A 58,834-nucleotide genomic window follows, 5' to 3' on the forward strand; every position below is an offset into this window, starting at 1 on the left:
GCAAACATGTTTGAAATGGAAAAGATCATCGAAGCATGACCGTTGGTATTGCATTGAATCATCCAATGGCTTGATTGAACTACTTTACTTTGGTGCTTTTAGAGGCCTGACATGCAGCTGACGCTATATGATGCATGGTGGGATGAGTCCCAGGAAAATTATACCATTGTTTAGTCAACCATTTCTTTGAAAGTTTAACAACAAACTTTTCTCTTTTTTTTTTCAAACCAAGCTCCCATTCGACACCCATATATGACGTAACATGTGCCCATAATGGACTTTTAGATAGTTATTATTGTGCCATTATTATTCCTACTAGTACCAATACATATATAAATATATATGTATTTGTGTTTTGTCAAAGGAAGCATATATATGTACTCAGTACTCGGCTTGGACAGGGACTATGAAAATTGATTAATTAGCGAAGCCATATGATTCCATCCATCAAATCACGTTGCATTCACTTTGTACGTGTCAAGAATTGTCGCCTAGTCTTCGGTGTGCAAAAGTATAGTCCTGAGTGTTGACAAATGCAGGCCATGAGGACTTTAGATGATGGAGACCTTCCTTTACAACAACTAGTTTCTCTCAAAGTCATACTTTTCTTCTCATAAATCTCTACAAACCATAGTTGTTCCAGCTTGCAGCCTTCAAATAGATTATTCTGGCTGCCATTTTTGTTTCTCCGTCCCACCAAAAAAAAACTATACGTGCTCTGCTCCCCCCAAGAAAAAAAACCAAATAACAAGAAATAAAGTTTCCCTCCTAAAGTTTTTTTTTTTTTTAATATAGGAGAAAACATATGGTTTTGAAGAATATACTTATCACTTGTAGCTTGTTTTTGGAAAAAATCTAGATAGTTAATACTAATTTTTATTTTTAGACTTGAGTTCAAATTTCAATGTTAAATATATGGAAAAGTCAGGGAGAGAAAATTAGCATGAAAATTTTGATCAAATTTTTGGTAGTTGACCAATGAGATAATTAAAATGCAATCAGCTGTTCTTAATAAAAAAATGTCATGCATGCAGGAAGATGAAGAGACAGTTCCTCCATTCTTTGATTATTCTAAATTTAAAAGTTTGTTGCAATATTATTGTTGTCGATTTATGACTAAGTTCATTGTCTCTCTATGAAAAGTATATAAAAAAAAGACCCAAGTCATTTTTACTGCAATATTTGTTCTAATACCACCTGAAAAACTCTATTATATACATTTTGTTGCCATTATTTATATTGCTGCTAGGAGACTAGCTATATTACACATAGGATCAGATCATACTATTTCCACTTGCTCGGCTATGTTCTTTCAATTTATCGTTTTCTTATTTGAAAAATCGTGTTCATTGTTATGATTAATATTACAATGTGTCCTTAACAAATATTGCAATTTATCCTGACCAAAAAAATGGATAATTGTGAAAGTAAAGAAAATAGGAAAACATTTTGTGGCACCAGTTTCATGCAGAGAAAATGTTCTTCGAACCCATTAGATCGAACTAGTATGGCGACTCAACATTCAGTCATCGCCCATGTCATATCAATTTTCAGATGTGTGAAAAATCCCGTCATATCACATGATAAATAGAGTTTTTCATTTGCACATAATAAAAGATGCATATATAGCATCACTCAAGAAAATAAAATATATGATTTAAATTTTTAATATACCAATCTAGATACCTTTTGACTAGTAGTTACTACAAAACAAACAATATCATTTTGTTCTCCACAGATAGGTTTTCATCCAAGCTGAGATCTTGACCAGGATATCAGTTTTTGTGGGTGTCAAAGCACCCATTGGTGTCGAGCGCATGTATAAACACCTGCATGTACAAATATTCGAGATTTTGATGTATACAATATTGATATATTGACTAAGTTCTCTAATCCTTTTGTTACTATTTTATTTTTTTAATAATAGTTTCAAAGTTAAGGGCTAATAATGATTCTCATTTTTATGAAATTGACCAAGACCAAAATATTGATTCAAATCTGGAAATATCTAGGTTGTTTTTAATTTTTTTCACTTCCCCTGTCAAACAGTATATATATACATACTAAGATCTCAATATTGGTCACCACCAAGATGGCTGATATCTTGTTACTAACTGCAGTAATCAAACATGTTTCTCCAGGCACCCTGAAACGAAATAAAAGGCAGAGATATCTACTTTTTCTTTAGCTTCTTTTTGAAATCTGAAATGTGTTACTTCTCTTTGAACTGTATTCCTTTGACTGCCATTTTCCTCTTTAGCTTCATCTCTCTCCTTTATAGAAATCTGCTCCACTCTTCTTATTATAATTTTCTTTCACCATAATGACATGTTGACAAAAATTTTATTCAGAAACCTGATACAATTTTGTTTTCATGTCTAGACTTGCATTGCTTGTCAAAGGCAAGGAGGGCTGACTTGGGCGAAAAGGCATGATGTCAGTTCTAATACTAGGCTTATCCCTTGGTGAACATTTCAAATTGCAATAAGAAGGAAAAATTGATTTAGTAGATTGTGTTGTTGTTTTTCTACAAGAACATATTATTACTAAGAATTATGTTACATAATTTTGCACTCAAATAAGATGTCAAGATAAGGAGTGAAATGGTATTTGCTAGAATATGATCTTCCATGAGTTAACTAAAAAGTGTGATTTAAGTTTCTAGGCCCTGTATAAATATTCAAGTTTGCTAAGAATCTAAATCCTTAGTGATCTTGAAAGATTTGTATGGATATAATAGGATCCATGTTGTGCGCGCATGTGTATGTGTGCGTGCGCATGTAATTTTTAAGCATTTTTATTCTCAGTATCCTAGCACATATAAAGATGAGAGCTGTCCTGGTATTCAATTCAATTTCATAGTGAAATTGAATGTAACTTACCAAAAGGAAATTAAACAAATTGGGGCTTTGCCACAGTGATCATTGGTCATACCTCTGCTTAGCAACCAAAGGTCTCCAAAAAGTCTAGACCTGTGCAGTGGGTTGCTCTCAAAAACAAAAAGTAAGTCGAAGAAGAAAGAACCTCGATTTGGGATATTTAAAATGAATTTTGCAATAGAAACTTGCCTTGAACTTAGAAGAAAGTTGTCAATGATTTCTACTAATAGGAGGCTGACTCAGTTGATTTCATGAAGAGTGAAGCAGTGTCCCATATTCCTACTATTATGTTTATGTGTATCGTTTAGATGTTTTGGGCATCTTGAACGTTTCAATTAGGCTGTTTATGGGGCAGAGTAAAGGTTAAGGATGACATAGCAATCAAAAAAATTCCGAACAACACTAATAACAACAATTAATTGTGAGGATTATCTTGCCACTGTGTCAAGTTCGAAACAAGTTATTACAAGCTAATTATCAAACAACCCCAGCTAGTGTCTTAGTGAGGAGGGAGAATTAATCTGGAGTCCAGAATTGCTTAAAGGCGATAAGCAACACGCAAATACGTATCTTTTAACACAGAGTCCAGGATTATTTTTGAAGTAGTAGGCTATGTGAACCTTATTTTCTTGTCTAGATTTGATGCCAGTAACTGGAATTAAACTATTATCTTGTATCCCCATGATGTTCCTTCTTTCTGTGCTGCAAGACCAATAAATAATTTCCAAAGCTCTGAGCTGACTTTGATATCACAATTTAGAAACAAGATCAAGATTGTGGATGCTGGTGCAGTGGAACCACTAACTGGCTTCTTGCGATCAACAAACTCAAATCTACAGGAGTATGCGACTGCTGCTCTACTCACCCTCACTGCTTCTTCCATCAACAAACCGATCATGAGTGCTGCAGGTGCTATCCCCCTCCTCGTCAAGATACTTAGAGATGGCGAACATACAAGCCAAGGTTGATGCAGTCATGGCCTCATACAATCTCTCCACACTCCCTTGAAGCATTAACACCATCCTGTCAGCCAAACCTATACCTCCTCTGGTAAACTTGCTAAAGTGCTGCAAGAAATCAACCCAAACAGCTGAAAAATGTACAGCCATTCTAGAATTATTACTCAAGTCATGATGAGGGGAGGACTGCTTTGACGTCTGAGGAAGGTGGGGGTGCTTACAGTGGTTGAAGTACTGGAGGAGGGGTCTCTTTAAGTTAAGAACATGCAGTAGGAGTGCTGCCGACAGTGTGTGAGAGTGATCGCCGCAGATATAGAGAAGTAATTTTCAATGAGGGTGCAATGCCCGGTCTTCTGGAGCTAACCGTTCAGGGGACACCCAAGTCTCAATCCAAAGCTCGTTCTCTCCCAGTATCCCAGATTGGAGTTGCAGGCTGACACACTTGAAAACATCATCAGTAACATTTTTTCTTTTTGCCAGTTGAATAGTAGCCAGAACATAATATCCTCCAATCATATATCTGAAGAGGATATCTCAAAGAAGATGCAGCTAGCTGGAACTTTCATCAAATGCAACCAAAGCAGAACCATTCTGACAAGGGAAAACTACATGATTCTTTGTTTGAGCAATCTGAAATGAGAGCATTCCATGGAAAATTTTTTTGGCTCAGATTGATGGTGATGATCGTGCGGGGAAGGCAAAGAAGATGCTGGCTGAAATGGTGCAGGTCAGCATGGAGCAGAGCCTAAGGCATTTGCAGCAGAAAGCTTTTGCCACTCCAACCGAGCGGTCTCTCAGTAAATGTCTTTCTGAAGTTCCCTCCAAGTGATAGTTCAATGAAATGGGTAGTGTGTTTCTATCTCTTCCCTTGTGTTGTATCAATGTTGGCAATCAAATTTTCGATAAATAGAATCATGTAGGATGCCAGTCCAGGCAGTGATGGTAGCTGGTGACTGGTGAAATGTTCATAGTTAAAATCTGCATGTTCTTTCTGCTTCCTTGGGGGCTCTTTGGTTGCCTTTGTACCGTAAAAACTATTAGCCTGTTATGCAATCAATCATATCTTGTTTCTTTTCAAATTCCTTCAATAATCAGATAAAAGGCACATACAGATTTGTTTTTCCTCTAATATTGGAACGAGAATACCAGGCACCTGCATGAACATCCAGAACAATATGCTTTGAATAATTTGCAGGATTATGTGTTCTCGCGGCAAGGTAGAACTGCATCTTAATTGAACAATATTGGTCAAAAAAACCTGAATTTAACAGCACTGCAAATTATTAGAGTGATTTGATTCTCATTTATACCATAGAAATGAAATTGAACTACAAATTCTTAGACAAAAGTTAGCTGGCTCAAAGAGGTGAACATTGTTATTGATGGACTAGAAAATTTTTGAAGGACCGGGACATTCTACTGTTATGACAATTTTGCTAGATCTCTTTTGATATTCCCTTCATGTAGCATAAGAGTAGACTACCTGCCTCCAGCTTTCCCCCCTACCTGCTATCAACTTGAATAGAAATTTGGTTCCATTTAAAATCTGACAAGGATATGGATCAAGTTTTTGGTATGTCTAAATACCATCTTTAATGATTCGATTACTGCATTAGAAATTAAATAGGTTGACAAACTAAGAGTTAACCATAGTTTGATCAAATTATTCATGAACCCATGCATGAAATCTAGAATGAATTAATCATTGTTGGCCACATATATGCACATGGCAACATAGAGGTGGCTTTTGCTGAATACAACCACCCAAGAATAGTTTTTTCATAATAATAATAAAAACAACTACCCAATGGAGTGTTTGATCTGACCACCCCCTTTAAGGGTTTTAGGAACTGGTCTATTTGGAGGTGGAGGATTTTCCAGCTATCAATAAATGTGGCTCCAGTTCTGCTTATAGCACAAAAAATTCAACTTGCATGCACATAAAAGTCAGAGTAATCATAGAGTAGAAGTCCAACCTGCTCACATATGAAGATTGAGGGATCTATGGAGTTGAGGTTTAATGTTCTCATGCATGGAGTTCAAGTAACTTGCGAGGTTGATGGCAGATGTTTTTATATTTGTAAGGAAGTAGCTCGATCGAGTCTTGCTTCTGAGGTTCGGGCAACAAAGGATATGGTATATGTTTTATATTATGTTACTAATATTTAACAAGTAATGCATTTTTTTCCCATATTTCTCTCTCTTTTTACTTATTTTCACAATCACTAGCTAGGCGAATTAAACTTCTTGCTTCAGAGACGATATGGAGAACCATGACCACCTACTTGTATCTGCCACTTCAATCATCATAGTGAGGGTGGTCTAAAATGTCGGGCAACAGTAGGACCTACATACAAATTTTATTAGCATTATCTGAACTGCAAGATTGAAGATCTAACGATATACATTGTCAAACCTGAACACTTATTTCATTAGCTTTACCTGAACTTTAAGGCTCTTTTGGCAGAATTTTCTTGGGTGTTTGGTGGAGGGGAGACTATCTGCATGCTGAATCTCTTTCTTATACAAAACTAACTTTTCTTCTTTCACTCTTTTTCATTGTGAACTTTTCAGTGCCTCATTTCACCAAATGTTTTCAGAATGAGGTATAGGCCCTCTCTCTTCTGAGCCTCTGAGGCTTTTGTCCCACTCCTGTAATATGAAAAAATAGAAGAAAAATTATTTACCGCGCTACATGTAATTGCTTTTTATTCAGGAAAAAAAAAACTGACCATGCTTATATGTGAGCATAAAGTTTACGTGGACTTGGTGGTGCATAGAATGAATGATCTTGGGAGCCCCATGCACAGCCAATCATGCGTTGCCACATCAATATAAAAGATTACATGTCTCCACGGGCGAAGTTTCGATCTTATTTTAATCTAACGTACGTCGATGGCTTTTTCTCTCCAACTGAGACCTTGGTGAGTAATTAAGAAAACATTAGATCGAAAGTTAAAGGCATGTCTCACTGGAGCCCATGATGTAAAGAAGAGGCTCGTCTCCCCTCACCGTGCATGCCGTAAGCCATCGGCATTTCCTTGGGTGGCGTTAGGAATTCAGCAGAGTAGCAAGTGTCAGCAAAAAGTTCCCTCTGCTGTTAGCTAATAAAACACCAATAATGCCCATCCCTCGGCAAAGGAGAGTGGGTTGGGTGCGTTTGGCTCTCGGTGGGCTGCGTGGTTGCGCCCCACATGATCTCTTCAAGCAGGTCAGGACCAGTTCATATAACATCACCATTTTAAAGTTTAAAAGTGCAAGATATATTTAATGCATTTAGTCTCCAAAACGCTTGTTCTTGCTGCCACCAGTAGTTCATCGTATTGATAAAATCATCAAGAAGTAGAGTAGGAAATTAAGTACCGCTATCTAGCGGGGATGTCAATGAATATTTTAGCCATTCCTGAAATGAATAGCACTGTTTTAACCAAAATTATATTAGGAAGGTTCCGGTGATGGTTTAAAAATTAAAAATCGTTCGATTTTGGTTTTGGTGAATTTTTCAATCCGAAATCGAAAATACCTGATAGTTAATTATATCCTTAGTACCCTTTGTATTCGGTATAGATTCAAATTAGGAACTTTATAAAATGATCTTGACCATCCTCTATTCCACTTAACAAATCTTTAATTTATATGTAAAAATTATAAAAACTATTTTATATTGTGAAAATTATAAAAATTAGTTTATATTATTAAAATTATGGATGATATCTCTAATTTGATAAATTTATATATAAAATTTTTAAAATGAATAAAAATATAAATGGTTTTTAATTTTATGGTCTTGGTTTTGTATTTCTTTCCGATGGCAGTTATGATTTTGTTAATATATTCAAGCTGACAGGCCTAACTCTCGTTCACGATGATGAATTAATTATGCTAGCTAGTAAAAAAATAAATTTCTTTTTAACTGCTCTAGAGAAGCATATATAAAGATATTTCCATCCCAGACATCTTCACATAATCTGTAAACGTGCCTCTGCACCATGAATATTTAATAGTAAATCCTAACATAACCTCTTGCTCTCCAAGCAATTATCTTTGTTGGATTGGAGAAGAAAATAGATTTGATTGGACAATGGGAGTTGCACCTTCGATTTTTGGACCCTAGAAGTTTTATTAAACTCTCCCACGTGTTTCCAACCCTTGCATGGGTAATTCTTCTAAAATTAGACATAGATAATCGAGTCATGGGTGGTTAAACTTCATTATACCTCTGCTTTTTACAAAATAAATAGACTAAAAGTAAGAACTTTAGGCCTACAAGAAAACAATAGCTTAGGTTTGAACCTTAATTAAAGGCCCGATGACTTGGTGGAAATTTGCCGGTCTTTATCTATTTATCTCCGCAACTTTATAGTTATAATTGAATTTAGTAACACTCTTTAGTTTATTTTTTTCGTTGTGTGGTAGAAATAAAAGCAGAGCAATTGCCAAATTAAGAGTGCATTACTAGTTAGGTAACTTATTAAAAAATATAAAGAATTAGATTGTATAAATATGCCAATTCTCCATGTTTATTGTTAGATGCACCTCACATGTATAGTGGTAATCACCATGATTGAGCCAATTATTTCTTTGTTTACTTGTAGCTCAATTATACATTTCAAATACAAGCTGCACTATATTTGAAGTTGTGGTTGAAAAAATTGTTTCTATTTGGTTGTCTTCCATTGAAAAGTGTAAATGCAAGTACAACGGTTACGATAACTTTATAAATGATCCGAAAAGGCTATCCCTAAAAATACATCATCATATTATCTCTATAATTATAGTAAACATAATATTAATATTAAATTATTACTAGATTAATTTATCATAAAACTACTCTTGTATATATTATTATAAAGTGATTTGGTATTATAAATAATCCAATATATCATTAGAATTATTTTATTTATAGTAATTAATATTAAATTTTAACAATCGGAAAGTGGTGAAGGGACTTCTTCAAGCTGCTTAAAATTGCAACAACTTTTATAATTAGATTTGGATTAGGATTAGTACCCAAAAATTTAAGCTAGTAGATGTATAAGCCTGTGAGTATATAAGCACCACTAAAATTCTTCATATATCTATTGTAAGACTATTTCTCATTAATAACTTATACATTTGGAATAGATTCCTAAACCTTGGAACACCACTTCCAAATTAAAAGAAAAAAAAAATCAAGGTACCTAAAGAATAGCCTATTTACGAATTCTTAGCCATACAAAAACCTACACCCTCTCCAAATTAAAAGTGAAAAACATCAACATATCAATAAATTCTTTCTATATTTATTTTTGTAAATTTTTAACCTTAAAAATTTCTTGACCCCGATGATGCCCGTCTGAAGGGGTATGCTTATAATAAATGCATGGTGTAAATTGGATGGTGGTAATTGGAAAATGAATGTCTAAACAATTGAATGTGATCTAAAGTGTCCAAAATATCTATGTAAAAAGTAATTCCGTTTAAATGTCTTTGCTTCATGCATCAAATTGCTCCAAAATCAATACATCGTGCTATTTTAACTATACATTTGGGAGAATTTGATGTATCCAGAATCGTAGAATTTAGCTGTAAATTTTTAATATTGCATTCTATGATGAATACAAAATAAACCCTTCATATTCCATGCATATACCGGAATGCTGGTTTCTCTCTTTTTCCTGTGATATCCTGGCAGATCACCATGCTTTCCTTCTCAATACTTATAGCATGCAAAAGGAAAGCTTGAAAAAAAAAAACAAAAAGAAAGGAATTTTTCCACTTCCTTTTGTCTTTTTACTATTTTATAACTAATCATTTATAGTTATTCGCCTCAGCTTCTTTTCCCCTGACGCACCTGCGCTGTTCCCCACGTCCTGTGATCTCGTACGGCTCCTCATTTCTTAATTTCCCTCCCCTTTTTGTCTTCTCTCGGATACCAACCTCCCTCTCGCGCGATATTCTCGCTTTTTCGTAATTCCTCTCGCGATATTCTCTAACGCCATCCCCTCTAATCACAAACTGTAGTCATACATAAAAATAAGAAAGAAACAACAGCCGCCGTTAGATCATTTAATCTTTGTATCGCAACCACATGATGTCTTCCCTTCCGGTGAAGTTACCTGTCTTCCCTTCCGGTGACCCCCGTCCAAGAAGCAGAGATACCTGACGCTCTTGGTCTTACTGGTGGTGCCCACATCCGGAATTTACGTCATTATAAAATACAAATAAAATGGTTGCCGCCATAGCGTTGGCACGTGCGAAGCAAAAGCCGGAAGGCGATATAAGATAACCTGTTTCTCCCCCGGCTCTCTTTCTCTCTGTGGATTAACCTGGGGTTTTCCGGCCATGATTTCGGCGGCGTTGGCGAAGGCGTCGTTCCCGAATTGGGGATCACGGTGCGACTGCCGCCACCACGGCCCACGGGCCACCGTGATCGACGGCTACGATTGCATGGTGGTGATGAAGCCCTATGCCCGGAGGAGGAGAGGAGAAGAGCCCAAGGAGAAGTCGGCGGCGGGGGTGGAGGCGGCGATGGGTTCGCCGGATTCGTCCCGGGTGTGCGCTGACTGCCGGACGTCGAAGACTCCTCTCTGGAGGAGCGGCCCCAGCGGACCCAAGGTCCTTCCCCTGCTCCAATTCATCTTCTTCTACCCCCCCTGTTTCTTTTTGTCTCTTAGTTTTTCTTACATCTTTTACCATTCCATCGTGGATTTCGTAGTATGGTATAATCTACATGAGATCTGGTCTAATAAGTTTTCAGTTCCTCTTTCCTCTGAGAATTTTGAGGATTTCTTGCATGAAGATAGCTAATTCAAAAGTTCTCCTCTTATTGGCATTTCGACGATTTATTGTCTACAGATCCCTATTTGAATTCCGTCGCCCGTTCTGTTCGTTTCCTTTTTTGGCGAGATACCATGCTATTCTGTTCTCAAATTCTTGGGATTTGATCTAGTATCTGGCCTCGTGGTCTCCCTCTAACCTTAGGATTATTATAAAAAAATTTAATGATTCGATCAATGGATACTGTTGTTAGTTTTTGTTTTTCCCGGCTAAATCGTTAGATATCGGGAGACTGATTTGGTGTTTTTGTGATTTATTTGATTTTTTTTTTTTCCTCGTGGGACCCGCAGTCTCTCTGCAATGCATGCGGGATCAGGTATCGGAAAAGGAGGAGAAAAGCTGAGATTAATGGAGAAGCAGGTGCTGAGAAGCAGCAAAAGACTACGACTGCTACCACGACTACTATGAAAGGAAAGAATGAGAACGCGATGGATCCTTTGGAGGTGGTGGGAGAGGAGGAGCTGAGGCGGAGGCAGAAGGAGAAGCAGGAGAAGATGCTGCTGCTTCTACTGGAACGCCAGAAGCAGAGGAGGAGGGAATTGAAGGCGGCGGCGATGGGAGCTGCCCGGAGCGGCGCTGTCGCCGGCAAGGAGGAGGCGGAGGCGGCGCTCCTCCTGCTGTCCCTCTCCTCTTCTGGCATATTTGTCCATCCATAGCAGTGGCTGACATCCCTCGCCACTCTCTCTCCCACTTCTCCCTTTCTTTTTGTCTTTTTCTGATACAGAAGAGAGAGAGAAACGGAATAGAACTTTTTTTTTTCCTTTTTAAGTTAATGGAATGATGGTGATATTGTAATTAATTATCTTGTTATTGGAGTACTTGGCTGGTGTGTTGCTCGCCCCCCTCTTTCGCTTGCAACGGCGGCGAAGGAGAATTTTGGCTTGTAGGGGGGAGTTAAGAAAAGTCTGTTGTTTTTTATCGTTTGCGTATGAACCTTTTTTTTTTTTTTGGGTGGTGTTTGGTCTTGTGGATTAAAATGCTTGTGATGATTGGGTGATCTTAGGGGAGTAAAATAGTTTTTATAGTACTCGTTATTTGGAAATGAGAATATTCTGTTCTACCGTATTACCATGAAGCACTCGCTCACCACACCACAGCTATTCCTTATTGGGAGCAAATGGGCTGGGTGGTTTAATTTGTGGTCCAGCCCTATGAGTATGAATTACTCGTCTCTGGCCACTGAAGGTAATGGGGAAAAGAAGTTGCTGTAGCAGTCCCTTTGCATGAGAAAGTTGGCGAGGCTGATTGCTGCTTTTTTGGCAAGTAGGAATAGGTTGGGGCAGAGAGATTTTGAGTGGCTCGCTGCTGATCTAAGAACCGAGCCAAAAGGAGGCTGTCTCACCATCTGAAGTGCCAAGCCCCACCATCAGAGACTTGTGGAAGTTTATCTTCTGAGAAGTTCGTAATGAATATAAGATCAGCTTCAGAATGGTCAGGTGATCCTTTGAAGGGCTGCTAAATAGTGGTGTGTCGTCGGCGTACCACAGGCATTGGATTTGGCCTGATGGTTCGCAAGGGCCAATACCAGTGATCAAGTTTCCGATTTCTACTAATTCTGGTGAAGCAGTCGGCCACCAGTATAAACAGTATCCTGCTCTAGTCCTCTCGTATTGCGGAACCATCTCCCTACCCTGCTGTTAACGATGATGGAGGAGCTGGAAGATTGAAGAAGGGAGGTGATCCGTGGGCTGAACATTAGATTAACTAGGCTTATCTGGGCAAGAGCAGAACATTAGATTAATCGGACCCATTCAGCTCAATCTGACTTCACTCATCCAAGAGCCAATCGTGCCCTGACATCCTGTATCGGCACTATGCGGATAGTGTATCAGTATGCCTGATATAGAGATTAGTTAGATATACCGAGAGTTAGCATGACCCTCTTACTAAGTGTGGTTTGATACTTGTATGATATGGTATGTTTAGTACCGGACGGCATGTGTTGATATGATGAACCTTGTTGATATGCGACTGGTTCATGACTGACCTAGTTGAGCCCGAATGAACTAACGGATCCAAAAATTGGGTTGGGTTTGGATATAAAGTCAATGCCGCAAAGAAAACCAAGTTGGGTGTAGATCATGATTGATCTGGTCCACATCCAGCCTAGTTGTAAGCTTAATAATGTTAATTAAATCTCTGTTGTATGTTGTATTATTGATGAGGAGCCTCTAAAACCATCATGTATGGTCAATTTTAAGGTCATGCTCCATAGTAGGATACATGCTTTGATGTAGTCTCTCAAGTACGAAAAGGCAGGCTTGCTGAAGGTGGACCTCCAAGCGATAATTTCCAATTCTCAGGTACTCACTAGGCCAAACCGCCCCATTAAGCTTTTCAATGTGCCCCAATTTTCCGCAGGTAGGTGTTTAAATTCGAGCCTCGAAGGGCTGTTTATTTCTGTTTTTGAGTCAACTAATGCTTCGATGTAGGTCACAAGTCCACATAGAACTAACTAGCTTCCAAAGATTTACTAAAACATGATTTTGACCAATAATAATTTGTATATATCTAGCTACAAATGGATGGCCGAATGCAATGAACTATCTCAGATCCAACTTCCTTGCTGGGCCTAGTTTAGAGCCAAGCTTGGCCTGATCTGATATATGAATACTTGGAGATTAGAGAAAGGCTAGGTTCAAGCAAGTCAGAAGAGTTTTCCCTAATATTTGCTTTCTTCATGAGAGCAGACGCAGGGAGTACTCCCTTCTTTTGTTTGTAGTGAGTTTTCTCACTCTGCTACCCAAAAAAAAAAAAGAAGCAAGCAAGCACTAGGCTTGGGATGGAATGGGCGTACGATACCTTAAATTCGGCGCAGCGTGGGCTGAATTTGTGTGGCCCAAGCCCTGCTATCCACCCCTAACTGGAGGGTTTTTGTGTTATATTTTCTGCCAGCTAACAGTTTATGGAGTTAGCTCTGTTTGTAACATATTAGGGGTATGTTCAGGCGAAGGAGTTGAGCTTTAGATTGGGCATGACAATAAATAACTATAATTCCAGCTTTTTGGTTGGAGTCCTATTTTCATTCCCATTCTAAATGAAAATGAGAATGTCCCAATCTTTCAAAATCTAATTCAGATTTCCATCTGGTATGATTCCAGTCACAAGCCAAATATGCCAGAAGAGAATATGACCATTTTGATGCATATTCTCATCAATTCTTATTCTGACTTCGATTCTGATTCCAATTTTCATCGAGGATCGAGCGTACCCTAGAAGTTTTTATCATGCTCAACCATCTTTCACAAACAATTAGACACCTCAATTCTCCAAGTGCCCAGTCCATACTTTTCAGGTTACAACCATATACCCTGAGATAAAATGATTTTTTCTTTAGACCAGGAGTTACAATATCACTAACTCAATAATGCCATTTTTATTATTTATTTTAGAACTACGCATGGAGAGATCAGGCCAACGGTTCCATATAGATGATAGGGAAGTTATTTGACGCAGGATGAGAGCGGATATATAGAGACCAAGAATCCGGCTGCCTACGATCATGATGACATACATACATCAAAATGGCACGTCAATCCTAATCATGGCCGTCCCTTATCACGATCAGTGAACTGGAAACCACAAATTAGCATGGGAGGGGGCCACACTGCGCGGCTTGCTTTTATCTTGATTTGATGGCCGAGAGGCCCGGGACGGTGACCTTGCACCAGACGGCAGCAGATGAGTGCCATGCCAGTGGTAAACCACTCTCCCCGAATATAGCCTTTGTTTGGCTAAAGAATTGAATTTTTTGTACGCCACCATTGACCTCTAAGGGAGCTTTTAGAATTTCATACTAAAGGAACTCATTTCTTATTATTATACTTTGTCACGTTAATATGGTTGTCATTTGAGGAAGAACAAAACAATCTCCACATATATATTTGCTAAAGGTATGCATGATATCTACGAATTCAGGTAACAAATGGAGGTAGATATCAGTAACTGCAACCCCAAGATGTTCAAAGCAAACGAATTTGGTGTATATAGTTGAAGAGTACAGCCCACAGTCCCCCATCCAAGGACCAAGAATGATAAGAATGCTCAACATAAGTAATACTGGGAAACATATGTACTCTAGTTTTGCCTGGCTATATATTTTACTTTAAAACAATATATCAAAACTTCTCTTCTTTTACCTGATTAATCCTATCTTATTAGATTAAAATTCATTGCAAGATGCTATGGTTTTAGAATCTTCGAAGAAAACGAAACAAAAACACACACACACACATATATATCTATTTTTCCCCTCTGCGATCACCTCCTCAATCATTTAGCTTCTAATGCGCAATCTATGAGCAGTAATTTGAAAATATGCAGAAGAAAACCCCCTTATCCTATAGTTATACATCAACCAAAAGCACCAATAGTTCTTCAAATTTTTTTAAAAAAACAGAAGTTACGAACTAGTAGAAAGAAAAACACAACATATATATGGACTAGCATAGAAGAAATTCCAGTGACAATGTGAGCAAACCCATGAATGGCGCACCAACATGAGCTATAACTGACGGAGCCGACGAGTACTTGTAGTAGTAAGGGTAGTAAGGGAGGATTGGATTGGGAGGGGGAGGTGCAGGGAAATTGCTATAAGGCGGAGGGTAGTAGTATGGTACATAACCTGCCGGTGGAGGATAGTATCCAGAATTCGGCGTCCCGGAACCTGATGGTGGAGGGTAGTATTCAGAATTCGGCGTCCCAGGCGGCGGAGGAGGATAGCTGCCTTCAGGCTCTGCCGGTGTGGATGGCGGCGGCAAGCACGGATACGGGCATTCCGGCAGAGTATTGTCGGAGAAACCCGTCTGAGGAAATCTCCATGCTAGTAGAAAGAAGAGAAGAGTAGAGACGAACTTAGAGGGCTTAGAAAGCATGGTCGAGAGAGAGCGAGAGAGAGGTTGGGGAGCGCATGAACGAAGGATAAGAAGGTAAACAAGAGGAGGTGCAACAATAATTGGGAGAGGGTAAAGTTAGGACAGTGACTATCAGGCAAAGGGTAAAAGCTGCGAGGAGCGTCTAGATGTTTGTTGAATTCCAGATCAGCTGTCCACTAGAGCCAAAAAAAATATATATATATATATATAAATAATAGCTTTTAACTATTTTTTAAATAAAATTTTAGATTATTACAGGTATTATCGAAACAAATTTGGTCTATAATCTATATAAATTATAAGACACTGCAGCTTAAATATATTTAAGCCAAATACATATTTGTAATTGAATTTGAATAGATTTAGATTTTTAATTTAAAGAATGATAGAGCTTAAAGAGAGAGTATGTAAATAGTTTTAGACCAATTATTTGTTGGATAAATTTTGAATACTTATTTTAAAAAAAATTAATTATTTTTTAATTATTTTTTTAGGTGAAGTGTTGAGCAGTTACCAAAGTAGTATGAGAGTAAAATACTTCGAAATCCAGAAAAAAAAAAAAAAAAAAAGCCTCCCAAAAGAATAGGCTAAAATAAGCACGCCACCAAGGTGGTAGCCCAGTTGGAACGGGGCGTTTGCTTCCAACCAAGTGGTTCCAGGTTCGAAACGCACGGGCGTCGATTAAATTCGGGGACCGGATGCCCCACGCCTGGACACGGGGTCTGGAAGCGCTACTGGTCGGCTGGTAGCCTGGGTGGTGCCAGGTGTGACGTACTCACACGGAGAGTTGGGTCGGATAACTGAGCCGGCCCACGGGTGGGGAGGGTATAAGTAAAATAGGTCGGGGTGCCCAACACACGACTCGGTCTACCCGCATCGAACATTCTCCTGGCGGGGTGGGGGCCCAGTGGTCGGAGCTGCTACGCGGGGGTGGGCTTGTCCCTTCCTCCCCCCTTTCCCTTTTCTTTTAGCAAAAAAAAAAAAAAAAAAAAAAATTGTAGGGGCACGAATCTTTGAGTTGTGTGAACTTGATAGGGTTCTTGACCGGGTGTCAAGCATTCAATTATTATTATCATTGAATGCATATAAAGAAACGTCCACTTGGTCGGGTCCTATTGAGGCAAAGGGGGAGAGAAGTAAAGGACCTTCTCACATAGTTTAGTTCCTGACTCAAGGGATGCAGGGACCCCATCAGGGTCATCACCAGAGTGAGAAAACAGCAGCTTTCGCCACGTTTATTTCTTTGCAAGCTGCAGTCATCATCATGACAGCTCGATGATTTAGGCAGCGAGAAGCGGCGTCCTATTGGAGGGTCATGCGTGGGGGCTCACCAACCCAACCATGCTTCTTCGGAACCTTCCCGAGTTCAAAGTACGGCGTTGAGATTCCCGCATAATTGTATGATGGTCTAAATAATCTTATAATTAGTTGGTAATGTACTAGAAAGGCATCGCCGTTTGCCTCACATGTTGTTGCTATTGTTTCGGAAGTTAATAGCTGTATCCGGGACCTAACACATGAAAGCATCAATTTACTAAATTAACAAGAATAAAACTATGCCCCATAACTAGTCGTGTCTTCAAGATTTAAAAATCAGCAGAATATTTGGTTTTGCATGGAACAAGATGAAAATTGGACCACATTTTGAACTCTCAACTTATTGCCCATAAGATTCTTGTGAGCAGAATCAGAGACTTGGTAGATCTCTAGACTCGAAGGCCAATTGAACCCATGTTTGTTAATAAATTAATTCGAATTGCTTATTTAAATGGACGACATGTCATGGCCTATTAGGGCTGCAAACGGGCAGAGTTGGTATAGAAGTCTAACTTTAGGTCTAATTTTATGATCTGAAGATGGCTTATCTGATGGGTTTAGTTTGGGTCTCCTTTCAGGTCAATTTGGTGGTTCAATATTACAAAGATTTTGAGTTTCTTAGGCATTAAAGGGAGTTAGATCCCCCTGATAAACCATGGAGGTGTGCTGGTTTTTCTTCCTCTTCATGACTCTTCTAGTTATGCACGGACTAAAGTCCTCGCTACTAACAGGTGTTCAGCAACAAAATCGTTTGGTTTCTAAATGGCAAAAAGTAATTTTACTCCAGCCTTTACTCTTTGTTTTTTACTTGTGCAAAACAAGCTCAAGTAAAGCAGAAAAGGGCCAAATAAAATAGAGATATACATGCCTTTAAAGCTTTTTTTTTTTTTTTAATCCAGTCAAGTTCGAGCTGAATTTCGAGCCAGAGTATTTTGAATCAATTCAAATCCAAACCTATAGCTGCTTAACTCGGCTCGGCTCGATTGCACCCACACTTTAAAGACAAGCTGGAATAAAGAAAAAGTCGAAAGTTAATATGTTTATTTGTTTTCTAATGCTTGTTTAAGATGGTTAAAGGCATTAAAGACAAAAATATGGTTATCTTACATCGCGTGGAGTCTACCAAGAAACCTCTTCATGTTAACTTCTCCCTTTAGGTCAATTCATATTTCCTTAATGTGGACTCTTTTCCATTCCAACCTATCCCCTTTTCTTTTTGAGAGCTGATGGTCCATGGGTTGGAAATGGCTGTATATATACTTTGTGATAATCCTCTCCATCCAGTTGAACCTTGCAGAAAAATTTACAAACTATCTGACAGTATGTAAAACGGTACGATTATTTGCAGAATAAAATTAGCCAGCTCAGGAGCGTAAGAACAGATACCAAATACAAAAACAAGTTTGCGAGAACAAATAAATTTGAAAGAGCTACAAACAAATATTAATTACTAAAATAAAGATGTTGCAAAATCTCATGGACAATCTTCACTTGAAGGTCTCCATGCCATTAATGTAGCGAGAAGACCCTGGAATGAGAGCAACTCTTTCTCAAAGAAGGCTATGAATAACAGAGGAGGGCGCACATAGAAGACTCGGATATATAGCAACAAAAACACTCTCCAACACAAGCTTAGGGTCTAAGCCACTAGAAATAGAATACTGTTTACACGCCAATAACCAAGGACCGATCCGCATCCAATCACTGTTTTGTTTTTTTCGACCAAGGACTGGTATATGTTGGATCTAAGATCCTCCCAACTACTAACCTGCACCAACACTAAATCCAACATTAAAACTATGATGTAATACTCAACAAATTTCTAATAAAATTAGAACTTGCAAATGAATCTCAACAAACCTTGTGTTGCTACTACTCATTAGCAGCAACAAGGAGATCCGTCAAATGGCTGATAAGAATTATTCATGTTAATCACCTTTTAAAATGTTTGGTCTTTAAGAATTTGTACTGCTTCAATTGGAACAATTAGTGTCTGATTGACTTGATGAATTCCATTAAAGGCCTGTTTGGGAGCTTCCCACATGATCCAAGGAGAGAGTCCAGGAACATTACGCGGGGGATAGAAAAGGAGGGAGCAGGAGAGAGAGAACTTAGTGGTTGTATGGACTGCTTCTCGTGGGATTAAAAAAAAAGACCTCGGTGCTCTGATCCCGGCTTATCCTGCCGGGTTTTAGCCAAAGAAGCCAAAAAAAAAAAAAAAAACACTATTTAGATGTTTCTCATAAGTCTCGGAAGAGGGTAAAAATGGAGAAGATCAGAAATAACTCTTCCCATTTGTTCTGCAAACCGTATGAGCAAAACTAAGTTCTCTGTTTTTTTAACGACGGAACGCGACGTACGTCCAAACTGCCTGCATAGCAAAAATCAGTTAATTATTTTTGATGAACTGATCAATTTGATTATGACCAGGAAGTCTACTTAAACACACAGATTTTCTTATAATCAATGTGCCGCTATAATGTAAATAGAGGAGAGAGAGAGTATCAAAGACATGAATATTTCTCCATAATAACCATCCAGAGAACAAGATCTATTTCATTTAAATTTCCTGGTACAATTAGAGAAGAAAGAAAACAAATCTAGATGGGTAAATTAAAAAAGGCATACTATTCATGATTCTAGGAACCTCACAACAACCAGAACTCCCACAATGCGAACAGCCCACACATCACGTAAACTGGCAGCAGCGCAGTGCAGCTCCGAGGACCACCCGATATATGGAAGTAGGGTGCGAATGGATACGAATTCTCTGACGGCGGACCCTCCATATAGAGATACGTCGGAGGTGGCGGAGGTGGACAATCCGAGGTTGGGTGCGTCGGAGGTGGCGGAGGTGGCAGCGGACTTACGGGGCAACCGCAGGGAGAACACGGGCAGTTCATCTCTGAATTGGGTGCCGGTGGAGATGCGGCGACCTCGTCATGCCTTTCCAAGGCCGAGCATCCGATCAATTTGGAAGCTGCCACAATGACCAGGAGTACGAGTAGAAGTAGTAGCAGTGGCTTTCGGCTAGCCTGTCGCATTTTGTGCCCCATGTCTTTGTCCGACCTCTCAAGAGATAATTCTAGGATGTTGCCTTTCTCTTCTTCCTTCTATTTCCTCGAGGCTTAACTGGGTTGGGCTGGAAACGATGGATGAGAAGGAAAGCGTAGAGAAAGGCGTTGGTGGGTGGTGTTTGGTTTTATTTTCTTGGCCTACGTACGTACGGTGTTGTGCATGAAGTGGAGAAGGGGTGCGTGCATGGAAAAACGTTGTTCAGAAATGGGAGAGCGACGCGTTTATATATACGTCGCTCTCTCTACCATCTTAGTTTGTCTTGAAAGCATCCCCATGTGGGTGCCCTAATCATGCGGACATCAACCGTCCAAGCATGTGTTTTAGGGGGGGTTAGGTGTAATCCAAGCTGGAGCACGACCCCAGCCAGCTCCATGTGAGACGCACACAACCAGAGCTACATATATATACATGGATTCTATATGTTTATTATATATATATATATATATATATATAACAAAACAGTTATGCAACCACTACTTCAGGCTGTAATAGAAATGGACGTAGCCAAGCCCAACATCAAGATCCATAAAATGACACCTAATGTAATTTACATTAGCCCAGTCCATTCATCCTCTATTTGCTAGTCAATTTGCCACCGCATTTACATCTCTACGTACATGCATGCACAAGTTTATACTCTTCAAATAATGTAGCTAAGTAGACGTATTATATATCCAAGGGCTCCTCTCACCGAAACTGCTCAAGACGTACACCGTGTATAAGGGACTATGGCCTAGGAGACATCGGGTTCCTTCATGAGAAAACCATCAGAGCATCTTAAACAAAAGCAGCATCAGCAATATCATTCCTAGCTAGGGTCATAAGATCAGTCATCTGTGTTAGCCTGGATCCAACTCGAAGGTGGTGCATGGTTCCTACGTACCGAATCTACTAAAATTGTGGATTTTTATTTCTTATATGAGACGATGCGACATAAGCTAACGCCAAGCATCTAGCCTTTTCGATAAGAGCCACGTACAAAATTCTCTCTCTTGGAACTAGAAACAAATAAGTTCTTATTCTTCCGTATGTACCATGCATAATAAAATCGAAGGCAGAGGTAAAACATAATGCTTAACGTGAAACTCTGGTGTTAAGTATTCATCCGCATGCCATTCATTCATGAGGAAAGGGTGGTGCACCCCCCATGTTTTACTCATTCCATCCCAAATAACCCGTAGATACCAACATTCTTGATAAGTATGCAGTCTTCCCCTGCAAAACTCTCCAAAGCTCCTTCCAAACCTGCCACTTATGTAAGTGTTAGTTAATTCCAGATTAAAAGAGTAAACTGATTTTGCTGTACCCCGTCAAATGAATCACCAACCCAACTGCCATTGTTCCTCAGACCCATATCTAGATAAAGGAGGGAGACCCGCCGCCAGCCCGTTCATGTAAGGACGGGAAGAGTTAAGAACATACGTACAAGTGGAGTAACGTAGGTCGTAGGGAAAGGAGAGACTAACCGGACGTGGCACTTGGATAAAACACTTATTTTCAAACTCATCTAGGAATATTCAAAATAGGTTCGCATAGGAGCATAGAAAATCAGCCAAACTGCAAATGCAATCAAATCGATTTCTCGATTCAGTTTGATCATTTTTTTCAAAATTTGATTTGATTTTAGTTTGAGAAAGTTTTGAACCCAAAAATATTGGTTCAGCTTTGATTTGAGATTTTAGAAAACCGGTTCAAAGCAATCTAACCTATGTGTATATATATAAATATATTCAAACCAACCCAGCACGATCCAACCAACCTAATGTGTGTGTCTATATATATATATATATATATATATATATATATATATATATATAATTTTTAATTTATTTTTTATATTTTTCATGTAAAATTAATTTTTTATGTTTAGATTCAGCCAGCTCAGTCCATTATATATCGACCCTATACCAAATGAAATTTTTAGGTTTAGACCAAACTTACTTTAGTATTTTCATGAAACAGCAAAGAATGTCTTACATATGCATCGGTCCTGATGTTTGCATGTGACAATATATAGTAGATTATGAATTTCCTGAAAAGTAAATCAAGAACAAGACATTTTATATGTTCATATTAACATTACACTAGCGGCCGGCACATGCTATGCATACAAGAAAATTCAAGGCAAACAGCTTTAGGTAATAATTAAACGTACATTTCCAAGAAATATTGCATATTTGTATTCAATACACTGACAGGATCATTTTTATACTATGCTAGTGGCCACGTTCCATCATGGGATAGGAAATATGGAAGGTTATTATCCTCCCCATTTAGGTTAAATTATTTCATGTTATTCAACTTTTCAAATTATAATATGCGAACCTTATATACCCTTATTTTGGGGTTACTTCTATCTAGTTAGCTTCCAAGAATAGAATTCTTATAGCTGAGAAACCTGTGAAGAGATCATGACTAGCTCCTGTGTCGTGTTATGTCAAATTACGCATAGATATATATTAGACCCAGCTTAGGTATTTGGAGATCTACAACTTGATCATGCGTTGCAAGTTATGCAACATATATTATCCTTTCCATCATGCATGACTAAAGTTGATCATGATTCATGAGCTAGGCTTGGACACAAAAAATATCAAATTTACATAGGCCCGACCCAAAGTCTGGTTAAAAACAAATAAAGTTTAGGCTCGAGACCCGCCTGATAATCAGCTCTATGCATGACCATTGTTATTGATAGCTCCAAGAAAGGGTCGACAATGGTGGTGTGCCTCCGGTGCAGCACATCATGTGTGACCCATTCAAATATAGCTACATGTCATGTATGGATGGCTATGATTAGAACCAAATTATGTCCCAGAAAATCTCGGACTAGAGAGGATTTCAACTCCCAAATGGCGTCCATGCTGCTCTGCGCATGCATGCATATAGGCATTCCCCAGGCATGTAGGAATGTCACATACAACCTCATCAATTTATGCTTGCTCTATGATCCTTGGAGTTTGAAGATCGCCATAGATAGATATTAGTGGTCAGAGGACTTCACGAACAAAGAAGGGGGAAAAGAGGGACGTGCAATTGGATGGAGACTTGAACAAAGAAGATATATTCCTCGCGTGCAATTGGAGGAAAAGACGGACGGAGGCTTGGTTTATGAGGATGTATATCAATATGACCTCATCAAATGCATCTAATTAAACGAGCTTAGAGACTAACTAACATCAATTTTATTCCTTATCAGTTTTACAATTAGGATTCACTATCTAAAATAGAGATATTGCACCAAAAAGTTACCAAAACAAACATCCAACCAGAGCTGATCCACCATGTAAGCCACCACAATATATTTAGATCCAGAGCTGTAGGTACTACAACGTACTGATCATGTAACAATTTGTAATTTAGGCAATGTAAGCAGCCACAAATTAAATCTTTGAAGCAAGAGCCGTCTATATGCCACAATTTGTAGTTTAGGTAATGTAAGCAAGGTGTAAATTCAAGATAAATAAGCTGTATTCCATCTTATTCTCTTACGCATGATGATCAGAACCTGGCTCTAAACATGATTGTTTTTGTCAAGATTGTGGCCATTAGGAATGTGCTTGTAGTTGACTATGATAGGATTGTTCATCCAGAGTACAGTTTAGGCTAACATGTCTGATGCTTAAACTCAAAAGTCCAACATGTGTACAAAGTCCACCTTCGACCTAGCCCTCGAACACTTGCAATCAATTTGTCGGAGATTGTCGCAGTTCAATCAGTGGTGAGGTCGTGCAATTAATACACCCCAGGCCACCAATCAAGCAACCATACAAATATTGAAGCAATCCAAACAACTTAGCGTACAATAACAGCACATAAGACCAACGCTTAAAGAAGTCTCCTTAAACTCTCTCCTATGTGTACAAAGAATTCATCTTTACACTGAAGTCTGAAAAACCTTGCACATCGATCTCTATCTAAATTAAAGGAGAGTCGAACCAACGAGGCGATGATAGCGGGGTGGCAAAATCGCGTGCCATCTCGGCCAACATTTGCTGCAGCTCCTCCAAACTATGTTCCTTCTCCTGTGATGATAGAGTCCACCATCATCGACCACACATTTAGCCCATGTATTGACAGCAATAAAGTGTAAGGAAAAAGAAATATAAAAGAATGAATAAATTCCATTTAAACGGCAAAGTTACATTCTTACAGCTGACAAAAAAAACACTGTTGTGTGGCACCGCTAAAAATTCTAGATTTTTCTATAATAGTCTCGATATAAAATATAAAATATATAAATAAATCTATCTCATCTTATCCTCCTAAGTTTTTGGAACAAGTAGTAACTTTAATATAGTATCAGAGGTCCTAAATTATCCATGAGAAAATGTAATAAAATATAAAATATATAAATAAATCTAAGCATAAGTTTTTGGAACAAGTGATTTTAACTGTCTTCATTGCGCTAAAGAAATGTTTTTAATGATCATGGAGTCAGAAGCAGCCACCCCATCCTTGAAAAAACTTAATCAAGTGGAAGATAAATAAAAATTACCTCTCTCCTCACGTTCCTCATGAGCATCAGCATTTCTTGAACGAAATCATGAAATCCCTTCAAAAAAAAGATAAAAATAAATAAAGGAAACAGTATCAGTAGACAGGAAATTACGATGAAATGTTTATTGCTAAATCTCCTCTCCGTTTGATTCGCTACAAAGACACTGATAAAGCGGGAACACAAAGCAGAGGAGTCCTTTAAGTTTTGTATCATCCAATAGGCTAATATAGCTTATATTTTTATAAATAATGAACAGGGTCGAGAAAACCTGAATAGAATCCGTACCTCGACTTCGTCTTCGTTGTCTTGGACCGGATCGTAGAGTCCTGCATCATACAATGTTCTCCTCTTTTCATCCGACAACACTGCCACAACACCAGAAAAGATTTAACTTTAATATATACATTTCATACTCCATCCATTTACCGTCAAAAACTGGAAATTAAGGACTTTACCAACTGTAATTAATTACGAACAACAATTAATCCCATGTATAATTACCTTGGTAAGCCTCGTGGATCTGCTGGAATCTCCGGTTGGCCTCCTCCGCCAGCCATGGCTCCCTCCCCCTTCTATCCGGATGCCATTTCTATTACCATTAAACACCAATTACTCAATTAATATCTCACTAGTGACGACCAAATATTAGAGGCAGAAGAGGTACGTACCATCGCGAGTTTCCGATAAGCGCTACGAATCTCGCCGGCGGAAGCGTCCGGGCGGACGCCCAGCACGGCGTAACAAGATCCCGGCCGGCCGCTACACTGCTCTTTTCCCATTAGCCGGAGAAACCGTTACGTGGACGGAAACCGTTCTCGAACTCCGATGGTCGTCCCGATCTGAAGCGGTCACATCCCGCGCGTTTTATAGAGAGAGATGGGGGAGAACGGAATTTAGGAGGGAAAATATCTCCGGGAGGGGAAGGCCCGGGAAAGATCGGTCGGGAAAGTTCCGGAGCGGCCGTGGCGGCACGATACGATTGCCAACGTGGATCTTTTCAGAAGATATTTTCGGCCAGATAGAAGCAGAGTCATAGCCACGTCATCCTCAATCTGTACAGAAGTATTGGAGTCTAAAGTCACCAAAGCCGCACCCAAACCGTCTAGTTGGTGTAAGGGCCCACCTTCTACACGGTGAGGGTGTCGTTCTGGGTGCGTCTGGAATGGATTATGAAACAAGCTAGGATAAATACAAAACAGGGTTTTGGACTTTGGACCACCAAAAAATAATAAAAAAGAAAACTTTGACAGGCGCCGGTTGGTTTTGGTTCTTCCGGCTAAATCCAGCCTTTACAGCCGGCCAAATGATCACAATCGTTTGATATGGGGTGAACGGTCAAGATTAGATTTTTTTCTGGTGATCGTGATGCACTCAAGGGTTTATGCAGGCGTTCACATTTTCCTTTTCTCCCTCTCCAAAAGGGCGACCGTATCTGCGGTCATCCCAAGGAGTTAAAATTCAAACGTCATAAATAGCGCTAAATAGGAAGATATTGTGAAGATTAATGCTAAGGGATTCCAGTTTTGGCACTAGGAATTTTTTGTAACTAGTGGAAATTAACATGACATACAGGGACAATTTTTTTGATGAAAAAATATACAGGGATAAAATTCACCATCTCCATCATTTTGGCACCCAATCATTTAATCAATTAACCTAAATTTTATAAATATGTATTATATTTAGCCTATGACTGAAATACGATGTTGCTGCCTAGGTGGCATAAAACCGGTGTTAGAAAAATTATTCGGCATGTTTAAGATGTATTACTAAATTGCTATCTTTGCAATGATGCTTTTGGTTATCTATTTTTTGAATAATTCAACTCAAACATCATTCTCTCTACCTTTGTGGAAGTACTTTAGAAAATTATCATTTTTCTGTCTAATATCCTTATGATATGAATGCGAATGGAGAGCAAAATTTAAGAGCCTTTGACACAATGATGGGGACAGTTAAGGAAGATATAGAAAAGGATTGTTGAGACCATTTACCTCGCTATCTAAGGATTTCCAAAAACCATCTTTTATAATTTAAAAAATGATTGAAAACCCAAGTCAGGCTTAACAATCTTGTTGCTCAATTGATTTACAACTTATATGCTGTACATGCTATTAGTGAATAAAGAAATTACGAAGTAGCACATTAACTGTGCAATTAAATTGGGTGACATTGAATTTTACCATATCATTCCCTATTTAGTAAATAATTTACTCTATAGATACCAAGGGAATGCTTATTTTAAATATTTTTCATGCCAAGTACCCTCTTTTGTAATCATGTATCTTATTTGATCATGAATAGCAATCTGGCAGACGAACAAAATAACGTTTGTTTGGACGTTATAAAGCTAATATGTTTGGATAATCTTGATGGTACATCGCACCATATCAGCCGTCCAATGAAAAGTAGTAGTATAATAAGTGCTAAGGCCCAACATACCGATACTCCAAAAGCATCCCATATCAAACTCAATTCCTACGCTGCGGCTTCACACAAAAATCCACCCGAAACTTCTTCGTCTCCACCTACAGGCATCGGAAAACCATGCTCTCCCCCTCTTCCCTTTCATCCACGAAGAGACTCCTCCACGTCTTCTTCCTTCTCCTCCTCCTCGAGGGCTCCGCCCTCGCCCGGAGCCGCCACGTCATCACCTTCGGTTCGCCGGGCCTCGCCCCGGCCGGTCTCGCCTGGGACCCCACCGCCCAGCACTTCCTCATCGGCTCCCGCCTCCGCCCCGCCGTCTCCTCCGTCTCGGACGCTGGCGTCGTCGAGACCCTCGTCTCCGATCCTCTCCTCCCCCCAGACTCCTCCGCCCTCGTCCTCGCCGTCGACAACCCTCGCCGCCGCCTCCTCGTCGCCTTCGCCCGCCCCGCCACCCTCTCTGCCTACGACCTCCGATCCCCCCGCCCCCACCGCCGAATCTTCTCCTCCGCGCTCCCCGACCCCGCCTCCGTTCCCGGCGGCGTCGCCGTGGATTCCACCACCGGGGACGCCTTCGTCACCTGCGCCACCGGGAACCTGATCTGGAAGGTAGATCTGGACGGGAATCCGACCGTCTTCTCCAAATCGCCGATCTACTCCCCACCGGAATCCCCCGGCGATGAGGATCGGCCGGAGGCTGCGACGGCGGAGGGGGGATTGGGAGGGGTGGTGCACGGGAGCCGGGGTTTCCTGCTGGCGGTGCAGGGGAGCACGGGGAGGGTGTTCAAGGTGGACACGGAGGGGGGTGCAGCGCGCGCGGTGATGGACGTCGGGGGGAAGAAGGGGCTGGCGGCGGAGGCGGAGGGGGTGGCGATGAGGAGCGACGGGGGGGCAGTGGTGGCCGGGGGGAGGGTGACGCGGTGGCTGACGAGCCAGGATGGGTGGTCGGCGGCGGCGGTGTACGACGAGGCGGCGGTGGAGGAAGGGCAGGCGAGAGCGGTGGTGGTGCGGGAGGGGAGGAGGGTATACGTCCTGGTGACGCCGGAGGAAGAAGAAGAAGGGGGTAATCTGGGAAAGGGCGATGACGGGGGGTACAAGGGGAAGAGGAATAGGATAGAAGAGGTGGAGTGGGGGAGGGATAGCGAAGGGGAGATGGTGTGGCCATTTGTGATGCTAGGATTGGGCTTGGCTTATTTCATGTACTGGAGGTTTCAGATGGGGCAACTGGTCCGCAACATGAACAAGAAGAGGGCATGAACAAGCTCGAGGGGAAGGAGGACAGAGCGAACAACTGTATATTACTCTTAGTTAACATATCTTCGTTATTGTTATTAGATAGGAATGTTCCATATTTTTGCTTTTCATGATCTTATGATCTTTTTTAAGAATGTCATGGTAGTGATTGATGTATTCTTTTGAATTCTCAAGTTTTCTTTACCACTCCTCTTGTTGAGTTTAAATGGATGGAACTACGCTTTGAATACATGCTCAGGCTTTCTATTATCTTTTGAAGAGGATGTAGATACTTTTACTTTCACCATGAGATCAAATGGCTATGGTTTCTGTGGAATTTGGCAAGTGATTAGGTTGCAGCTTGCAAGAATGGTTAAAGTTTGTAGAATGGTGTGTGAGAAGAAATGCTAAAATCGGGAAGAGATGAAGGTTTTTAAGTTTTTTCACCCAAAAGAAAAAAAAGAAAGAAGCCTAGAAGGATAAACAAAAGATAGGATGATCTGGAAATATAAATTACATTAAACTTAAACAGTTTTGTATTTGGAGATGTAGATTGAATGCAAGTTATTTGGACTAGCTTTGTGAAGTTTTATAGCGTGAAGGCAGCTTAAATTTGTCCTCTATAACTTTAATTCTAGTCTAATCTTGTGCCCAGCTCCTAATTCTCAGGTCTTTAAGCAGAAATGATTGATAATTAAAACAGAAGGATATGTTCAATCAGAATTAAAAGCAATTTGGAGGCCAGAGTAGCAATACTGAAATGGAATCAATGAGAAAGATCAAAACCAGTTATATATTGTGTGATCATCTCAAGTTGGGAGCATATAAGAGCAAGATCCAACAGGTGAGTCATATTATAGTTTGGGGTTTACGGCTCCTCTGATGGTTTCTACCCCTTCCCCAAATGAGCCAGCATAAACTTTCCCTGATAACTGAGTGACAATAAATTTGCTGTTTACATTTAAAAGCAGATTCCATTGGTAAAATACATGGTTTAACAATACCTTTCCGTATTTATTTAGCACTAAAAGGCTCCATTTACAATCTGTCAATAATATGAAGGTTTTACAGATGCAGGGGAATTTATAAGATTCAGGACCATCCCTATTCACCTCATTTCCAAGATTCTAAAAGCATTCTACTCTGCATTCATTGCAATTCTTATCAGCATTTAAAGTGATTTCAATGAGCATCAAGAAAGGTTGATAACACTATCATAGGTTGCAAAATCTAGCAATTGTAACAATTATGTATTAATACAAGGTTATACCGAGCCCTAAAGGAAACAAAACTGAAAGGTAGGTTTAAAGGGTTGCCTCGACGGAAGGTAAGTTCAAACTGTTTGATGGACTAGTTGGCAGTCTATCCTTCTTGTCAGGGCTCGACTCCATCTTCTCCTTTGGTACTCCTGCTTTCTCTCTAAGTTTGTCAAGCTTCTCCCTGATTTTTCTTCTAGTCTCTGGCTTCACAGAACGAGCTTCAGCAGGCTCAGTCCACAGGAAGGTCGCCAACAGGGTAGCAGACAAGCAGGTCATTGCATCTCTTCGTGATATGTTGCCTACAAGCTTTGCTGGTCTAATTTTGCTTCTTGCCTGCATGCAAAATAAAAGTATAGTCACCACGAAGTATGGGAATTTAATTACTTTTAGCTAACAAGCTGCATAAAAGTATAAACATTATGAGGAATATGATTCACAATATGGCTTGCGTAAAAATCAAGGAATGTGAATGGAAATAGGAGAAAAAAAATAAAAGGAAGAGCAACGAATTGGTTCTTCATGTTAAAATGAGTCCATGAAAGGAGACATTGCTATTTCCTAGTTAGAGCTCTTCAGAATATATATTTGTACAGAGCAACGGAAAGAATCAAAAGGCAGAAGAAAGAAAAACTTTTATCCAAGAAAAATATAAATGGTTATCTTGTCAAATGCCACTTTTTATTATTGCATCAATGAGATTGTTTTTGAACATACAATACTTCCATATCGAGCTGATACTTACAATGATCAGATCAATTAGCCAGCAATCTACAGAAGTGGTAAAAGAGGACCATATTGAGAAAACTTCTCCTTTTCATTTATCCTTTTGTCATCTCACATCCTGGATAAGTTTGTGCAATTTTACATTCTAATAATCTTTCTAGAAGCCATATAACTTTTGTTCTGTATTTTTTTTAATACAAAATCCATGTTCATTGACAGAACTTCATAATCACTAAATCTTATCCATAAATTATCTCCAGCTTCCATTAGGTATAGTATAACTATTTTAGCTCTCTGATTTTCCGAGAGTTCCTATATGATGGAGAAAAAAAGTAGCTCACAATAAGCAACAGGTAAATTTTCCAAATATATAATTATTTTGTCCCTTGGATAGGCAATTATAATTAAAATTTTCTAAATCATTTTCATATCTTAAAGAATTTCAACGTCTCTCTTCATTAGCAATTCACATCTCCTTACAAAGATTTCCAGTTTGTAGGACAATTTATAATGTATACTATAATCTTATTTTTCTGAAAATTGATGACTAGCTAGTTTATATAAATAGCAATTTGTACTAAGTTTAAGATTGGGTGATATGAAGTTCGCCTCACAACCTAGAGATATCATTTTCAGTCTGTACGGAGGATCTACAGCATAAGGAATTAAGGATTCTTTTTTCCTTTTTTTTTTGGCAAAACAGCATGGATATCAGATGGAACAAAAATACTTTGTGACAGCACAGATGTTTATAGGTACAAAATGATTTTTCTAGAACAGCATTAGAATGGAAGTTTTTAGGTGGATTCACGATCATAGGTGATGAACAAGTGTGGTACATATCTATGGGGTCTGAGAGCATTTCAGATTGGGCAACAAGCCCACAATAAGTTGCTTTCTGCCCTAAGATCATATTATTGAGGGATGGGAAAAGAACTGTTCGGTATATGGGTTTATGTTTGATGCCTTAAATTGCATGCAATACAAGTTTTTAGCAATTCCTTTCGGTCAAAAAAAAAGAAAAAATCATATTACACAGAACTTGTTATACTCAGCTTATACACGAACAAATCTAAAGTTACAGCTATAGCACAACAAATGCAATGCATTGCATGCTCAACATTGTGGAAAAATGAAAATTCTTGAAAGACAATAATGCATAACTTTCTTTTAGGGGAAAAGATCTTATTTGCAAAAAACAAAAGAAATTCATAGAGTGAACAATGAGTAGAGCTAACACCAATGACATTCACTTATTCCCAAATATCTAATACAAGTAGAAGTTCTATAAACATTTTCACTAATTATGTAAAAAAACATATTTCCTTAACATCAGATGAACTTTTTTGGGAAAAAAAGAATAGATGCAATATGTAATGAAAAATCAAAATTTGGCATCAATAGGATAATTGTAGGATCAAATACAGAGTGTTATTGAAAGATATTAAAGAACAACACACGAGGTTGGGAAATTGTATATATGTATCGATTAGCACAAAATGATCAAGAATAATGAACAAATACAAGATAATTGAGTTATTTAAATGTGAATACTTGCTTCCTAATTACCTTCACATTCCCATAGTTTGTTTTATCTTCATTCCTTTTCTTCCATTCATACATGTTTCTCTTCTTCAAGCTTGAAATTCATCCATGCAACAACCAATTTTTCCATATATGACTTTTAAACAATGTACACCAGAACCAAATAGTAATAGATTGAAGCTATTAGTTCTCCCATAAACCAATCAAAGCAACAAAGTGCAAATACTATACCAATAGGGCCAATTCCAGCCAATGTTCCAACAGAAATAAGAAAAAAAATGCTAGCTACCACATACCATAAATTTCATCTAGTTGAGCGATTAGATCATCTGCTAATCTCCTTACTTAATGCAGAAGAATAAGTTGGAAGATAAATAAAAGTACATTTTAAGTTCCCTAGAATCATTTACTCAAACCCATGAAGGAGAAAAAACAGGATGTACACTTTGACATTTAGCTGAAAATTTCATATTTGAATTGATTGACATATAAATGTTTCGACTGGGGAGAAGAAAAAATTTAATTCGACCTGCTCAACTCAGACTTCTCAAAGAGAATAATAGAAAAATAAGAATTTGCGAAAGTAGGGTTCTAAATCCTCTTTTTCTTTCATTAACTAAATAATAAAACTGATCCCTCTATTTATATTAGTAAGATCCAGGTCCCAAAATCAAAGTCGAATTCATCTTCTAGTTACAAGAGGTTATAGCTTTCCCAAAATAGCCATGACTGGTGGAAATACTCATCAAAAAACTAAAATCCTCCTAAAGCTAGATCTCAACTCTTACATCAGCTTCATCTTTAGTTGCTTCACCTAATTCTTCTCGGATTTAGAGTTATGCCCAATCAAAATCTTTCCGAAAAGGAAATTCTTACTTTGATCAGCCTATTTAAAGGCCTAAATGTTGTTGTAGGCCTTCGGCCACTGCATGCGGTGGATACTCACTTGTAGTACTTGTTTAGATCTTCATCTTGGCGCTTGACATACTGAAAGCTAATGCCAGATGAGTAAGTTATAGTCTCTAGAAATTTTGGTTCATGGTTGAGTCATGGATGTGGTGGCTCTTGCTCCTAAACCTTGTTCTGACCTATCCAACTAGAGCAGTCCACAAAGCGATTGGTGATCCTCTTGGATCAACCAAACAACCCTTGAGCTAGAAATTGCATAATTTTTATAAACCAAACTTGTTCTAGATAGCTTTCATCGGTATAAAAAAACTTATATAAATTTTACAATGCAGATATAAGTAAGTAAAATTAACCTATTCTCCTAGTATGGCTGATAGTTGCACTTACACTCATATATACACGAACAACTTGCCAACTGGAACAACAATGCTTAAATAACATGTTCCTTGATAACCATTCTCAAACTAGGTTACGCCATCATGAATAGCACTAGTATGCTTTCACCAATAGCCAAATGATGCCATCAAGGTTAGCTCCTTTTGTTAGTTCTCATAGGAGTAAACCAAACTGCTTTTACAGGTCAGAGGATTACAATAAATGAATAAGACACATCCTAATCTATGCATGTGAATGGTCTATATCTCTTGGTCATATTTTAATCTTTCAGCAACGCCTTTATTGAATAAGCCTAAAGAAGTTTTCTTTGCATGTAATTTTGTTGAGCTAACATTTGCACCTCAAACTTTTTTATAAAAGGAGCATAATATGAAGTTTTATTACATGCAAAACCATACCTTTCCATCTTATAAGTAAAGGAAAAGAACACGCAATTGAAGAATACCACAATGAAGATTATTTTTAAATATTCTGATCTAAAACTTTGCTAAATTTAAATTTGATGAATGTAAGCCACCTACTAAAACAAGGCAAAACCAACGGTCCCAAGATAGGCCAAGTTCAAATACAACTAAAATTCCACATAGCAGGATATATGGTCAGAATGCACAACAAAACCTGGGCCGTTCTTACATGATCAGTTTCAATTGGATGAACTCTTTCAACTCTCAAAGTGATCTTTACTGAACTAAATTACTTTATTCCGGAAGTTTGTACTGTTAATCAACAATCTCTATTATGACCACGAATTCCTTCAATTTCCTCAAGCTTCTCCAGTCAATCTTAAAAAACCCCAAAACTCATTTTAGCCCCATTGGAAGCCTACATTACTGCAGTCTCGTTCTACAACATTACAGAGAGATCTCAGACCAAATTTTATTCCTAAGTAAGTCCCACCATTCGAACCTACTTTCTATTGCTGATAAAACAAGCAGAACTCTTGGCATCAAAATGGAAAGAAGATATAACCAAAATAATCAATTCACAGAAGATATGATCAAAGAAATAAAGTTTTCTATAATAGAAAAACACTATGAAGTTCATCTTTAAATATTCCGATCTAGAACTTTCTTAAATGTTAAATTTATGTATGGTGAATGAAAACCACACATTGTAACAAGTCGCCGATAAAGGATCAACAAGCTCCAGAACTAATGATCCCTTGACATACTGAGTTAAACTCTTGAACATGCTAATTTGGCCGGTTTCAATTCCATGAATCCTTTCAGCTTGCAAATGCATCCTTGATTTCTTGGATTAACAGATGACCTAACATCGCGAAGTGGTTTTTTACATGTATGTTAGACATCAAAGTCTGTAAGGTTAATCAACAATCTCTACTGCAACCTCGAATTTCACTTTAATTTTTAAAGAACATCAAAATTCATGTTAGCGTAATTGATAGCCAGCATTGATGCAGTCTCCTTCTACTATACTAAGAAGAGTTCTCTGACTAAAATGAGCTCCAATCTTCAGTGAAATGGTCAGAACTATCTGCATCAAATTGGACCGGAAGATATAGTAGTAATAAATTCACAAGCGAAGAACGACACATAAACTCCAAATTCATTCAACTAGCAATACTGACAAATGGTTGTGTTCCGAAAGATTTTCTTCTAAGCAGCAAATACCGATCCCTCACTCTATCAGGTTGCTTTGCCCTTCAACTCCATGGCAATTACAAATGTTTGAACGAAAAATTAGGAGGAACAAGTCTAGGGCGATAAATTTCTCCTGTGAGAAATGATCAAATGGACCCAAGATCTCATTTTTTAGGAACGGCGAGGTAGCATTCCTACTATTACAAGATCAAAACGGCAATTTCTTTAGCAGGGGGGAGAGAGAGAGAGATTTCCAAGAAGTTCAAGTCGGAGAATCTGGGTATCTTTGTTCTTTAATCTATGAATTCAGTACCTGGAAATCTTTGTCCGGAAATCGAACCGCATGTTCCAGTCTGATAACGGAGTCCCTTCCGCCCGGTGGGGGAGGTGATGAAACCAAAGCCCGCAGAGATGAGAACGCCATTCTCCGTTACCTACTTTCGGGCAGCCACCGCAGTAACATGTCATGAGACATGACTAGAAATATAACGAACGTTAGGGAAACAAATAGATATATATATAAATTATAATATTAAATAAACGAATAAATAAATAAATGGATTAAAGGTTTGGATCAGCTATTTGTGGTTTTTATGTGGCATATAGCTTAAAAAAAATCAAAATTTTTCTTGAAATAAAAAACGACGTTGCTTCTATTTCCTACATGGTTCTTCATATTTCCAACATTAAATTAATTAATTAGCCGAGAAGTATCTCCGATAAGCTCTTTCTCATAAATATAGTTGCTTTTTTTTCCTTCATATGTATATTTTTTTCATTTTTCTCTTTCTTTTTATCTTGTAATCAATTTTTTTTCCCAATAAAGCATTGATAAAATATTTTGAGGTCTTTTTTCATTTTTTTTGAGATCTTTTTTTTATTTTTTTTTTGAAGTCTTTCCTGCGGTGAGCCTATTTTAGGCCGGAGCCTTAAGTGACTGTGTCAGACGCTTAAGGGTTGGGCCAGCCCTAATGGTGAGATCCGCGGCTGGTAAAGATATTCTGCAGAAAAATAAAATATAAAATTACATTAATAGATTTTTCATTTTTTGGATTAGATATGCATCACTGCCATCCATGCATGATTCCTCCCATATGCCACATATGCCCAGCACATATACAAATAAAGAACACCTCTAGTGGCCGAGAAGCACAAAGAAACAAATAAGATTTAAATAGCACAACTTGTAGAATTCTCATAGCATGGATTCTGTTTAAAGAACACTTTTTTTAGCTTCTTTCTTCATTTATTATTTAAACTAATAAATCATTTAACTTCCATAAGCAGATGTCATTCTCAAAAAAACAAAAGATTAAGTCCCATCATACCATGTAATACGGCAATATATTTTCCTGACCTAACCCGAGAACAAGTAGTTGGTACTTGTTTGGAGGAGCACATGAGTTCCAAATTCCAGTGATATCATATAATCCAGAATCTCGGAGTTGTTATGGATGGAATGCCACTGGAGGTATGTGTGACGAGCCACAGGGAGCATAGAGGCTTGCGAAACGAAAGCCATCTCAATTGGATTCATTGCCTAAATAGTTTACAAGGCCTTCTACCCAATAAAAGTAGGTGCTTTTTTATCCAACCTTTAATAAGAGAGACATTGATTAGATTAAACTAGGAGACTTTCTGCGTTCCCACCGGTCTGCATCAAACTGTTTTCTCCCACTGTTCCAAATCCAAATGAATTCAAGCAAACAGCCCGACGACCTTGAACTTTCCTATTAACTAAATTAAAAAATCGAATCATGTCATGAATAAATAAAAGGCCACGAAAGCCATCGCATGAAGTAGCCAACGCACGCCTCGAAACCCGGTCAAAATTCCGATCACCCTCCCCCTCTGTCGCTACGTAAACACATTTTTGAAGGTATCCAAACGCCACCTCCCATAGAAATATTTGTGCCGGTAGCAGCAGCAGCCTCCGATAGCAAGGGCGATTGGCGTTCTTCCACACGGTATGGGCGTGGTGAACACGTGCGCCGAGTACATGCAACGTGCCACAAGGAGGGTCTAGAGCCACCGAGAGGAAGAGGAGAACAAGTGAAGAAGAGTAAGAGCGGTCTGTTCTGGACTGTATTATGTGCGACGTGCTTTGCAGGCAAGGATAGTCCATTTGGAAAGTGACTCAGCGACGATCATTGGATGGACTTTACGGGCTTTAGAGGGGTCAGCGATCACTACCCACTGCTGAGAGACATCTGGACCATAGTTTGTGATGGGATGGCTGTACATCTATGGATGGGTGACTTTCTTTATTGCCAACCACTCGAATGTACATTTATGGATGGGAGAGGTGGAACTGCCTAGTGCTCTTCGAAATGTATTGTTTTTGGATTTTTTTGGCTGTATCCGTACACGTTCTGTATAATACTTCCGTTTCAGAAAAAAAAGAGAAAAGTAAGAGTGCGTGGAGGAGGACAATACTGGCGAGGGAGAAGTGCCGCCTTCCATGACGCCACCATTCGCTCGGAAAAGTGGCCAAGGACTGAGAGCAACTAGCTGAACTCGGTATCTACATACTCAGCTATCTTGTTTTGTGTTGTTTTTTCTTTTCCAATTTTTTTTTTTTTTGCTAAACCAAAAAGGGGTAGGGGGGAGAAAGGGACAAGCCCACCCCCGCATAGCAGCCCCCACTGGGCCCCCGCCCCGCCAGGAAAATGTTCGATGCGGGCAGAAATGGCCGTGTGTTGGGCACCCCGACCGGTTTTACTCATACCCTACCCACCCGTAGGCCCGGCTCAGCTACTCCTCTGAGCTCTGGCTCGAGTCCCACGTATGAGTACGTCACACCCGGCACCACCCCGGCTACTAGCGGTTCAAGAGCGGTCCTACACCACAAGTCCAAGCAGTGGCCAAAGTAATGAGCTTTGGTCCACAATTTAATCGTCGCCGCAGCGATTCGAACTTGGGACCTTATGGTTAGAATTGCTGCCCAGTACCACTAGGCTTGGGGATGCTTGGGTTGATCTTTTCCACTTTTTGTTGATCTTTTTCTGTCTGTCTGGATATGCTTGGGTTTTTTTTTCGTTTAGTGTTTCCTGTTTTAGCTTTTGTGGCCTTCTAGTGGTTTTCGAGAATCATTCAGAATGCAAGCTCGTGGGTTGAAGGGAGAGCAGGTTTGAAGCCTCATTTGACGTCAGGAGACTTCGGTTTGGTCACCCCACCACGCTAAGAGGGAATTTGATAGACTTCCAAACCTAAAAAGCAGAGATAAGGATATGTATCTATATATACATGCATGGTACAATATATCCGATTTACCACAAAAAAAAGACAGCAGATATAAATTTTGAGAAAGATAAGAATCTATCAATATTTGAAGCAAACTGAGAATGAGTGAATGACTAGTGCCACCCCTCCCTACTCCACTACTTGCTTCATTACCTGGTTCCATGCAGCAAATAAAAAATTAGTAGATACAGAGGGCAGGTTGGTGGCAAGTGCTGCCATTAAGCCACTCCATACTGCCACATCAGTGCTGAGAAATCTATTTTACACAGAATCCTACACAAGTCTTGTCCACCTTGTATCATCTCTCTGCGTCTGGCAATCGACTTAAAAAAATAGTGGACGGCTCACTTGGTTATCTATGGGGCAATTTCTTTATGGGCAGTCAGACAAATAATTACATATTAAAAACTTCAGTGCAAATTTGTCGGGTATCTCGGATAGAACACGAGTTCATGTCCTAAATTTAGCTGTCATTAGATGATAAATTTTGGTTACAACTAGTCGTGTATATTCTTTCCAACCAAATTAGCTCGATGGTTTCGTACCCCTCTTGTGGAGGAACTGAGGTTCAAACCTCATCTCTCATGCAAAACTGGCACCATCTTCTAGCCTGATATCATTGCTAAAAAAAACTTTGACCATGGGTTCCTGTGAATTGAAACTAATAGGGACTTCTCAAACTCGAATATTAGGAGCTTTGTGCCAAGTAGAGGTCAACTACTTTGGTCTATGTTGCTTGAATACATCATCATCTGAAATAGTAAGATTAAATTGCAGTGGTGCATGGATTCGTTGCGAGTCACACTCTTACTTAGAAAAAAAGAATGAAAAGCCATCACAACTTACTGCTACGACCGCACCTCATCAGACTGGCTATCACATTAATGTGGTTCTGTTATGAGGTTTCATTTTGAATTCTGTGAGATTCGTATCATAATTACTTAAATTCATTGGTTGTTTTGATTTTGATCCATGTTCATAATTCGTAATACCTTCTTAATATATTGAATTTGTTTGAGAAGGAGAAAAGAAATTATACTTTTTACTCTTTCTTATAATTAAACAAATACTTTTGATCAAGCATTTTGGATTGATTGAAGATATGCTGTTGATGTCGCCAAAGAAAAAGAAGGTGAATCATTCTTTCGCGCCAAAGGTACACCCGAACGCATAAGATTGGATACCATTCATGCAAACATAAAATTGCCTTTCGGACATACCAAAACTTCGGTCTTTAATCTCCATCAAAGACCATATCATCACCATTAATAACTAAAGCCCGCATGACTCAAATCAGTCCTCTGAACACCAACTGAAGTAGCGCACACTAAGTAAACCAAACAGGACAAAAGAAGGCGGCAATAAAACAGTAACTCAATAGCAAAAACTCCATCAGAACAACTAACCCCCATTAAAGGATCTCTCAACTCAAGCTCCCGGCGCCGCATCCTTCACCCGGCTCTGAAGATACCCACCATACTCCCGGGCGTAGTCCTTCATTTGGCTGGCCGTGTCGGCGATCCGGCTCCGCGCGTAGTCGACCCGGTCGCTCCCCACCGGGTGGCGGCCGCTGAAGTAGCGGTACAGCCACGTCGCGCCGGCCACGGACGCGATGCCGACCCCGCAGACCGAGAGGAAACCGGCGATGGCCATGAAGATGACGGCGGCGATCGGGAACCATATCGGGCTGGTGAGAAGGATAATTGGGCCGAAGAAGACGAGACCCGCGACGGTGCCGGTGAGCGTCACCCCGGTGAGCAGGAGGAGGATGGCGCCGGAGATGACGAGTGTCAACAAGCCGATGACCTGGGTAGAGTTGGGGGCGCGGCCGTGGAGCTGGCGGAGGAGAGCTTGGCCAGGGGCGGTCCGTTGGGCTCGTGGGCCTGCGCCGGGGTGACGGTCCGCCATTGTTGGTGGTGATGAGCAGAGTGATGGCCGCGGCTATGTATGTTTCTATGTATGTATGTATGGAGAGAGAGAGTGTGGAGGGCCGTTGTGAGGGAGAAGTGATATAACGAGGGAGAGGAGGTGGTGGGGCGACACGTGCGGGGATGGTTCTTTTTTGACGGGCATGCGGGATTACACGTGTGAAAAGATGGGGGGGATGTCAGGTGGAGGAAGGGTTGACCTCTTCTTTAGGGCTTTTGTAGTCGGAATCGGATGCCAGAAATGCGGACACCGTGGGTGGGGATTTGTGTGCGGTCATTCGGGCTGCTTTATCGATTGGTTTTGTGGTATAAAACGGGTGGAAGCCAGATCCGGACCGTTAGGGTTGCGAAGTCTAGCTTTTGAGCCCATTTCGGATCGAAGGGAAATTAGATTTGAATAAATTTTTTTAACTTTAGTAAATTTGGTTTGAAGGGCACAGTGTCCAGAGATTTAAAGATCGCCGCTGGAAATATTTTGTTCTGTTTGAATTGCTTTTATATTCAATTTAGCTCTTGAACAAGGAGACGCAAAAGTACTGCATATGGTGCAAAACTAGAGATGCTAGCCTGCTTCGTTAAAGTCTTTAAAGACAATAGACTGAGGATTAGAAGTAGTTCTTAAACAGATTATTCCTTTCCTGCCAACAGCACCATACAATGGCTGATATGAGCATAAACATTGCATTTTGCCGATATTTTGAGAAAAAAACAGTATCTCAATCTGGTACAAAGCTCTCAAAGCTCTCCCTCAAAAATGAGTACCAGAAGGGAAGAACAGAAAGCCATAAGGTGGTAGCAAAAGGGCACACTGCAAACAGATGTTTAATAGATTCCACCCAAGTAGATACCAATTTTGTTTTGGAGATTTTCTCCTGTTTAATTTATTTAGAAGACCAAGCTAAAGGCAACACTTCATTTTTTAGGGAATTTTGATTTTCCACGGAGATTTGGTTGGTTCCCATTTGACGCCTTTGGTATTAAGGAAATAATAGAAAGAGGAAGTAGTGAAGTCACCTGAAGGAGTCAATTGTCCAAGTTGTTTCCAAGCTAAAAACTATTCAAAACATCACAGAGTAGAAGCATTTTAGCCTGTGCAGCAGGAGATAAATGAGAATGGACTCTGAAATTCCAAGGGTTACATCTGCTGGAATAAAAAAGTTGGCCACAGTTCCGGATTTTAGACGGCAGGCCTGAAGGAGGTTAGGAAAAGTAACACAAAAGTGGGGCATCAAAGATCCAGGCGTCTTTCCAAAAGAGCACATTTATTCCATTGCCAACGATAAACTTAATTCTGTTCCAAAAAGATGGAAGGCTACCGTCTACAACTTTCCAAATACTGGCATAAGCATTTAGGTTTCCAAGAAGTTGAGAGGTTGACTTTTTTGAAGTAGAAGCAGTTGATGAGCTGCTTCCGAGGCTCATGATCAATTCTTAGAAGCCTCCAGCCCCACTTAGCTAATAAAGCTTGATTGAATTCATCAATATCTTTCTTTCTAAAATAATGAAACACAAAAGAGTTGCAAAAAAGAATTGAATTCATTAATATCTTCAATTGCTAACTTTCTATTATTCATTAATATGTCATTAATACCAGCATCAAATGGTGAATTTTATACAAACTAGAACTTTTATTATTAATATCGTTGTCATCAATACTGATATCTATATGGCGAATAGAGAACTCTAACCAAGCTTAACTATATTAAATAAAACGAACTTTAAATGATAATCAAACGGAAACTTTTTTTATTAATACTAGCATCAATAATATCAATTTTCACACATTGAGATTATGCACAAAAGTCTTCCTATAGAAATTTTTCTTTTTGATACCATCATCATTAATACCGGCTCCACATAATATACAAAGTACAATTTTTTTAATTATTTTAAAAAATAATATAGTAATATAATATATCATAATAAATAGAAGATTTCATAATCGTAGATTATGTAATAAACTTTAATGATGCCTGAACATTTTAATAAAGCATTATTAATATTTATTGCATATTAAATAATAAATTTTTGATGACGATTAAATAAACTAGTACTTGAATTATTAATACTGGAATTTATTTGGTTAATGGATAACGGTTGAATCTTCATTTTAAATATATAATAACAAGATGGATAATTTTTAAATAATTTTTTTAAAAATAAAAAATACGTAAAAGATAGATTGCTTTGAAACTTTCCACTACTACGTGCATGCGTGCAATGTCACGGGCCCCAAACAGCAGCCATCAACATTAGTGAAGGGTTTTAGACAAACATCTGCGAGTATGTCCTTCCGCTGTTCTCTGTCCGACGTCCAACATTAAGCGAAACCGAGCCCTGGTTACTTGTTGCGCGCAGGGGAAAGGCGACCAAGAGAGCGCGAGATGGCGAGCGGCGCGTGAAGGTAGGGCAGGGGAAGACTTGCCTTTATATGGGGAAAGAGGCCTTCGTGGACGGCGTCCGTCGCTGGTTCCACCGCCGCTTTCACCGCATCGCCATCGCCTCATCCGTGCGTTGAGAAGGGGAGAAGTGCAGAGTTGTCGAGGACTTTGGCATCTCGAGGCTTGGATTCATCAGGCATTCAGGCTCCCCGGGTGGCCGCCATGGATCCCCACAAGAAGGTCCGCTCACCTCCGCTCTTCTCAAATCTTTCCATCTCTTTAGGCTCCGCCGATCTGATCCATCTTTTTTGCGTCAACTCTCTTTGCTTTCTAATCTGACGCCGGCCGCATTTTAATCTTTGTTTAATACCAAGTTAGGGTTTTCTCTCTCCAACGATTTCGTTGTCGTCGAAATGAGTTTTTTATTCAAAATTTCATTCTTGGCTTCTTCTGCTTTGGATCATCTTGTATCCGGATTCGATTAAAAAATTCCTCTTTTTTTTTCAGATCTCTTTTCCAAATATCGAATTTGGGCTTTTCTCCTTCGTTCCTTAGTTCCATGCCCTTGGGATCAGGAGTCTTCCCTCTTCATTTCAAGATGTCTTCTTTCCGAAGTTTTATTATGGGAGTTGTTCCTTAAATCACTTTTTATTAGAATGTCATGGAAATAATAAAAAAGATTCATTCTTTGCAGATCCAACTGCCAACTTCTTTCAAAAATTGATCCACCCCGCGCCTCGCTTCATTTTGTTAGTTTCCATGCTCCCTCTTTGTCAAAGAGTATTATAGAAATTCTGTTTCGGTTTCTTCTACTTTATATCGCCCTTCTTTAGGATTCAATAGAATGATCTTTTTATGTAAAGATTTGATTGCCTGGTTCTTTCAATTGGATTCTTTTTTTACGCTTTTCCTCCTGCTTATTTTGTTAGCTCCATGCTGGAAATTTCTCAAAAATTTTAATCTCGTTTTTTCAATTCTCTACTTTTTTCCCCAGTTACTTGTTCTCCAAATAATCAGTTGAACTTTTGGATATTTTAAATCCTTCATATATTCTGTTCATCTTCACTTTGTTGGTTAGCATGGATTTTAGCCTCTCTCAATTATTAATTTATTCAGAACATGCTTGAGACTGAATTTTTCACGGAGTATGGTGAAGCAAGCCGATTTCAGATACAAGAGGTTGTTGGCAAGGGAAGCTATGGGGTAGTGGGGGCTGCAATAGACACCCATACTGGAGAGAGGGTGGCGATCAAGAAGATCAATGATGTGTTCGAGCATGTTTCTGATGCCACTCGCATTCTAAGGGAGATCAAATTGCTTAGGCTGCTTCGCCACCCTGATATCGTAGAAATTAAGCATATAATGCTTCCTCCATCTAGGAGGGAATTTAGAGATATTTATGTTGTTTTTGAGTTAATGGAATCAGATCTTCATCAAGTTATAAAGGCAAATGATGATCTGACACCTGAACACCACCAGTTCTTTCTATACCAGCTACTTCGGTCTCTGAAGTATATTCATTCAGGTGAATGTCCTTTGTTGATTTGGCTTTGCTCTCATCTCACTTTGGTCTCATAACTCAATGAATCCTGGCCCTCCATTTTGTCTTTTGTTTCTTTTGCAGCTAATGTATTTCATCGGGATTTAAAACCGAAAAATATCCTTGCCAATGCGGATTGCAAATTAAAAATCTGTGACTTTGGCCTTGCCCGTGTATCATTTAATGATGCCCCGTCAGCTATTTTATGGACTGTATGTAATTCTCTCATAATACAATAATTCTATTTTTTCCCTTTTTTCTATTTCTCTTAATAAAGATGGTGGGCGGTGGCGGTCATGCAGCCGCTTCTTTTGTTATAAAGTTCAGCATTAGTTTGCTGTAAACTTGTATATGTGATAATAACATGTTTACTACTCAAATACTTTGTTGACAGTATTTCATTATTTTCATTAGGATTATGTGGCAACAAGATGGTATCGTGCTCCTGAATTATGTGGCTCCTTTTTCTCGAAGGTATGATGGTTTGCAGTTTTTTCTCCTGGAGTTAATGAGCTTGATAGCTTTGCCCCCCAACCCCACTCCGCCCACCAACCTTCGTCTGTTGGTATCATCCAAGTGTAGGTTGTCCATTGATTTACTTGTACGAATTGCAATCCAAGTATAGGTCCAGTATCCATTCAAATGAACCCATTTTAGCGTCATTTAATCTGCTATACAATAGAGGGACTGTAAATGACAGTAGAAGATTTTCGTGGAGCTTCTTTCGACAAATCTGGCTTTATGTTTTCCAGACCTCTCATGCATTTAATAACTGAAAGTCTTTTTTTTTCTTGGAAAAACACCCTTTTCTAAGGTGGCCATCAAATTCTCGATTTTATGAGTTAATCAGGGAGCTGATTTTAGTTTCATCAAGCTTATCAACCTTGAGAGCTTTGTAGCTTATGTATGTTAATTTGTAATGTCCTGTTAGCATTTAGTGCTTCAAGAGATACCAACTCCAAAAATGGTTTGGGCAGCTTCTTGCAATCTCTTATACACTCAATCCGAGTATTCTTTTAGTTAACCACTCTGAATAGTCATTCATGGACCTCTTTAATAAAGCATATTGACAATCTCATGCAGGCCTCCTATAGACCTATAATTTTGAAGTATCTTCATTCAGGAACAATACTTTGTAATTTGTGACCAATGAAATCAAGAAAACATGTGCTTTTGACATCCTAACATGGTATGCTTTCATTTGCACTGTATGTTAACTTTTCTAATCATGACGTTTGTTAGAGTTAGTTGCGGCACTTGTATATTTAAATTGAATTTTGGACTGTGCTTATCAGTGATTTGACAAGTTCATGACATATTGGCCATCTTATACCAATTTTGCCGATTAAGTTTTTATAGAGGAACTCGGGCTGTGCTTGTATGCTTTTGTTTATCGTGAGGTACACTTCATCACTTGAGATACTATGAACTATGTAATTTATTTTCGCAGTACACCCCTGCAATTGATATTTGGAGCATAGGATGCATATTTGCAGAAATGCTTACAGGAAGACCATTGTTTCCTGGCAAGAATGTGGTGCATCAGTTAGATCTCATGACCGATCTGCTTGGAACTCCTTCACCTGAATCCATCGCTAGGGTTGGTTCACTCTTCCTTTTTGCTTATAGTTAGCATCAGCAAAAAATAATCTCCAAGGAATCCCACATATTTGTTTGATCAATGGTTTTTTAATTATCTATTGGCTATACATGCTTCTCATTATGGATGAAGAATAATGATTACCTTTTCTATTAAATTTTTTCACATCACTCATTAAATTTTTTCTTAATTTCTGCAGATTCGAAATGAAAAGGCTAGAAGATATTTAAGTAATATGCGAAAAAAAAGACCAGTTCCTTTCTCGCAGAAGTTTCCTGGTGTAGATCCTTTGGCTCTTTGTTTGCTTGAGCGCCTACTTGCATTTGATCCTAAAGATCGACCTACTGCTGAAGAGATAGGATTCAGTAACCTTGATGGCTTGTTATTCACATAAAATTGAAGTGTGATTAAACTCTTAAAGTGAAAATTTTGTTGTCTGTAAATATTTATTCCAACTCTTTATTTTCTTATGTTGCAGGCACTAGCTGATCCATACTTTAATGGTCTGGCAAATGTTGACCGTGAACCTTCAACACAGCCTATATCAAAACTTGAATTTGAGTTCGAAAGGAGGAAATTGGCAAAAGATGATGTAAGAGAGTTAATTTATCGAGAGGTACTGCTGCACAACTTGTTAACTCTTGTTGCTGTATGGTTTCACTCTTATTAGCTATATGTTTCATGTATGATGGATTACTTCTTAAAAGCAAACAGATTTTGGAGTATCATCCTCAGATGCTGCAGGAGTATCTACATGGTGCAGATCAGACTAACTTCATGTACCCAAGGTGAGACACTTATACATATCAGGAAAACTATAATTTTACAAATCCTTACACTATGAAAAATGATCAAGAAAGGCTTACATTGCTTGCAAATCTTTTATCTCATTCCATAAAGTAAATATTGGATGCCTGTGAATATGTGTCACGACCCCCGCCCCGTTCCTGGCGGGCCGCCACGACGGTCCTAGGGTGCGGGTAGGCATAAGGCCACCAGCCACCACGTAGAACCCTACTACCTATCAATTATCAATAAATTCTGAAAATTTTGGCATGATGCATGCACAAAATGATCACCTTTCCTATGGTGACCTGTCAGGATTATCTCAATACATACAACACACTACCTGTCAGAGCAGCAATCACATAATCTATCACATAATCTGTCACATAATAAACCTGGACAATATTTAGCAATACATTATCACAGGCACACCACTGATCTGCACACACACATATATATATACCTGCTTCCCAATCCATCCATGGTCAACCCATATCCACAACAGGATCTATGACTGTAACTATGCACTATATACAATAGAAGGTTTATAATACACCAAAAGGTATAAACCTCTATCTACATTATACTATGGAGCGGCACAGCTAGCAGGCAATCTCTAACCTTGCTCCTCTCTATACAATACCTGCCCTGCAATCAAAAATACCAAACTGGGGAGTGAGTATATGAATACTCAGTGAGTGGAGTAGAGAGTACTATGCACATGAGACAGAATATAATCATGGCTCGAGATGAAATCTCAAGATCAATAACAAGATGAACATGAACTCAACATAGAGAATATGGAGTAAATCATCAATATCACCACAATCAATATCAACTCATCTGAAGCATATATGGAATAATCAAGTAAACATATATGCTACTCATGAATATGCTCAACAGATCATAATGCTGGAACATACAAATCAGGTGTCAATATGCTGAAATCATCACTAGACAGCTATCGGGAGGTGGGTTTTACGCCCCACGCGAACCAGCAACAACTTCCTACTGTCACATGCATATGCAGGATAAGATACCATATCGATAATGTAAATGCTAGACAGCTGTCGGGAGGTGGGTTTTACGCCCCAGGCGAACCAGCAACAACTCCCTACTATCACATGCATATGCAGGATAAAACACCATATCGATAATGTAAATGCTAGACAGCTGTCGGGAGGTGAGTTTCACGCCCCAGGCGAACCAGCAACAACTCCCTACTGTCATATGCAAGGTCCGCCGTACCGGTCCGGATCGGCGTACCGGTGGCCGGCCGGACCGGTACGGTACCAGTCCGGACCGGTACCGTACCGGTCCGGACCACTTTCTTTCCCATCAAAAAAAAAAAACCACAGCGAGGCGCTGTGGTTCCCCCCCCCCAAAAAAAAACACCGTACCGGTGCGAACCGGCCGGTTCGCACCGGTACGAGGCCGGTACCAAGCGGTACCGGCCGGTTCACAGAAGAAAACCGGAAATACCGGTTTTCATCTGTGTCCGGTACCGGTCAGGGACCGGACCGGTACGTACCGGCCCGTACCGGCTGGTACGGGCCGGTACGACATTCCTTGGTCATATGCATATGCAGGATAAGACACCATATCGATAATGTAAATGCTAGACAGCTGTCGGGAGGTGGATTTTACGTCCCAGGCGAACCAGCAACAACTCCCTACTGTCACATGCATATGCAGGATAAGACACCATACTGATAATGTAAATGCTGGCCAGTATCTAGAACAGAAATCCATCTCACGTCTATATACTAAACGGCACCTCGCGGGAATTCTACATCTGCGGAAAGCCATACTGCACCTCGCGGGGTCTTACTATGCCCAGCGGCAAACAGAATATAAGTCGTAGGACCGGCCGATCCTACGCCTAGGGCCGTGTCCCCCCTAGGAAGGGACTGGGCTCCGCCCACCCAGAAGGCTACTGTGTGCACAAAGGCCGATGTTCAACCCCATCGACTATAAGTGTCCTGCAGATACTGCCAAGCCATGCATGAATGCCATAATGCACCCTCCCAATACTCTACTAAAAAGGAGCATAATCAAGACAACCACTCACTCGGCCACGACCCAATCATAACTAACATCAGGGTTGGGAGTGAGGAATCATGGGAGTGTAATGCAACTCAATATACCACTGAAAAGGGCTCTACAAATCTTTTGAAATAGAAGAAATGAAATCAATTTACAAAAGAAGTCATTTCACAATTTGGAACCAATTTAACTACTCATCTACCCCTTGTAATTCCTCTCAATATTTTCTCAAATGCATGTACAGATTAATCAAGCATGGAGAACAAAATATAGAGGAATCTACCACAACAATTAATCAATAAGCTCAGGTGGAATCAAGTCACACTTGGCAACATTCATAAAAATGAATAAGGAATGTGCTCATGGTGCAAAGTACATGACTCTTACTCACCTGTCAATCTGGCACAGCCCTGATACGCCTCCAAAAATCTATAGCTGGTAGTGGGGAACTTCTTCCTCTTGTTCCCTAGCTTCTTACCCAACTGATACATGCATTTACAATACATTTAATTTTGTATCAAGGGCCATAATCTACGTGCCAATCATAAATATATAAACTTTAATTGATTCAACTCTCTCATTTCCTAAATCTTTTCTTTTCTTTCTCTTTTTCTTTTTCTATTAGTTAACTCATCATTTATGTATACTAGGGATTCCCTTGCATGAGTACAAGGTCCCCTTAGCTTAATCTAGGCTTAATACCCTATTATGGCATGAAATTCCCTATTTTCCACCCGGATGAACAGTAACCCGGACCGACAGCCGGTTACTTCATCCCGGGTTTGATCCACTTTTCAGACTCCAAATTTGATGAAATTTTTACCTAACATTCTACACTCATAGGGGATTCCAGAATGGTAACATGCATCACCATCGGAGGTCGATTAACCCCCGAAATAATTCACCGAAGTTGTAACTTCGACACAGTTTTTCTGTAGTGCCGGAAAAACTTGTCGAAATTCAATTCTTCCTCTTTTAACCACCTCTAGACTACATCCACCCTTTGTATAGCCTAATTTCATCAAAAGACCAGATAGGGATGGGTATTTACCTTTTTCTTCTTGTGAAACTTGGGTCCTTGCGTAGAGGGGAAGGTGACCTACATTTTTCCCTTCAGCCCGCAGTGCAACCGGAACTCCCTTCCACCTCGAATCTCTCTTCCTTCTTCTTTCTTCTGCTTCTTCTCCTTTTTTTCTTCTTTCTCTCTGTTTCACGCCTGAGACTCCCTTCCTCTCTCTCTGTTTCATTCCGTCTGAGACCAACTCAAACCCTCCAATTAAGTCACATCAAGCACTATTCACCCTTTGTTTAATATTATTAAATTTTCATTTTGCCCCTAACACTTCAACATATCTGCTGTTATGCCATTAACTTTTGATTCCTTCCAATTTTACCCTTGCCACTTCAACACATCTACAACTATGCCATTATCTTTTGATTCCTTCCAATTTTACCCCTTATATCAATTTTAAAGAACTATTCTATCCCTTTTTATAAAAAAAAAAAATTTGGGGTTATTACAATATGCATTCTCAGATTTCAACTTGATTTTGAAGATGCAAGAATTATTGACGAATAATGTCTATTGAGCAATATGAGAGCAAATTTGCCTTTTGAAGAAGGTGCCTGTCTTGTGGAGTCATGTCAGCATGTGGAAGTTTATGTTCTTGTTCTTTACAGAGTTATTCTGTCCCATTTCCAAGTTTAGCTCAAAGTCATTAAGGTGTTGTAATATTTTCTGAAATGAATTCTTATGGAACAATAAGAAAAATGAAAATATTATTCTCCTAGAAAAGGGATTCTTTTTGAAAGATGAGACAGACACTAGTAATAATGGATTTCTGAAAGTTACCTTTTCTGAAGAATTGTTAATTGATATTTGGTAAAGCATTGATGATTATGATTATCTGTTGTTGTAGAAGACTATGAGAGCCTCATAGCTTGGAGTTAAAAGATTGGTTGTAAGATGGGAGCCTATTTATTTTGTCATTGTCTGGTCATATGTATCTAGGTTAGAATGAGCTTGTAAGTTGTATTACAACTTATGATACATTGATGTCAATGTGCTGGCCAACATAAGTCTCTTAGGAATGTTATTCTGCCTAGAGCTGTGGTGGTCTCCAGAATTTGGTCTTGCAAGTTGAGTGGAATTTTGAGCACAGATTCTCTTTGTAGGCTCGGAGTTTCCATTTTCAGTAGCATGTGCCCTCCCTTTTCGCGCCCCACCTCCGCCCCCCGCACCCCCCCACTGCCGCCACCCCTCCCAGGGACTTATAGCGTGTAGTTGATTTTAAACTAATGATTTCTGCAAGTGTCGATTCAGCTTGCTGCTTGATGGGTCCTCTGTCTTACTCTGAAGATGCTGAGACCATTTCTCATTTTGTTAGGATTTTTTTCAATTTGTTGATATCCCTTGGTTGCTACTATTTTCTTTGGTTATCTTGTAGAAGATTGAATCTCTCATCTGTTTCTGTCTTAGGTAGAGGTATGTTACTTTGCCTTCTTGAATTCCTCACTAATTTTTCAAAAAAGTGTTCAGAATTTGAAGTAGAAAGCACTCGGTCATGTTCATTTTCTTCTTAGCATCAGATCAAAAGCCCATTCACATGTAATAAGAAAGTTATATTAGAGACTGGAGATCTTTTTTTAAAAAGCTTTTGTCTTCATGTAATGTGTTCATGTTTGTGCTTTCTCCTTCATCCATTTTAGATACTTAACTGCCGTCCCATTTCAAGCATAAGTAGAATGGTTTGCATCATTTGATTCAAAGCCATATCTCATCCAATAAGGAACTCAATAACTTTCATCAATAAGGATCCATGACTACCACCTGTAATTGTCAACTAATGAAAGTTTTTCTTAAGGCCAAGCAACGTATCTTTGCTCATAATGATGTCTAAATTTTGACCATTGTACAATAGCAGAAAGGCAAAGGCTTCGATTAGTAAGTTCCTAAAAATCCTCACAGAAGAAGTGTGATGGAAAGACGGATGATGCATTCACTAAAAGAACTTAAATAGTGCATTTGAGCTATTCTCTTAGGTCATGTTTGTCTAGCAAGGTGATTAGACTATTTCTATGTTTATCCTCGACTAGGCATTGAATCTGTATGCACTCTCACCTGTGACACAAAAATAGGTAATAGAGGGGGATCAGATGTGCATAGAGGGGGATCAGATGTGCATAGCCTTACCCCTATGGAGAGGCTGTTTTCATGTTTCGAATCTATGACATCCAAGTCACAATAGAGCAACCTCACTATTGCATCAAGGCTTGCCCTCTATTACTGAAATAACTAAACTATTTGAGATGTTTTACAAGTTCAGAGTAACTCTGGTAGATGCTTTAGAACTGAGAAATCTTCTCCTATTTTTATAAGCAGTGGATGAGTTGAGTAAATTGAAGGAGGTAGAGGAGGTCCAAAGGCAGGTGAGTTGGGGGCAATACATGCAATTTAACAAGAAGTGTGGAATCAATAGCTGCACTCATGGTGGTTCATGTCATCATGGTCTGGAAATGATCGGTCTTTTTCTAAGACCATTGCCAAGAATTGAGGGCCATCAAAAGGCATTGTGCATACATTGATATCTTGTTATTCTGCAATTATTTAAGTGGTTGAGATGAAATATTTTGTACAATACAAGTATTTGGGCACATGCACCTCAAACAACTACTACATTGAAACCGTAATAGTTTGAAGTTAGGTGATGGGGATGGGAAAAGGGGGGAGGGAGGGAGGGAGGGGAGGGGGAGAGAGAGAGAGTTGTGCCATATGTGTGGTCTGCCTCACCATTTTTCATTCAAGGACTATACCTTATCGATGATTCATACCATGCCTGCAAATTGTGAGCACTGTACAAAGGTGTACCTCTATGCTGTTTCTGCCAGCCTGTAATTACATGTATCAAAACAACAGTGTACGTACTAATGCATAGCACTTTAAATCTATACCTTACTTTTCCATATGAAATCTATGCCCATTGCCCAACCATTATTAGCACCTTTAGTTTTATTTAACACAGCCTGGAACTCTTCTCCCTTGTTTATTGTTTGCCTTTTTAAATAATTTGAGGTCCTAATCCACACTTTGGATTTCACAGTAAAAAATCGTAGTTTTGTGGTGGAACAAACATTAGAATGAGGGAAACTTGCAATACATATGCTTCCCATGATAGCTGAGCATCATGATATTGGCATATCCCAGCAACAATATCTTTAATGGTTGCGTACAGTTACAAGCTATAGTTCATAAGGAATTTTGAGCCTGGTTGTGTTGTTTATGTGTGTGTATATATATACTTGCAAAATAAGATGAACATGTTAAAATAACAAATTAAACTAGGAATCCTCATGACTAATGAATGCCAGCAGCCAATGTTGTTTTGTTTAGAGCAATCCTCATGACTAATGAAAGCTTTATGCTTCTTTTACCATGAAATGGTTTGACATGTCGTAATTGTTCTATTGTTATGCTATTTACACATGTTGAGCTTAACATATTAGTTGGATAATCATTTAATCCATTTATATATTGACAGTGGTGTTGATCGTTTTAAGCGACAATTTGCTCATCTTGAAGAGAACTATAGTAAGGGTGAAAGAAGCACTCCACTTGGACGGCAACATGCATCCTTGCCCAGGTATGTTCAACGAAACAAGGAAAAAGAAAATGAGCTATGTAGATCTTCTATCAGGAAATATGTGCCACCAGCATAACATTTTCTCTTAATTTATTCCATGAAGTAGTGGATTCTGATTTCTCGCTACTTGCAAGTTCATGTCATTCAAGCGTGCCTTGTAATCTGCTCATTTTCTAGGGAGAGGGTGGGCGCAAATAAAGATGCGATTCCTGATCAAAATAATGACTTCGAAAAGCGAAGTGCAGATTCTGTTGCTGGTACGCTTCAAAGCCCTAAAAAGTCACAGCAGGGTGAGAGATCAGATCATGCATCAGTTACAGATGGCATAAACAGGACAAATTTCGGTGCTCGTAGCTTGTTGAAGAGTGCAAGCATCAGCGCTTCCAAGTGCATAGTTGTCAAAGGAAGGAAGGATTCAGAAGTACATGTCAGTATATCTTCCTTTAGTCTATTTCTTAATCCTTGTTTCAAGGGAAAAAATGATCTTGCATTAGGTGGAACTATTTAGTTTGTTCTCACAGATGGCTGATTCACAGTCAAGGTTGTTTAGTATTCTCTCTTTGGCTAGCTATTCTTCCAGATAGATGAAGACAAAACAACCTTGGACTAGTGGCAGTTTGTTTTGTGTTCCATGATGAATTATATCAGTCTTTATTTCTGACCCAAGAACTAATGGACAAGTAAATTTTTCTCAGCCAACTGCTATGAGAGACAAAAAGGAAAAAGAAAAATGATGAGCACTTCATAAAAATTGTTCTGTTATACAAGCAAAGCTCAATCGCTTCATGCTTTCCACCCCATTCCATGCTCTTGACAATTTAACTGTGCTATTCTATTATTTTCTAACTTGTCAGGAAGCAGTATCTATTACTTTCTGTCAAAGTAATACTGTGCATTAGCAGTTGACATTTTAGGCCCACTATCAGATGGTTAAACTTGCCTGTCTGGTTAGTTCAAACATGTATCAACAGCCTTAAAAGTCAACTTAAAATTTGGCCCCTTTGACTTCCTGGATTGCACTGAAGAGCATGAAAGTAGACTTGCCTGAGCTTTAGAGTTAACTGCTAATACATAATCTTCTATGGATAAAGAGAAACAAATACATAACTGTGGACAGCTTTTTACTTTTTAAATCATGAGTGAATATGGACTTTGGTGAACTGTTTCAGGAGGAACCAATTTCCGAGAACACAGAGGAGGCAGCTGATGGCTTATCTCAGAAAGTAGCTGAATTGTAAACCTAACAACAGGAAAGTCATGACAATACATAATCAGTGCAAGATTAGTCTCAGATTAGGAGGTAATTCCCGAACTCAAAAGTTTCAGGTCAAATTAGTTAAGATTACCAAACATGGCATTATCTTCACTTGCTATGCTAACAGGGTTGAACTGGTTGTTGATTATGATCTGGCATTGCATCAGTTGGATCCCGTATGTTCTTTTGTCAACCGTACTGTATGTTCAAATTGTTGTGAGGGCCTGCCGCCTCCTATACCTGGAATTTTGAGGGAAAAAGTTTCTTTCAGTAGGTGAATTTCATGAGATCCTAATTTTTGTTCGTTGAAGATTATTCCTAATTTATTTATATATTTTCTGTTCTGATGGTCCATGGAGAAGAAACACCATGCTGAATCACTGATTGCACTAGTGATGTTTAAGTTTTCATTGTTAAGATGTTGAACCGACCATTCTATATGGTTCTCAGCCTCCATCTGGCACCCGATGGACTAGAGCTCGTGATTCTGGCTTGGACCCAGTTTTGCCGGGTTCTTTTTTAGCTGGTTTCATCCCCAGTTCAGGTTAAGCACTGCCTGAGATTCATGCTGAGTTCCATTCCCATTGTATTAGTTTAAGGAAGATCAAAAATTGATCATGCTGAGCAAAGTCCGGCAATCATATCAACCTGCTTGGTCTAAGAGTGACACTCAAGCATCTGAGTGGGTCTCATTGAAAGCTTTGGTGCCATTAGGCATCATTTTTGTTTTTTTTATTTGCATAAATTTTAAAAATAAAAAAAAATTTATTTCTATTTTATTTTTATTTTTATTTTTTTAAAATTTAAATATAATTGGTTTGTCTACTTATTTTAAAAAATATAAATAAAATAATTGTAGCTAAGATGATGGTAGTAATGGCAGAGACAATGGAGGCTGGTTGTAAGAGCACTAATGATGTGATGGTTGTGACTGTAAAGATCTGTGTATCGGCTATCCATATGACCAATTAAGATAACAAGCATGGTTGCCAACTTAGTTGAACCAAATACCAGCGAGTAAACTATGACATTTTTTTTTCATTAAGAAAGAAACATGGCATTTGTGTCTTATGCTTACAACCACTAGTGTTTCCATGCACCTTAGCATTTTATTTGTTGTTTATCATGGAATAGTTCATCTGTTGATGATAGTTCTTGGACCGTCATGTATGTTCTTATCCAGGGGTGGGATATCAACATCCACTGTGTTCTAAAACTGGAAATACTTCATGTCCCCCGACACCCGTAATTCCTAACCCCAGCTCACTTTATGAGGATAATTCGCGGTAGTGATAGCCCGCATGTTAGCCTTGCTTCGGCAAAGGCTCTGATAAAAAAGTCCGTCGTATCAAGGGTTTGGGCCTTTGGGGGATGGTCTCTTCTCGCTAAGATGCTGCCGTCTGCTTCCCCTCCTCTGGGATTCAAGAAGAGTCAATCCCAAACCCTAACACCCGCACCCCACCTCTCTCTCTTCTTCTCAGCCGAAATACCCTCATTGTCAGTCTCTTCTCGTTGATCTTCGCCCCAGATGGAGGTTGTGATGCAACAGGACCTGGTGAGTGCCTACAAACCCTCTCCACTTCATTCTAGTGGTGTGGGTTCATAGAAGCGTATAGCTATATGGGCTTTAATGCATTTAAGATGGCCAGTTTCTTGAAAAAACTTGGATGTATTTGTGCATTTCTAAAGATATTAGTAGAATTTTTGAAGTTACAGTGGGAGCGAGTGCTGCTCTTGATCAAAGTGTGCGATTTGGCAATGTGGACTGGGCGTTTTAGTTATTCTTAGTTTGGTTAGGGATAAGGAGAAGGGACTTTATATGGTTTGAGATTTTGGGCATATGCAAAAGAGGTCGGGTCAGATTTGGATGTGAAATTATAAACCCTAGAACTTACCCTGCTTTCAAATCAAGCCTAATTTTCGATTGACTCATGAATCTTCAAACATACATTAGATTGGATCTAATTGGGCCAAGATCGGGTCAAGCCTTGGGTTGACCTAGCCCTGTTTTTTTTTTTTTGGTACAAAATAAGGGGGGGTGGGTGGGGAGGAAGAACTTCACCCGCGTAGCGGCCCCCACTGAGCTTCCCTTCCACCAGAAAATGTTCGATGCAGGCTGCAAGTTTTCGTGTACGCTCCCTGACCCGTGGGTTCCCCTCACTAAATTTTTCACCCACATATGAGTACGTCACCCCAGCACCATCTCGGTACTAGCGGACCAGAAAGCGTTGACCTAGCCCCTTTGCAGCCTACTAGTTGCTCTTGGCGAGGAAATCCAATCTGACCCTACGCCGTCTCACTGTCATCTGCTCAAGTAGTCGTGCTAGTGCCCCCTCGCTCTAAGATCTCCTAGCCAGCAGGGAGAGAGGTTGAGGTAGAAGATAGTATAGCTTTCGCAAAAAGAGAAGAGCTTGGTGACTCCCAAGTATATTTAACTCTCCACATCTACGCTTAGGGTTTTCAGAGGTGCGCTCCTCAACCTGATCCACTTCAATTCTCCCTAAATTTTTTTAGCGTGCTGGGTTGCAGATTTCCTTAATGGATTTTTTTTTTTTTTTTTTGAAGTGCCGTCATTGAGAAACTCTATGATTGAAGAAGCTATTCCACTTTACTGCCCTATTTTTTTTGGGTGTTGTCTTATCGAGCTTCTTGATTCTGAGATGCTGTCGTGAGTTTTTCCGAAATGCTTGTTTCTTCCTTTAAATTGTAGACAGTCTGAAATCCCACCCCCACCCTTAAAAAAAAAAAAAAAAAAAAAAAAAAAAAAAAAAAAAAAAAACTTTTATATACATTAGAAAAGAAAATCGTTATCAAAGAGATTCACTACCGCTTGTCCTACTATAACACTTATTTCATCAGGTGCCTGTGAAGATGATAATGCTCGATTCCAAGTTAATATATGCAATCTAGCGTATGTAATTCATACTATAGAACTGTTGCCAAGAATGTTTTTGTAAAGGGAAATGGCTCCTCTCAACACTTTACCTTGTCTGAGTCCTTTCTTCTTGTTAGCAAGATCACAATGGATTAAGCCATCCCGAGAAAATTTTCTACCAGGAATATTATTCATAATAATGCAAGGGAGCATTGAAAGTTTCTCATATTATGTAATCTGCAGTATTCTAAACAAGCTCCTTTATCTTAATAGTCTGATTGTTATCAGGGTTTTTGTGGAGATCTCTTGGAAGCAGAAGGAGATATATAGTAGTTGTTGGAAGTTCTGGACAAACACCAGCACAGCCCTGTCTTAATTTTAGAAAGGTTGATGTTTGTTATAGTAGCTCTGTAGAGAGGGTTTGATTGAGAAAATGAGGAAATGCCATTTGCTAAATTATCTGTCACTAGGTAGGGCATGCTTGTAGTATGTCCTGTATGTAAAATCTTAGAAGAGGATGTACCTTATGGTCATTCAGAGGAATTCTTGAAAGGAAGAATGAGTTCGGGATTTTAAGAAACTTCGCACATACGTGGAATTTCTCTGGATTCTAACTCCACTGATATGAGCTGAAGGTAAAGTGAAATTCTCTCCAGATTACCCATTTCTCATATCAGCACCATTTTCATGATAAGATGAACAAAAGTTTTAATTATCATTTATCATTTTCACAGTAAAATTGGATTGAATAATTTTTTATATCATTTTGTCCGTCCCCCTTAAGAGTGAAATCCTGGCTCCGCCGGTGGGAGGAGGAGCGGGATTGCTCCGGCGGAGCCAGGATTGCTTCAAATGATTATAATGATTTATCATCTAAATCAAAATTTATATGAATCCATCAACGAAATTGGGTTAAGCAGAAAAGGAAATATGACATCCAGGAGCAGCTCTCGTGAGTCTCCTCTCAAGTAAATCACAGCATTAGTAACTGCAATATTGAACCTAATGGGCCAGGGTGCATCTCCATATATCCACCCCCACCATACATAACTACAAAATAATTTAAAATAATTACTCAATAATCATGTTAAACAATGCTTACTTATGTGGTCCTAATTTTCCTATACCCATCTGACATGACTGAGGAATACAGTTTTGCTTCAGGATCCATGCGTAATTCGTGTAATTTAATTTTAAATTAATTTCTTACTAAAAATTATTATAAACATATTGAGATTATTTTTGGATCCAAAAACATACTAAGTAACTGCATGCTCACCACCAATGAAATAGAAAAAATTACAGAGATATATTTTAAAGTTTGGGCCATTTATACTTAGATCTCAAAAATTTAAAAAGTATCAATTATCCACCAAAACTTCAAATTTTTTGTAATATAGCCCAGCCGTCTATATGAATCCTAACGCCGTTAATAAAGTAAGAAAGAACAACAATATCCTTGATTCAAAGAGGCTATCCTTTATCATTCATCTATTTGTATAGATCTCAAAGTACTCAATTCTTTATAATCCATCCACTTGCACAAATCTCAAAGCTTCATCCTCTATCATCCTTCCACCAGCGCAAATCTCGAAGCACTCCACTCCTTGTCATTCATCTGATGGCACAAATCTCAAAGTACTACTCCTCTTTTCTTCAATTCCCGCCCAAATGAGAGCCCCTTACTAAGTTAATAGGAAGGGCAGTTCTAAAATTTTTCTAAAAATTAATAATCATGTGATGCTCACATGATAACGTTTTACAACAAAGATAGATGGTTGGGTCACATTGCAACGAATTTAAAGTTTGATGGCTAATTAATAGTTTTTAAACTTTGCGGGTCCAAGTGAAGAGTGTCTTTGTAATTTTTCCTAAAAAATAAATAAATTATTTTGTGACGTTGTTTTCATATGTTTATTTTGATAAAACACGTTGCAAGTTATGGAAAGAATTTAAATTTAGTACATTTAAAATCATTCTGTTATCATGCAAGAAAATTTATAACCCAATGGTTGCCATGTTT

General features: G+C 39.1%; 6 protein-coding genes and 1 pseudogene across 7 annotated transcripts; 4 read left to right on the forward strand and 3 right to left on the reverse strand.

Annotated features, from left to right (window-relative positions):
• The first annotated feature begins 2,826 nt into the window (after positions 1–2,826).
• Positions 2,827–4,660, forward strand: LOC103699809 (U-box domain-containing protein 45-like; annotated as a pseudogene).
• Positions 4,661–10,133: 5,473 nt separating this feature from the next.
• Positions 10,134–12,049, forward strand: LOC103715149 (uncharacterized). The gene is made up of 2 exons (XM_008802686.6): positions 10,134–10,435; positions 10,948–12,049. The coding sequence occupies exons 1-2, from the start codon at positions 10,163–10,165 to the stop codon at positions 11,311–11,313; spliced, it is 639 nt and encodes a 212-aa protein (XP_008800908.2). The 5' UTR covers positions 10,134–10,162; the 3' UTR covers positions 11,314–12,049.
• An 11,477-nt stretch (positions 12,050–23,526) lies between these two features.
• Positions 23,527–25,324, reverse strand: LOC103715147 (uncharacterized). Its single transcript, XM_008802685.6, has 5 exons — positions 25,096–25,324; positions 24,929–25,016; positions 24,713–24,792; positions 24,425–24,481; positions 23,527–23,951 (listed from the first exon to the last, which is right to left on the reverse strand). Exons 1-5 carry the CDS (start codon positions 25,204–25,206, stop codon positions 23,844–23,846), a joined length of 444 nt encoding a protein of 147 aa, XP_008800907.2. The 5' UTR covers positions 25,207–25,324; the 3' UTR covers positions 23,527–23,843.
• A 1,521-nt stretch (positions 25,325–26,845) lies between these two features.
• On the forward strand, positions 26,846–28,334 carry LOC103715146 (NHL domain-containing protein). The gene has a single exon (XM_008802684.5). The coding sequence runs from the start codon at positions 26,975–26,977 to the stop codon at positions 28,106–28,108; it is 1,134 nt and encodes a 377-aa protein (XP_008800906.3). The 5' UTR covers positions 26,846–26,974; the 3' UTR covers positions 28,109–28,334.
• Positions 28,335–29,270: 936 nt separating this feature from the next.
• On the reverse strand, positions 29,271–35,008 carry LOC103715145 (uncharacterized). Its single transcript, XM_008802683.5, has 2 exons — positions 34,831–35,008; positions 29,271–29,676 (listed from the first exon to the last, which is right to left on the reverse strand). The coding sequence occupies exons 1-2, from the start codon at positions 34,939–34,941 to the stop codon at positions 29,389–29,391; spliced, it is 399 nt and encodes a 132-aa protein (XP_008800905.1). The 5' UTR covers positions 34,942–35,008; the 3' UTR covers positions 29,271–29,388.
• Positions 35,009–39,040: 4,032 nt separating this feature from the next.
• On the reverse strand, positions 39,041–39,759 carry LOC103715173 (oleosin-like). Its single transcript, XM_089925476.1, has one exon. The coding sequence runs from the start codon at positions 39,666–39,668 to the stop codon at positions 39,189–39,191; it is 480 nt and encodes a 159-aa protein (XP_089781602.1). The 5' UTR covers positions 39,669–39,759; the 3' UTR covers positions 39,041–39,188.
• A 2,209-nt stretch (positions 39,760–41,968) lies between these two features.
• LOC103715144 (mitogen-activated protein kinase 9-like) lies at positions 41,969–54,288 on the forward strand. Of its 2 annotated transcripts, XM_088704583.2 has the most exons (13): positions 41,969–42,309; positions 42,764–42,818; positions 43,186–43,594; positions 43,694–43,821; positions 44,024–44,083; positions 45,060–45,209; positions 45,409–45,562; positions 45,686–45,825; positions 45,924–45,997; positions 52,580–52,681; positions 52,859–53,108; positions 53,851–53,981; positions 54,064–54,288. In XM_088704583.2, exons 3-12 carry the CDS (start codon positions 43,189–43,191, stop codon positions 53,917–53,919), a joined length of 1,533 nt encoding a protein of 510 aa, XP_088560709.2. In that variant the 5' UTR covers positions 41,969–42,309; positions 42,764–42,818; positions 43,186–43,188; the 3' UTR covers positions 53,920–53,981; positions 54,064–54,288. The 2 variants fall into 2 exon arrangements, with proteins under 2 accessions (XP_088560709.2, XP_088560708.2); XM_088704582.2 differs by lacking the exon at positions 42,764–42,818 and having other exon boundaries at positions 41,984–42,309.
• Positions 54,289–58,834: the final 4,546 nt, after the last annotated feature.

This window comes from Phoenix dactylifera, chromosome 9, assembly GCF_051530095.1.
Source record: "Phoenix dactylifera cultivar Ajwa chromosome 9, Ajwa_hap1_PhDact_Kaust_v1.1, whole genome shotgun sequence".
Lineage (NCBI taxonomy): Eukaryota > Viridiplantae > Streptophyta > Magnoliopsida > Arecales > Arecaceae > Phoenix > Phoenix dactylifera.

Coding starts and splice junctions, on each gene's coding strand:
- LOC103715145 (XM_008802683.5), bottom strand. CDS start 34,941: ATGGCGTTCTCATCTCTGCGGGCTTTGGTTTCATCACCTCCCCCACCG. Junction 29,677..34,830: donor TTCCGGACAAAGATTTCCAG/GTACTGAATTCA, acceptor TTTTGCATGCAG/GCAAGAAGCAAAATTAGACC.
- LOC103715144 (XM_088704582.2), top strand. Junction 43,595..43,693: donor TCTGAAGTATATTCATTCAG/GTGAATGTCCTT, acceptor TTTCTTTTGCAG/CTAATGTATTTCATCGGGAT. Junction 45,826..45,923: donor GAGAGTTAATTTATCGAGAG/GTACTGCTGCAC, acceptor AAAAGCAAACAG/ATTTTGGAGTATCATCCTCA.
- LOC103715147 (XM_008802685.6), bottom strand. CDS start 25,206: ATGGGAAAAGAGCAGTGTAGCGGCCGGCCGGGATCTTGTTACGCCGTG. Junction 24,482..24,712: donor ACAACGAAGACGAAGTCGAG/GTACGGATTCTA, acceptor TTTTTTTTGAAG/GGATTTCATGATTTCGTTCA. Junction 23,952..24,424: donor TGAGGAACGTGAGGAGAGAG/GTAATTTTTATT, acceptor CTATCATCACAG/GAGAAGGAACATAGTTTGGA.
- LOC103715149 (XM_008802686.6), top strand. CDS start 10,163: ATGATTTCGGCGGCGTTGGCGAAGGCGTCGTTCCCGAATTGGGGATCA. Junction 10,436..10,947: donor GCGGCCCCAGCGGACCCAAG/GTCCTTCCCCTG, acceptor TGGGACCCGCAG/TCTCTCTGCAATGCATGCGG.
- LOC103715146 (XM_008802684.5), top strand. CDS start 26,975: ATGCTCTCCCCCTCTTCCCTTTCATCCACGAAGAGACTCCTCCACGTC.
- LOC103715173 (XM_089925476.1), bottom strand. CDS start 39,668: ATGGCGGACCGTCACCCCGGCGCAGGCCCACGAGCCCAACGGACCGCC.